The sequence below is a fragment of the Atractosteus spatula genome, chromosome 10, assembly GCF_055471065.1.
Source record: "Atractosteus spatula isolate fAtrSpa1 chromosome 10, fAtrSpa1.hap1, whole genome shotgun sequence".
In the NCBI taxonomy this organism is placed as follows: Eukaryota; Metazoa; Chordata; class Actinopteri; order Semionotiformes; family Lepisosteidae; genus Atractosteus; species Atractosteus spatula.
Window position 1 is genome coordinate 23,706,501 of NC_142715.1, and position 72,089 is coordinate 23,778,589.

The window sequence follows — 72,089 nt, forward strand, 5'->3', positions numbered from 1 at the left end:
TATTATTAATGAATTAGCTTTTGAACACTAGCAATTAATTCTTCCTGACTCATAGAACCCCTAAAATGCAGTTATAATAAATTTGGACAAATACCCAGAAACCTGAATTTAAAATAAAACATTAACATATCTAAGCCCATATTTTTCTAAAGAAGTTATAATAGAACATTAATATTTTTCAAGCCAATCTCATTTCAAAATACTTTTTTATCCTTTTTTCATCCAAACTTTAATTTCAGTTGTTGTGTGTCTAGACAGAAGAAGACTCAACACTTACTGGCTGAGCTGTGCAGCACCAGGACAGCGAGAGAGAAGATGGACAGGCAGCTCTCCATTTTCATCAAGACAGAGCTGAGCAGCAGCTGAGACCCCTGTCTTCACCCCTGAGCCCACAGGGCAACTGAGCTGCTGCTCCGCACCCCAGACCCCCAATAACAACACAGCCCCCCGCCCTGCCAATCACACACAGCACTGCCTTTTCAGACTGACAGCAGGAACCTCTCACACAGGCGGGACGGCCAATCAGACAGGGCCCTTTCAGTCTTCTCCATATATATCAGAGACACATCACTGTTTCCTCTCCCTGAAGACACTCCCAGCAGTGCGGAGGAGAGGAGAGACAGGAGCAGCTCTGTGTCTCACTGGAGGAAACACAGATACAGATACAGACAGCAGGGCTGCAGGTGCTGCAGGGGCAGGAAGAGATCAGATATTAAACTAAAAAAATTGTAGACAAGTATTATATTTTTAAATCAGTATCAAGATAATTAATTATGTATATATGGTCTTGTAATTCTTGCTGTCTGTATCAGGAAGTGTCTAGTGACTAGTGTCCTGCAGTGAGTCACAGAGTTGTTGTGTCTCCAGACAGTAATGTCTTCTGGTCATGGTCAAGGACAGTGTGAGGAGAGCCTGTGATCAAGGTGGCAGTGAGGTCATTCAGGTCAGCACAGGAATACAGAGACAAGGTGGACTGACTAAGAACTGGCTGTCCTGTGACTGTGATCAATAATTTAAATGAAAAAAAAAGCCCAGCAGTGATTGTCCCCTCTGTACTGAGCCTGGTGGATAGCAGCTCTTCCAGTTGAGTCCCTCAGACCCAGAGTCTGTCCTTCTGCATCTCCAGTCCACACAGATGTTCCAGCCACTCCAGCTGTGGCCCCAGTGTCTCTCTGTGTGGAGCTGACTGTGAGACTGAGACTCTCTAACAGCACAGTGGAGCTGAACTGATACTGATACACTGATACACCCCCAGGCTGAACAGAGTGAGGACTCAGGTCACTTCCTCCTCCTTATTCTTATAGGTAGTAGAAGCAGTAGCAGTAGGAGGAGCAGTAAAATATTAATAGTAGGTATTAATAGTAATAGTGGATAGCAGCAGTATCAGTGGCAGCACTAGTAGTAGCTGTAGTAACAGTAGTAGAAGCATTAGCAGTAGTAACAGTAGTAGTATTGGTAGTTATGCTATATTTTAACTCTTTAGTTCAACAATATAGCGTATGTGTTGCAGCTTCAGCAGAAGAGTAGGAGACAGTTTCAAAGTTGGAAAAACAGCTAAATGAAAAATCAGTCCTTGTTACAACACCCAGCGAGAACACAGCCCACCTCCTCCTTATTAATAGTAGTAGAAGTAGCAGTGGCAGCAGTAGTAACAGTAACAGTAGTACCTGCAGCAGTAGTAACAGTAGTACTAGTAGCTTTAGTAGCATTAGTAGTAGCAGTAAAATATTACTAGTTGCAGTTGTATCAGTAGCAGCGATAGTAGGAGCTGTGATTTAAGGCACCAATTAAAACAATTCCTACAATGATATGACAACATATTTTTACAGAGGGACATATTATCTTCAGTAAAACTGCACTATCTCTTCACTTCCCTGTCTTTAGGAAATGGGCCTGTTTCGTCAGAGCTTTACCGGAACTGCAGGTCAGACTCTGCAGAGAGTCTGTGGTTTGTGCTGTGATGTGCAGTGCAGTGTGATGAGGGAGCTGAGAGCTGAGCTGTACAGAGAGACACACAGGGAGCCCAGTATTCAGAGCTCCAGTGCTGCACAGGGAGACACAGGAGAGTGTAGTGTTCAGAGCTCTACAGGGTGACAGGTCCTCTCCCCACACAGCTCTCTCAGTGTGTCTCTCAGGGCTGAACAGGAGGGGCTGTTCCTGTCAGAATGGAGGCTGACTCTCAGAGCTCCAGTGCCAATATGAGGAGAAGCTCTCAGACCTGACTGCTGCCAGAGCCTCTGAGCCTGAGTGGCCATGAGCACTGAGCTCCTCAGCAGCTGAGAAAAGCCTCCTGTCTCCTGTGCTCACAGTGTGGTTGAACACCTGCACTGTCTTTCTGCTCCTTCTCCCTCTCTCCACCTTCCTGTCTCTCTCGCAGTGTGTGCTCTTATCTGTCCATCTCTCTTTCTCCTCTTCTCTCACTCTGACAATCTGTGCAGAGTATCTGAAGGGGATGTAACATCACTTGGCAAAAGAAAAAAAATTCTCAGAAGCAGAATAAAAAAAAACTCTTCACAGTCAGATTCACAGCTCAGACTCACACACAGAGCTCTGGGTCCCTCAGTACTTTACCCAAACTCCTACCTCCTGAACAGACAGAAGCTCATCTTCATACTTTTCTGTCCTGACAATCCAGAACCAGAGGACATTCAGACAATCAGTGCTGCTACATGAACAATATCAGACAGAACAGCCTGGACTCAGGTCACATCTCCCCCTTTTCTCCTTCCTCCCAGCCCTCTTAGAGACAGAGAAGAGCTCCTGGTTCTCCTCTCTGTGAACTGGGTTCAGGGGTCACTGATCTGGCAGCTGTGGGCTCTGTTCCAGGTCAGAAGCAAGAAGCTCCTATTAACCCTTTCCAGGACCTCCAGTATTACTGTCCTGATTCACTGTCTTTACTGTAAGTCAGCCTCCAATCCTCTGTCAGAAGTGTTTGACTGACAATTGAGCAATATGTGATTATCTTTTATTATTATTTTTACTGATTTAATGAACAGCAGTATTGCCACTGTTATAAGTGTATTATGATTCTCAGCAGCAGCAGACTGATGGTCAAGTCTACAATAGTGACCAGTTGACCAGTCTGTAGCTCTGAGCAGTGGGACTCAGATCACACAGAAGACCTGTCTGTGTGTGATTCCACACCAGCCCTGGGATACAGCGTCTCCCACACGTCTCTCAGAGAGAGTCTTATAAATACACAGTTAAACAGAGTCTGATAACAGTTATATAGTTAATTCAATCATCAAACCGCCTGAGGAGCTGAGAGCTCGAATGGAAATAAAACCAGGAGATGCTCTTGAACTTCCAGGATCTGATCTTCTAGGATTATATTCTGTGGAGATTCGTGTAAAACGCTTAAAAGCGCTGATTACAGGTACTTGTGCTATTTCTCGTCTGCTCTACTGGACTACTCTATACAACGTATTAGTCTGTAAAGTAAACTATATATTTTTTATGTTAAATGAATTTAATTCCTCGGTTTGTCGCTCTCCTTCTCCAACTGTTATACAGTAAATCACTTCTCTTCACAGCCTGGTGTTTTTCTTTTGGAGATGTTACAGTATATCTGTAAGAAAAGCCCCCCGGGCTCCGGACAGGAGTCTCCTCCAGCGGAGACGCGCTCTGCTCTGTCAGGAAGAGCGCTGTGACGTCACAGACACCAGCCAGAGCGCCGGGATCAGAGAGCGAGACCGCGGGAGGCGCGCTGAGCGCTCGGAGGAGAGATATTGATCACTTATCTATCGACAACCAATTAATTCAACTAAAAAACCTTAGAATCATCGATTAACTTCACCGATTGGTGAGTACTGATTCTTTTCTTTCTTTAAATTCTTTAAATATCTAGAAAACAGTCAATACAGCCTGTATCGATCAAATACCATTGTGCGTTTAGTGTTCATAATGTTCAATCCCAAATTAAAGAATGATTATTCAAATGATTGTTTAGAAATTGTATTCTACATCTTGAAAATTATATTCCAAGTTGATAAATTTGTGTAGGTAACAGTTTAAATGCATTTTTCCACTGTTTACAAATTATAAGTATGGTAACCACGGCGACACGTGCCACGTCACTGTGCCCAGCTAGGTGTCTCGCCTTCATCACAATGAGTGGTTTGACGTCACGGACTAATACTAATGCGAGTGTATTCATATTTAATATTAGTGAGAGTACAATCGGTAGCTTTAATATTAATGCTAGTGTTCATGTCAGTATTAATGGTGATTGTGCTTCTGATAGTTTTGATGCCAGTATTCATGTTAATATTAGTTATAATTATAGAGTTACTGTTAGAGTATTTACACTAGTAGTCATGTTAGTTTTAGTGATAGCATTACTGTTATTATTAGCATTAGTAGTGTAGTAGTAGTTTGTGTCAGTGATAATGATAGTGTAATTCTTAGAGATAGTGTTACTGCGTTACTGTTAGTGGCATTTGTGTTAGTGTTAGTTATACTGTATTTGTAGTTATGTGTGTGTGTGTATTTGTCTGTGTGTGTGTGTTGGTGTGTGTCTATAAGTATTTGTAGTCTATGTGTGTCTGTGAATGTGTGTCTGTAAGTGTGTGTAGTGTATGTGTGTGTGTCTGTCAGTGTAAGAATGTGTGTCTGTGAGTGTGTGTGAGTGTCTGTGTGTGAATATGTGTGGGTGGGTGTCTGTCAGTGTGTGATAATGTGTGTTATTGTGTGGGTGTATATCTGTCAGTGTGTGTGAGTGTGTGTGTAGGTGGGCTTGGGCTCCACTCGTGTGTCTGACAGAAGTGACCCATCAACAGGTGTTGAGGTCCAGAGTCGCCTGAGAATGGAACCACTTTCTAGATTCCAGACCCACGTCCAGAGAGCTGTGAGTGCTCTGTTTTTATCACTATTACTAGTAATGACAGCAGTAGTAGTATTAATATCAGAATTAGTATTAGAATTTGTAGTCATGGTCATAGTAGTAGCAGCAGAAGTAACAACAGTGGTAGTTGGATTATCCAAGCACTTACTCCAGGAACTACAGTATTACACATTTATACTCTATTTTCCAGGTATGTTTTGTAAAGTGCTTTGATGTTCTGGATTAAAAGGCAAAATATAAGAAAAAAAATGATTGATTGATTGATTGACTATGAGAGTGAAGTCTGGTCGAACTTGTTTGTCTAACTGAACTGTCCTGTCCACAGATGTCAACAGAGGTGAACAGAGAAGATGTCCAAACCCACCAGAGACTGGAGACAAGTTTGAGAGTCAGGCCCCAGACCCAGAGAGCTGTTATTCCACTGCTGGTCTTCTTCATATTGTGATTCTTCCTCTTTTTCCTCCTCCTGAAATTAAAGCTCATCGCAGTAGCAGGGCTCTGTTGTCTTCTCTTGAGGAGGAGAAAGACTCTACCTGACAGTGTGTGCATCTGCGTGTGTGTAAGTGTGTGGGAGTGTGTGTCTGTGGGTGTGTGTGCTTGTGAGTCTAGTCCAGCCCGTGTCTGTAACAGAACTATGTCTGACATCCCCAGATAAGGAAGGAGGTAATAGGAGACTCAGCCAACACAGGAGCCAGACCCAAGACCCCAAGAAAAGCAAGTCTGCATTATCATTATTATTATTATTAGTAGTAGTAGTAGTAGTAGTAGTAGTGAGAGGGTGAGTGTGTGTGAGGTTGTGTGTGAGAGAGGGTGAGCATGTCTCAAACTCCATTCCTAGAGGGTCTGGTGCATCATCTGGTTTCCTGCCCAGAGGTCTTGGTTACAAAGTTGATCTAATTTTATAATTAAACAAAAAAATTTCTAATACTGTACCTGTATCCAGACCTTCAATATCCAACTGTGCCTTGAATATTTTGAGTCTTCAATAGTGAGAGACATCAAAATATATTATTAAACACAATATTTCCACATCTTCTTATGAAAATAATTAGATTAATTGTTTAATTGGCTAGCCCCGTTTGGAAAGAAAACCTGGAGATGCACCTGGCTCTCCAGGGATTGTGATTGGGCTTGAGACCCCTGGTCTAGCAGAACTGGCCCCTCAACAGGTCTTGACAGGGATGTTGGGGATCATGAAGCTGGATAGCTGAGGGCTGGACATTGCTTCTGGATCGAGGACGACAGGCCACTGTCATGTAGGGTCATCTTGGCCCATGATGATGATGTGTGTTTGTGTGACTGGCTTGTAACTCTGTTTTCTCCTCCCCAGCACCACCTGGAGAAACTCGCTCAAGTCGAGAGAGGAATGGCCGAGCAGAGAGAAGGGTGTCACAATGAGACCTGGGGCAGATCCCACAGGAACGTGAGTATTGGCTTCAACAACATGGTTGGATAGCTTGTTCCACACACCCACCACCCTCTACGTACAGTAGTGCCTCCTGTCCTGACTGTAGGGTCTCATCCAGCTCTCTCTTAAGATAAGCCACCCTATTGGCTTCAACAACATGGCTAGACAGCTTGTTCCACACCCCCACCCTCCTCTATGTAAAGAATACTGTATTAATACTGTCAGACTAAGAATAAACCTGTACTGAGACACAAACTTGGTCGGCTTCTACTGGTGAGACTAAAGCAGTCAATTTGCCGACAGGTCTCGACAGAGGTGGACGTGACCCTGAAAGGCCGGAGAGGGGCAACCGATACTGAGGCTCTGAGCAAAGACTCTTCCAGTGTAAGACAACCAATGTGTTCTGCTCAGGATGATGATGGTGATGCAGATGGTAGTGTAGATAATGAAGGTGGTTATGATGATGATGTTGATGGAAAGGTGTTGATGATGATGATGATGGTGGACATGATGATTGTCATGATGAAGAAGGATATGGTGATGAAGATGGTGGAGATAATTTATTAGAAATGTGATGAAGATGATGGTGACGAAGATAGTGGAGATTGTGATGGTGGAGGTGATGATGATGATGATGAAGATCGTAGGGGTTGTGATGGTGGAAGTGATGATGATGGTAATGGAAAATAGTGGAGATTGTGATGGTGGAGGTGGTGATGATGGTGACACAGTCATGCCTGTGTGTGGCTGTGTGTGAAAGGGAAGGTGGGGTTGGATCAGGTCTGCCGCTGTCATCTGATAGGACTGTCAGAGGAAGAGGGAGCAGACTCCCCCTGCGTCTCACCCCGGGCAGCCGAGAGCTGCAAGTCTGTGAGCCTGATATGTCTGTGACGTCTATCGAAAGTTTGGTTTCAGCTGCAATGATGGTGACTGTGATTGCTGGGAGACCAGGGGCAGGGCTTGGTCCTCCTGGAGAAGACCCTCTCAGTTTTCTCTCTGTCCTCCTCATGCCCTCTCTGTGCCCCTGTCCCCTCAGGCCAGCCAGCCAATCACAGGCAGGAGACCGAGACCCAGCTGTGGAACTACCCTAAGGGCCCGGAGAGGGATCTGCAGAAGGACAGGGCATGGACCTCCTCCTTGGCAGCCCACATACCCCATTGCTCGCCCCCTCACACACCCCCTCACCCACCTCCAGATACACCCGCTCACCCGGGCCTGACCCCAGCGGCCCTGTGGCGGCTCAGGGAGGGCCTGCAGGTCGAGCTGGAGGGGCTGCTCCAGGAGGAGGAGATACGGGTGTGGACCTGGGCTCAGAACATGATATCATCTATCCAGATGGACTGCCTGGTGCTGTACAATGAAGTCCTGCCTGACTTTGAATCAGAGGGTGCATACGCAGGATTGGTAAGTCCCTTAAACCCCTCCCCCTTGCTTGAATCACACTGAGGTATGCAGGGGCTGGGGCTGGGACTCACCTCTCCAAGACACCTGCGTCATCCCACTCCCATTTCACCTCAACATGGTTCTGAGAAAATCTCCCGTCCCCAAGGGGAGAAAGACAGGAGCCATGCTGGGCCTCCAGCCCTCTGTTTATTCAAGATTATTGCCTCAGGAGGTGGGTGAGGTGGAAGACACACTGTCTACAGATCACCACTAGGGACAGCGTAAAGCAGGGGGTGAGACTCTTGATCATGGATAAGGATAACAGTGGGATGACTCCCCCTCTCTTGACTCACTGCCTACTGATGATGTTATGTCACTCCAGCTCCTCCTCATGGTGGTGTCTGCAGTCAGACAATTTGGAGAATCGTTGAGGGATGATGATGAATATTCACCTTTCTTGTTCTCCCAGGGCACAGGAATCATGAAGCAGGACAGCTATGAGGAGGTGAAAGAGGCGCTGAAATCCTACTTCGAAAATACAATGGCCAGGTGTGACTTATCTGAGGTGGACAAGTGCTTCCGCCAGGCTGCAGCCGAGCTTGACCTTATCCTGCAGAAGTACCTGGGAGATGTTGTGGCCAAGGTCTGTGAATAGCAGGTTTATTTTGATAAAAGACATTTCTCATCCCCTTCTATTGTTGGTGTCTATTTCATGTAAAGGATTTGACTTGAAAATGAAACGTTTAATCAACTTACAGGGAGTCTTCTTTAAGATGTGTATCGGATAGCTCTCCACTGTCACTTTACTGGACTTTTGAAGTAACCAATCTACAATGAAAATATATACTGCACATCTTAAGGAACATGAAGAGAAATCCGTGTGCTGATTGTCACCAAAAATGTCACAAATTAACCGCCAAACTGTTTAACATGTCCAACCACCTCTTCCTATTTTGCAGTGATTACAATTCTTTCAGTTTCCTCTCTTGTATTTTCCTTACTGTTTCACTGTCCCCTTCCCCCATGTGGAGATGGATCCACAGACGAAACCCTGTTTCACCATTTGTTTGTTCAAAGTCTTTGGACTGACTTACGACTTGCGAAGCCCCAGTGGCACAATCAGTCAGTGTGCACAGCAGAGTCATGGTGATGTTGTGTGTTCATGCTTCACCTGGAGCAATGGCACCTACAGATCCAGCCATTCAAAATGTGCAGAGTACGTGGCGGTAAAACACGGTGGGCATGGCGAATCATACCACATTTGAATTGAAATACTATATGATAATAGTATCTGGAAGCACCTTGTAAAATCACCAGGTGGAGCTAATAAAGCTTAACCTCTCATGTACAGCATTTGAGCTGTCACCAGAAAACGCCTGGTTTCGAATCCCAGTCACTGCTGAGGGACAGTCTTTTTACAATTAAGAATTTAAGTTGCATACTCTTTAGATTTTTAATAATTTGAAACTCTGCATTACAGAATGTCAATCATTAAACATTAAAAAGTAGGTATATTTTATAAAAGAAAGATTGCTCTTGTGGACAAAAGTACAGAACCTTCCACCTTCATCATAAATATTTTAATTATGCATAAATATTTTATACATCAAAGTCTTTAACTTGGTAACTAACATGGGTTCTGGTTTTAACATGCTTGTTCTAACATTATTAAGCTTATATTCTGTAATTCATAAAAAGATATAACGTTTTATCCTTTTCTAAGAATACGTAGTAAGAACACCACTGGCTGTTATTGTAAAAAAACAAATGTTGTAGTGATTTAACATCACTTGATAGTTATATTAATATGGGATCGTGTAACTAAGCAGCTAAAGTATCACAAGTGGACATTTTGGAAACATTTTGATATTTGTTTCTTTTAAAAAAAACTTCTATTGTCGTTGTAGTGGTAATGAGCACTGTAATTGTCACGAAAGCTTTCTTTCCGGACCCTATGCGGACGACACAATCCGGGGTTGAGTGAGGAAACACAGGGAAAAAGTCATGCAGGATACGGGAATAAAAACAGGGGGGCGTGTCCATGGAGTGCTGGTGGTCGGGGAAGGTGTAGCGAGGCAAACAATCCGGGGACGAGTCCAAAGAGAAGTCCAAAAACAAGGCAAAAGTCCATGGCCAGGAGATCCATCCAAGACAGGAGATTAAAAACCAGAACCGGGTCGGGACCGGCAAGGGGAACAGGAACAGAAACTTAAAACCATGACGGAGCCAGACACATCCAGGACCCGGGCTCGCATGATACAGAAACCAATGCAGAGCCCAGATTGGCGTCTGCGTCTGGCTTATAAGGGGGAACTGAAAAGGGGCTGGAACAAGGGACAGGTGTGGGGAATAAGGGCTGGAGCGCCCTTCAGAAGAGGGGTTTGCGATCATGACAGTAATGTACCTAGGCGCACCTAGGCGCGATCAGAGCCGAATGCATAAAGATAGTCCTTTATTATTATAGTCTGCTACTACTATTATAGTCCACTATAGCTTATTGTGAACATGATGTGTCTTTTTCAGGTTTACACTCGAATTGAGAAAATCTATATTGTGTCTTCATCCAAATGTCATCAGCCAACAATTTAACTTGGAATTAAAACCAAAAATTAACTGTACTATATAGTAAACCACCTGGGATTGAACCCAGTCTGTCACGTCATTCAACAGGAAACCAGCTGGCTGTGCTAAATGAGATCTCAGCCCAAGTGCCTGATTTGCTCTGGGATGTTGTGTCTGGCAAAATTGGCTCCTGCGTGTGAATTTGGATTAATTATTATACGTAATGGTTTTGTTTTTAAGCATTTCTTAATGGAAATCTTTAAGTTAATCAAGGGAGGGTGGAATGGTTATTTTGTTTTACAATTGCCAGTAATTGGAGAACAGCCTATCAACCAGATGGCCAAACGATTTAATTTTTTTAAAATTAAATTAAAAATAAGATACAATGACGTGTCCCTGCCTAACATCGCATGACTTTAAAATCTGTAAAAAACTGGTTTAGTTAAAAACCACTTTTTATGCGCAAAAAATGGGTGATTTTTCATCTTCGTGATCAGCTTTGAACCTTTGTGTTAGCTGTAAGATTTTTACTTTTTAATTAAATGTTTAAAATACTCAAATTTCATAAACGTAACACACGTTTCATACAGAAAAAAAATCACATTCTCTTCTCTTCCTGTTATGTAGGACACATCAGCTGGTCTTTTTTTCCCAGTCAGAGGCTGTGAAAATACTGCGCCCCATCAAAGACGGGGGAGAAGCAGCACAGCCTGAGCTTTCGCAGTGCAAATGGCACCAATCGCGTCTGCATTTATTATTTAGTTTTTAAAATTAAACAATGTAAATCATTATCTTTGTCTTCTAAGTTCCTGAATTAACTTTAAGCATAGCTTTCTCACCATTTAGATTTATTTTTCATACCATCGTTAAACAAAGCAAGAGCCTATTGTACTTCCTAATGGCATCACACGTGGAAAGATTAGATTGTAATCTGTTGTCATAACAATCAGAAATAAAATAGTATGTGATATTTGTGTAGATGAAATGTTTCAAAAATGTATTTTTTAATTAAAAATGATTAAAATGTATAATCTTTCCATGTGCAATGTCATTAGAAAGTACAATAAGCCCCTGTTTTGTTTAACGATCATTTCAAAAATAAAACAAACTGGTGAGAAAGCTATATTTAATAATAAAATATTTCAAGTTAAAATAAATTATTTACACTCTATTATTAAGTTTTAAAGGCAGGCGCACTCAGAGCCATAAACACTGCGCTGCAGAATGGTGTCCTTACGGCGCCCTCCTTTTCTCTGACTGAGCTCAGTGGGTGCACCGTTTTCTCAATCTCCTGCTAATTCATTTCACACCACGGGAAAACAGGAGATTGTGATTGTTCTGTATCTGTGAGAAATTTGTGTTGCGTTTACAATATTAAAGTCTTTAAAATGTTTAATTAAAAAGTTTAAAAAATGTACAGCTTGCACAAAGATTCTAAGCTGATCACACAAAAGGAAATTGTTTTTTTTTCGTATTTTTAACTAAACCCATTTTTATGGGTTTTAAAACCATGCAATGCCTATTTGAGACACACACTTTATTGTTTCCTATTTTTGATTTTCTTTAAAATTAAAAGAATCGGTTGCCCATCGTGCCACACAATATTACAATGTTACATTTTTACGGTTTTGAGAGACTTCAGCATGCTTCATGCTTCATAAAAAATTTACCATAATGTCTTCTTGCGTTATCACTTGCACCTGGGATCCGCTTTATTCAAACTAGGATTTCTAAAACTGCAACCAGGTACTAGATATTGTTTAAATTAAATCTGTGAAATGTTTTTCAAATCACGATCTTTAAAACTGTAGGTTGCAGGCTCTGTCATTTGTTCACAAAATCATCGACATCTGAAACATTGTGTCTCCTAAACAGGTATTTTAGTAAGCGAAGCTTATGAAAACCGAAGAAAAAAATGACTCTGAAAAAGATACAAGAAGCTTGAAAATATTATTATTATTAAATTAATACTGTTAATAATGACCAGACACATTATTTTAGTTTCAGTGGTATTTTTAATTTGTTATTCTCGATTCTAATTACAATACATACAACTTCGTTTTAAGGCTTGAGGCGTCTGTTAAACTGCCCAACTGAATAAAGTGTTTTGAATCAAATCGGTTGAACAGTTGACAGTATTCCCGTTTGATAATTCACGTTTTTATTTCATTATTAATATAAATTAACATTGAATATGTTATGATGAATATATATATATATATGTTAATATAGTGTACATAATACTTACTATTTTATTTTTTAAGTATTTGTTAGAAGAAAAACTTGTCCCGTAAGCAGGTATTGAACTTGGATTGTCAAGGGCTGCTCGAAAACACAGCTGAGACAAACAGTTTTAAAATGTTTTGAAAGTAATCATGCGCGATTGAGTCAAATTAAAAATAAACCATGTTTACAAAGAATGTTGATTACAGTAAATTAATATCATTATAAATTTCTTTAGATAAGCGATTCCATCTTTTATTTTTTTTTGCGATAATGAGTGTAAGTTTTCGTAGAAAAGGTTAATCACTTAACTCAGTTAACTTTGAATGTGTTTTGATATTTAGAAATACCAACAAATTCAATATAGTGTCAATAATATATTTACTTTTGTAGTTTTTCAAAGAAATTTTTATTTGTTAAAAGAAAACTCATGGCAAGAGCTGGGTTCAATCCCCCAACTTCCAGCGTGCAAGTTAGATGCCTAAGCCATTATACCACCACACCGCTTGATAGTTTAAGCTATAACTGAACGAGGGGTTTCCAAGGGGATGAATGAGTCAAATTGATGAAGATCTTTACAAAGAAAGTCTACTACTGTAATAATTTGAGCTATATGAATATAATTATATCATTATTAATTTATTTAGATACATGATTCCAGATTATATTCCCTATTAATCAAATTATAAAAAGTATGTGGTTTTTAACTGTGATAACGAGAGCAATTATTCATAGAAAAGGTTAAAAAACTTATGAAGTATATAAACTTAATACAGTCAGAAATACGTAAAAACTTCTCCAAAATAACCACAGTATGTAACGGAATGAAAGATTTTGATGCTTAAAATTTTTGTGAAGAAAGTGGAATACTGGTTTCACACAATCATTTCACTAACAACCAATGCATCACGAGTGCTGCCTGTTGGTCATTTTGGCTAGCCAATCACTTACTGCGGTACAACGCTGTGATCTGTAGATACTTTCACGCAGTATGGGGTTGAACTGTACATTTTAAATGCATGTATCTGTATATATAAAAATAATAAAAGCCAACCACTTTTATCATAATATTCTCACTGAGAGGAAGGAATTAGTGTAAATAGTTGAAACGCTATTACAAATGATAATAAGAGCAGCTTTATGATAACCCTAAGAAAATACTATTATATTGGTAGTTGGGGGAATGTAATTGCATATATCTAGAATACAAAATTAAGGAAAAGTAAAAGTATCACTTAAAAGAAAAAATGAGAAAATCATTGGTTAATGAACTATTAGAATACAATATATATAATATTTCTGAGTACATGATCATGTAAAGTTAAAAACTACTTATTATGTTGAAAGAACTGCAAAAACACAATAATATGCATACAATGCATGGGATAGTAAAAAAATAAAACTTTTCTGATTTTTACTTTTTCTGACCTTTGGAATTTAAATTATACAACAACTAAAAATTAGAGGTATATTTACTATAGCTGGAACAAACTTTATATCGTAAAGATAAGAGACAGGTGAGTTTATAAAGAAGAACATGAAAGTGAAGCTCCCAGGATTCATAGGAAGGCATACAGCAACTTAAACCCTTTATCAAACTAGGTAAAGTCTACACAAAGAAGAACCAAAACCATGAAATAAGACTTTTGTCATGGTCTAACACAACGTAAGAATAAATTTAGACTAAATATTTACTATTTTACAGGATAATTATACTGTAATACTATTTCTTAAGAAACCTAGAGAGAATTCACGTGCAGTATCATTTTGCTTAAAGTTGAACTGAGTAAAAACAATACAGTTGCATTGTAAACTTGCATGTAGAATACACTATTTCAAGTCTGAACTATAGTACAACTCACTGCTCTGTGACTCCTTGCATCTCTACACTATAACTTCCATCGAAGATATATTTTATCAGCACTATGCAGTTGATACTTACAACATTTTGTTTAATACTGTAATGGGGATGTAAGAACTACATTTAGCGATAACACTGCTGATATTGATGGAGTTGAAATGCATGATATATTTATTGACAGCTATATCTGAGCCGATAATGAATAAAATACCTCCTGTAAAGTGTTAGGATTCATAGCAAGCCATATTTCTCCCCCCTAAACGTTGTTAATGCATTGCACATTATATGAGCATTACCAGTTTCAGTAGCTCCTGGTGTACGTGGTTTTTCAAAACCCAAAGTAATAAGAAAATTACTTGTACACAGCAGTGTGTCTGTGGAACTGACCTAGGACACGCTGAAGTTCTCTGCACACAAGCAATCCAACATAAACGAAAAATGCCTGCAGTCTGCTGCTTATGCGATTTCTTTACTACAGAGTATAATAATAATAAACTTTATTTTATATAACGCCTTTAAAGGTGGCTTCTCAAAGTGCTTTACAGGATGACAATAACAATAAATAAGAAGAATACAACAATAAATAAGATTTACAATTACAACAATAACAATAGAGGAGACCATGGAAGGTGGTACTAACAGCAGAAGGGTGAAGAATGGAACCAGTTAAGTAAAGGCTTTTCTGAAGAAGAGGGTTTGGAGTCTGGATCTGAAGGAGTTTAGAGAGGTGACTCTCTGATATCCTTGGGCAGAGAGTTCCAGAGCTTGGGGGCAGAACAGAAGAAGGCCCTGTCACCCAAAGAGTGTAGAGGGGCTTGGGGGACAGTAAGGAGGGCAGAATTAGCAGAGCGAAGGTTGTGAGGTGGAGAGTAGGGCGATAATAGTTCAGACAGGTATTGAGGTGCCAAGCCATGTAGAGCCTTATAGGTGAGCATGAGGATTTTAAAGTCTACGTGGAATTTGACCAGAAGCCAGTGCAAGGACTCCAGGATAGGAGTAATATGAACACTTGCACTAGACCTGGTCAGGATTCTGGCTGCTGAATTTTGGACATACAGATGCAGCCATTCAAAACGCGTGTGGTATTTCGCGGTACACCACGGTGGGCGAGTCGCATGAAAACACAGTATCACGCGGTATATCGCGTCATTTGACGTCATGCCGGAAAGTATCCGGAATCACCTTGTAAAACTGCCAGGAGGAGCCAATAAAGCTTAACCTCTCATGTACAGCATTTGAGCTTTTAAATTTAAACTGTGTATTACAGCATGTTAATCATCAGTCATTAAAAAGTTGGTATATTTTATGAAAGCAAGATTGCTTCCTGCTTCTATTGTGTGTGTGTGGAGGGGGATCCTTTTAGATCTCCCTTCAGATTTAAAAGGTTATTAATCATATCTTCGGTGTCGCATCTAACCAGTGCAGTGGAGGCTGTACAGTATGCATTACAATATAAACATTTATATTGATTTAAATCGAGTTTTGATTTAAATCGCAAACGCGTGTTTAATTATATTTGTTTTTTGTAATCAGACAAATCAGACAAATGCAACATAAATTGATACAGTATCTTTGTCTTCTAAGTATCTTAATAAACTTTCAGCATAGCTTTCTCCCCGTTCAGATTTATTTTTCTTGGGATTTTGGGATCAAACATGGAAAGATTAGATTGTAATCGTTTTTTTTATTTTTTAAATACGTTTTAGAAAAGTGTAATCTATACTAAAAAGCTGTACACCACCTGCTATAAAGATACATATTGTAATACTTTCAGGTTTGGATAGGACGGACACAAGATCTCAGACTTGCGGAGTTAAAGGAAGTGAAAGCCTTTATTTTTCTTCACCGTCACCACCTGCTAGCCCGGCTCTCCCGCGCCCCTGCCCGCCAACAACGCAAGCCAACACACCGCCCGCATGCCCAAGAGAGAGAGAAAAGAGAGAGAGAGTAAGACTACAGAATATGTCAATATTTTATAATATGTCTTTGTTGTAAATGTCTGTAATATGTCTGTAGATTTTATTTTACTTTTATTTTTTGTTTTGTTTAATGTAAATATAATTACTTTCATTTGCTTTGGCAACACTGATTGTACCCATCGGTCATGCTAATAAAGCACCTTGAATAGAATTGAATTGAGAGAGGAGGTGGGCGAGTGAGAGAGTTTTGTCCTCTGTCAAAAAAAAACAAATCACACCTTGCTAATACATTTGCGGTCTTTTCAAAGTATGTGTTGTCCCTTGACAAAACAAGGCTTGCCAGATAATGTGAATCGAAACCTGTTTTTCTAGCTTTTAAAGTCATGCGATGTGTAAGCAGGAACACATCATTATATCTTACATATATAAAAATACATATATGTATATATGTATATAATATAGCTCTCAAACAAACAAACGCAAATGTGTTTTTAATAAAATGCTTTTATTCACTCATAATCTGACACTTTCAGGAAGACTAAGGAAGGACTAAGGAAATTGTCATCTGTTGTTGAAGCACTGTGAGCTCGGTGACTTTGAGACCACTTGTTATCCCAAGTTGTTTGAATCGCAACAATTCAAATAGAGAAAAGAGAGCTGACTGACAAGATTTAAAATGTGGCTGTCAATGTTGGATTAAAAAAAAACACGTTGCCTGAAGTTAGTTGCATTGCTTGAAAAATAATTTTATTTCGAGAGACTGGATAAGTAATTCAAGTGTTTTTTTAACTTCCTGAAAAACAAGTAATAATTTAACAATATGTGCAAAAGTTTTATGATATGTCGCTGTTGTGAATGTCTGTGGAGTGTATCTTATTTGCCTGTCCTGGCTGTGCTCTCTCGCTCGCCCTCCCCCTCTCAATTCAATTCAATTCAAGGTGCTTGACAGATGGGTACAATCAGTGTTGGGTATTTACTTTGTAATCTGTGGTCCTTTTAACTGTTTTTACATCTACTGTATTGCTTTGAGATGCCACTTTTAAAGGTGATATATAAAATCAAGGCTTTAACTTGCTTTAACTCCACAAGTCTGAGTTCTTGTATCCGACCTATCCGAACCCGAAAGTATTACAATATGTATCTTTATAGCAGGTAGTGTACAGCTTTTTAGTATAGATTACACTTTTCTAAAATATATTTAAAAAATAAAAACGATTACAATCTAATCTTTCCACGTTTGATCCCAAGAAAAATAAATCTAAACGGGGAGAAAGCAATGCTGAAAGTTTATTAAGATACTTAGAAGACAAAGATATCAATTTATGTTGCATTTGTCTGATTCTGAATCAAAAAACGCATATATTTAAACACGCGTTTGCGATTTAAATCAATATAAATGTTTATATTGTAACGCATAGGTGACTATTCATTGTTAAAATGACTTAAATTCGATCATGTTGTGATATTCAGAAATATACATTTGTTTGGTGCGAGTGAGGTTTTATTTAATCTCTGACCCAGGGAAAAGTTTTATTTTTTCAAAGAAATGTTTGTTTAAAAAAAAAAAGTCATGGATCCAGCTGGATTCAAACACCCAACATGTGATATGTGAGTCAGGAAGCTAACCCACAGCACCACTGGCAAGCTCGTATAAGGAGTGTTGAAAAAGCCCTACAGAAACACTGTCAACAGACAATGTACAGCGTGTACTATTCTTGTGCTGCGGTACATGAATATAATTATATCGTTATTAATTTCTTTAGATACGTGTTTCCATATTATATTCCCTTTTAATAAAATTCTAAAAGTATGCTTGTTGACTCCGGTATCACGTTAGTTAAAGACTTCGATGCTTAAAATGTTTAGGGAGAAATGGAATACTGGTGTGTATTTTTTCTTTAAAGTACCGAGACCAGCCATATACTGTTTATGTTTCAAAATTAATATCGTTTATGGCCTTCACAAGCGTTACAGTATGCTCCTATTCTTTTTATGCTCAGGTACTAAGATTTCCCTTTAGTGGTAAAATTCCAAATGAATATTAAATGCTAAAACGGGCACAGTAAAGACATTTACTGTAAATCTTTCCATGACCGACCAACGGACCACGAGTGCCCCTGTCGGTCAACCAATCACGTACCGCGGTATTTTGCGTCATCACGCGTCACGATGCGCGAAGCCGTAGCCAATTACCTGCGGTACGTGTCTGTACCGCGCACTTTGAATGGTTGCATCTGTACACCTACACACTCACACACATTTACAGACACAACACACATTATACACACAATCAGACACTCATACACTCACAGATACACAAATAAACACTATATACACACATAGACACCGCATACACTCTTAGGTACAGATACACTATAACTAACACTAATGCAATAGTGCTAATATTACAACAGCAACACTAACACAGTAACGCAATAACACCAAAACTTACACTATCATTGTTACTAACACTAACACTGACAAAAACTACTACTAGACCAATAATACTTATAATTACAGTAATAATGTCATGAAAACGAACATGATGATGAGTGTTAATACTCTGAAACTAACAGCATAATTATCACGAATACTAACATGAATACTAGCATTAAAACTAAAATTAAAAGTATCTATCATCACAAATTCTCAGATGTATAGTTGTATTATTAGTAAAACTACCAGATATACTCTCACTAATATTAACACGAATACTAGCATTAATACTAAAACTATCAGTAATGCTATCATCATTAATACTCACATAGACACATAGACACTACACACACTGACAGACATACCCACACATACACTTACAAATATAAAACTACATACTGACAGACACCACACATTCACAGACACACACCATACAAACACATTCACAGGCATGCATTCACACACACAGATACCACAAACACACTTATCTACAGATACAAGATGACTAACACAAATAGAAAAACTACTAATATTACAACAGTAAGACTATCACTAACACTGACACAAACTACTAATAATAACAGTAATGCTATTACTAAAACTAACATTACTACTAGTGTTAATACTCTAACATTAACTCTATAATTATAATTAATATTAATATGAACATTAAAACTAAAACAATCAGTAGTGCCACTGTCATTAATACTCACATGAACACTAGCATTAAAACTACCAGTTGTAATCTCACTAATATTAACATGAAGACACTGGTATTAGTATTAGTGGCTGCTCGTGACGTCACACCGTTCTCTGTGACAAATGCGAGACACTTAAACGCGAGCAGTGACGGGGCGCCTGTTGCCGTGGTTACCATTCTTATGATTTATAAATACTGGAAAAATGCATTTAAACTGTTACTTACATACATTTATGAACTTGAAATATCATTTTCTAGCTCTAGGATACAGTTACCTAAATAATAATATGAATAATCATTGTTTAATTTTGGATTAACCATTATTAACATATAACGCACAATGGTAATTGATCGATACAGTCTTAATTGACTGTTTTCTAGATATTTAAACAGGGTCAAGAAAAGAATCAGTACTCACCAATGGGTGAAGTTAATCAATTATTCTACGGTTCTTCAGTTTAATTAATTGGTTGTGGATAGATAAGTGATCAATAACTCTCCTTCGTGCGCTCTGCGCTCCTCCCTCAGTCTCTCTCTCTGTGATCCCGGCGCTCTGGCTGGTGTCTGTGACGTCCCAGCGCTCTTTCTGACAGAGCAGAGCGCGTCTCCGCTGGAGGAGACTCCTGTCCGGAGCTCGGCGGCTTTTCTTACAGATATAACATCTCCCCCCAAAAAAGAACACACCGGGCTGTGAAGAGAATTGATTTATTACAGTTGGAGGAGGAGAGTGACATACCAAGGAATGAAATTCATTAAACAGGAAAAAAAATAGTTTACTTCGCAGATTAATGTGTTACAAAGCATACCCGTGTGGAGCAGTAGAGAACGAGCACAAGTCCCTGTAATAAGCGCTTTTAAATGTTTTAAACGAATCATCAGAGTACAGGAACCAGGAGGAACAGACTCCTGATCCTGGAGGTTAAAATGGGTATCCTGGTTTTATTTCCAGCCAGCTCTCAATTTCATAGGTAGTCTGATGATTTAAATTAACTGTATAACTGTTACAATAATTCATCTAATTGTAAATTTATAAGACTGTTAGACACTTGTGAGAGCAGCTGAATCCCAGGGCTGGTGTGGAATCTTCTGTGTTATCTGAGTTCCACTGCTCAGAGCTACAGACTGGTCAACTAGTCACTATTGTAGACATGACCATCGGATCATCAACTACTAATAATCAATATACTGATCAAAGTGTCAATACTGGTGTTTATTACATAAATACTAAGATAATTCCACACTCATGTGTGTTATAAAACATTTATAAAACATGTTTGTAGGCTGACATATGCGAAAAGACAAATTCCTAATGCAAGAAATTGTACAGGGCTAATAAAGAAACATTACATTACAGTAAAGAAAGTACAGTAATATTGAATGGCTGGAGGTCCTGGAAAGGGTTAATAGAAGCTTCTTGCTTCTGACCTGGAACAGAGCCCACAGCTGCCAGATCAGTGACCCCTGAGCCCAGTTCACAGAGAGGAGAACCAGGAGCTCTGCTCTGTCTCTAAGAGGCTGTGAGGAAGGAGAAAAGGGGGAGATGTGACTTGAGTCCAGGCTGTTCTGTCTGATATTGTTCATGTAGCAGCACTGATTGTCTGAATATACTCTTGTTCGGGGTTGTCAGGATAGAGAACAGTATGGAGATGAGCTTCTGTCCGAGTGTGAGTCTGAGCTGTGAATCTGACTGAGAAGAGAATAATGATTTTTTATTCTGCGTCTTTCTTCTTTGCCAAGTGGTGTTACATCCCCTTCAGATACTCTGCACAGACTGCCAGAGTAAGAGAAGAGGAGATAGAGATGGACAGATAAGAGCACACGCAGAGAGAGATATACATCTTGATTTACTTTGAAACAAGTCTTCATTTCCTTTCTGGAACAAGCGGTTTCTTAATTTCAAGAAAGTCATACAACTTCTGAAAAATAAAGTACAAATCTTGCTTATCAGGACAAAAGAAATACTGCAAGAAAATGCCAGTGATTTTTTTTCTCCTTTTAACGAAAAGTGGAGAAAAACAACTGCAGTGCATCTCCGTCGGCTTGATTTAGCTTAATACAAGTATTCACTTCCTTTTCTGGAAATTACAACCTATGAAAGATGAAATAAAGTTATTGGTTATTCTTGGTCAGTGCAGAAGAAATACTGCTGGCTGGCAGGAAAATGCCAGTATTTTATTTTCTTTAACTACAAACGTGTGAATGGTGAAAAGCAACAGGAGTGTGTCTCTGTGCAGCTGTTAAACAAAGGGCTGGTGGTTCAAGCCCACTCAGGGATGCGCTTCAGATTGTTCCCATGTGAACATAGTCTCCGCTAAAAGTTAATTGGATTTCTTCAAAAAACCTTAACGCTCTTGAAATTTGCAGGAAGTATGCGTGTTTTACTCGTGTGGAAGTGAAACAAGTTAACAATAAAGGACCTAAGTCAATATCGCAATAGCCAATATCCAAGGAAACCATTTTCACGTGTGGAATTGTATTTTCATCTGGCTGTTGGGAGAATTCATTTATACACCCGTTGTATCCTTTACAAAAATATTTTAAAATTAGAACACAGATTTGTTGGAGAACTTGACAATTCTTGACAATCATAATTAAATGAGCATTATACAAATGTGCGTTGATAGTTTATATATGTGTGACCTAGTGGTGAATAGCTGCCTGTTATGCCAAATCCACTAGATGGCGCTACCTGTTAGATCGTGGTGTATCTGAGGCTGATACCGAGCCTTCTAGGGCTGAGCCTACTACCAGCTTCTCTTCTAGTGACCGTGTATTAAATGTATCTACTCCTGTTCCACGCAGAAGTCATAGAGCCAATGCTGGGGTGCACACTAATCCTTTTCATGAACCCAAGTCTGTCTGTAATGCGATCTCCTTAACTCTAGAAGTCTTTTCCCAGATGAGAACAAACTTAAGTGCTGTCCTTTTTAGGGAGGCAGTCAAGGGGGTGAAAGGTTGATAGTCACCGGGAAGTTGACTATGCAGCAGGGGACATTGTGACCTAGTGGTGAAAAGTATCAAAAGTATTAACAAGTATAAAGGGGTATTTCATAGGATTGAGACAAGATTAGCAAGATGGATATTAGATTTTAACTGAGTGCACTGAGGCCGTAGCCAGTTTCAAGACATCTACTCGGGTTAGGAATATCTGTTTACTGATTTGTAAGTAATGTGTTTCACAGGTTCCTTGTATTTTATGTTCCTTTATTCTTTACAGAGACTTATGTTTAGCTGTGAAATGGGTGTAGCACCGTTTGTTAAGTGTATGCAATTGTAAGTATTATACTAATTATCGTTGTAATGTAGTTCTCAGTGAGGGTAGAGCTGTGAGCGACCTATTTCTGCACGCGCTGCGTGGTGAGTTGTTTAAACTTCAACTGTAATGTAATTTATATTTTGTTCAGTTTAGATGCGATTTTGTAACGGTCAGATGGAATGTTGAAACCGTAAAACTAAAATGTGTTTTTTATGTTTTCCTTCATGGTAGGAAGAGTCACTGCTGTATTTCGTGTGGGTAAAAATATCGTTATATGTAATTTCTTTTGTTTTTTTTATTATTTTCCAAACTAACAAAACAGATCAGACACCATACTCACCTGGAAATAAAGAACCCCAAAAATATATCTGTGTCCTTTGCTGGTTATTCTTTGCCAGGCTACATAAATATTGATTTATTAATACCTCATATTGTATTTCGGTATCACAGGAGTAATTTGAGCCTGGTGTTTTCAACCACGCCTGTTTTAAATAAGTTCATGGAGGCAGGTAGTTTGCTCTAAGTGTAACCCTGTCTGAACACTTCACCATAGCTGGCAGTAGATACTAGTTACGAAATACAATTCCAATAAATCCCCTGGGAGACTTCTTGGGGGCGTCTGCACTGCGAGTCCCACACAGCCTGGCCGTAATGATGTCACACAGGTCCCTTCCTGTGCTGGCTGCAGTTAGAGACGCACGCCGAGAATAGTCACACAAGATCATGTTTTTTAAAGGATTATTTTCTAAAGTTAGTTCAAATATAGGGGTGTTTCCACAGGTTCTTGCATTACAGGGGTAACTGCAGCTGGTATCGCGGATCTTCCTCTCAGCCTTGTACATCTTTACACTCATTATAGGTGATGTTACACTGTCCTGTTTAAAAACTGTCACACTCTGTAACACACACAGGACTGAACAGGACAATTCCCCCACACTGCAACTACACTTCACTGAACTCACAATACTGTTAAACACAAGTGTGTTTTTCTGTTATCACTCCACGCTTCTGAAAGCTTCTTCAATTAACCCTTTATATACTTCATAAATACAAGTATGAATAATTTTGCACAGAAACAGGGGAACTGGCTCCATTACTGGAGACTTTGAAACCAAACAAACTCTGTCTGACCGCTGGACGGTTTCTCACTTGTGACCCCAAACAGCTGGCGAAGGTTGCGAGGTGGGGAGCAGGTCAATAGTAGCTCAGACAGGTACTGAGGTGCCAAGCCCTGCTTGTATGTAAGAATGAGGATTTAGAAGTTGACAAGAAACGTGACAGGAAGCCAGTGCAGGGACAGTAATGTGATCACTTGCACTAGGCCTGGTCAGGATTCTGGCTGCCAAATTCTGGTCATACTGAAGTTCGTTCAGTGTGGATTTAAATACCCCAGCATTACTGCAATCAATATGAGAGAACAAAGCAACAAAGGCAAAATAAAACATAGTGTGGTGGTATATCTGAGATGGAAGAACAATGTTTTTACAATATTCTGCACCTGAGAGCCAAAAATCAAGCAAGGATTGGATATAACCCTAATGGTTCCAGAACTGTACAATCAGCAGGGTTACTGCATTGGCTCCACAGAGTTCATGGGCCTTGTCTTGTGGCATTTTGTAAAGGAAATTGTAAGTCATGAAGGTTTTTATATCAGAAATGCAGTTTAAGAGTGCAGAGACAGCTACTTTAGTGTCAGGTTTAGCGTGGGCATACTGTAGGTTTAAGTATCATAGAAATGGTAATTCAGTCCATGGGAATTTAATGTTCTCTGTGGTTCCTCTCTCTGTTATAAAGTGGTTAATTTCAATGAGGTGATTGTTAAACTGAACTGCAACAGCACACTCTCAGATTTTCACAAAGAGGCAAGTTAGATATAATTCAATTCAATTCAATTTATTTTTATATAGTGCCTTTCACAACAAGGTTGCCCCAAGGCGCTTAACAATACAATTGACGATACATTTTGTCAATACAGAACAGAAGACAATGGAGGAGAGGAACCAAAAACTCTTTAGTAAGGAGAGAAAAAACCTCAAGTGGTCCAAGGCCAACTAGTTGCCCTATCCCTTTGGGCACGCTAATATTATATTAGAATGATTTGAATACTGAGATTGACTCTGCATCCCAAATATGCGGTGGGAGACTATTCCATAAGCTAGGGGCCCTGTAACTAAAGGCTTTACTGCCAACTGTTTTTTATTAATGGAATACGTAGAAGACCTGCATTCTGTGATCTAAGCGGGCGACTTGGATGGTATACATTAATAAGTTCCATTAGATAGACAGGTGCCTGATCTCTGAGAGCCTTGTAAGTAAGTAGAAGGATTTTGAAGTCCACCCTGTACCTGACAGGAAGCCAATTGAAGAGAGCTAAGTATGGGGGTTATATGGTCTACTCCTAGTAACAATTCTAGCTTCTGCATTCTGAGTTCACAGTAAGGTGTTGAAAGAGTGGTGGGTGCTCCCTGTTAGTAGGCCATTGCAGTTATCTAACATGCTGTATACCAGTGCATGTATTCTCTGTGTCTTGAGTGGAGAAAAACTGCCTTAGTTTTGCAATATTTCTTGTAGGAAGCATGTTTTAGATACTGTTTTAACATGAGAGTTAAATGAGAGCCTTTTGTCTAATATGACACCTAGGTTACGTGCTGAGTCTCTGAGGCAAAGTTTTAAATCCTCTGAGTTAAGTGCTGAAGTTATAGCAGTCCTATCAGTATTGTTTCCTCCAAACAACAAAACCTCAGTTTTATCAGAGTTAAGTAACAAAAAGGTTTCACACATTCAAGTCTTTACTTCATTAATGCAATTAAATAAAGTGATAATAGAGTTGTCATTAAGTGTAAACGAAATGTACCTTTGAGTGTCATCAGCATATGAATGAAAGTTAATATTATGTTTTCGGATTATCCTACCTAGCACCAACATGTAGAGAGAGAAAAATATTGGTCCCAGCATTGATCCCTGTGGTACCCCAAATTGAACATGTAACAGTAATAGTGTCATCCTTTTGGAACTTTAATCTATTTGGGATAACCAATGTCAAAAATCACCATAATGCTGGAAACGAATAGACTCAACAGTGCAATCTTCCACTTTTGTGGTGCTATTTCAAGCTAGCTTTGTACTTTTAAATCTTAGAACAAAGGTTAGAACAAAGGTTAGATTACAGCACTCACCCACAGTCTCATGACACATCACACAGTGACACACCACAGCTCATGACACATAGAGCTACTTTTGACATTTCTAAAGGAGGAAATGTATTTTGTTCAGACTTTACTATGTTCCCCATCCTTTTACTAAACTCTTCCTCAAACTCTTAAACAGTAAATTTTGTACATAGACACACAGTACCCTGGCTCCAAACCAGTATCATCTCTAGACTTTATGAAAATTTGAAAATGGGGTCCTTCTATGGGTGACCGGTGAAGTCACAATATGTAGTGTCATAGTGTCCACATACTTGACCTGCACCAGTACAGTTGGCTCAAAACCAGTATAAGCTTCACACCAATACACTTGGCTCCACACTAGAATGAGCAGCACACCATTCAATATACTCTCAATATCTGTTGCTCAACTGCAAAATCATCTTCTGTTACCCACTGAAATGCCACTTTAAACCTCCTCCTTGATATTGCAGACACCAAGATTGCTTGTCTTTCACCCCAATGACCAGCAGATCCTTCAATCTGTAAGTGTAGGACACTCCGTTCAATCTAAAGAGACACAGTTCCTCCAGCCTGGCAGTGTAGTTCATTTCCTTCCGCTCAGTTTGCTCTTCTCCACACTAATTCCAATATAATTTCTATAACATCTATAACATGGTGATCACTTCTGTACACAATAATTTAAATGAGGCCTCACTAGTGCATTGTACAGTTTTAATACCACTTCCCATAATTTTAATTATTCAATTTTCACTACAAATAAACATTTTGTTTTCCTTTTTAACTGCTTCCACATAGCGTCCAGAAAATGTGAGCAGAATGTTTCAGTCCTGGATTCAAAATTAAAAAAAAACAAACACATAGTGGTCCCGGCTTAATTCAACACGTTCTCCATGTGTTAGTAGGACAGAGTGCCTCATTCTTGCAATTTCCCAATACCCCCTGTGCCCTTGAGATGCGTCACAAACCAGTCTTAGCTGACAGAAACAGGGGAACAGGTCGTTTCTGTACTGTGTTCAAGTATGTGGACACAATGACACGATGTGTTGTGACACAGCAGAGTACATTTTTTTTTCTGAAACTCCACCAGTCACCCATAGAAGGAACCGATTTTCTTCCTCCACAAATCTTCTTCCTCCATAAAAAGGCATGTGGCACCTGGATCAGTGGTTAAAACTGATCCTATTTCCAGATCAGTGATAAACGTTCCTCATATGGTTGCATGGTGTTCAATCCAAATATCACTCTCTCAACCACCCTCTAAAAATACTCTCATTATTACAGTGTACACTATGTGAATGAGTCTCCATAAACGCTCTATGGACACAGTGTATGATCACAGTATAGAAACTCTCTGGAGAGGAAAGTGCAGTTCTCTAATCCACAAGGTCACTAAGATATTTGACAATATGAATAAAACATACTGTAGGCTAATGTTTTTTTTAAGATGTGTTCTATTGTGTGTGCAGATACGCTACATTTTTCATACATATATATTGTGTATTATCCATTAGCCATTCAAAAGTATCAGTGTCAGATGATCTGCTATACAATGTCAGATGGTGCACTCTGCCTGCAACCATCATTTGTAGCCAGGAAAGTGACTCACTGATTCCAGGTAAAAGATGTACTCTGCAGAGAGCTGTCTGAGTTCTGTTCTCAGACTGACTCTTCCAGCTGGGAAGTGTTACACTTTGGCAAAGTGGAAGAAATCCTAAAGCCTATTGAGTAATGAGAGAATTCATACATGAGATAAAGACTAGTTTATTGAAAAGAGGCATTAACACGAGCAAAGAGTTGATGTACCTGAAAGGATGAGGTCTCATGGAAACATCTGAAGCCAAGGCAAGCAATGATGGAAGATTCCGAGTAGGATCTGCAATAATGGACAGGAGCAGTGGGAGTGGTCCAGGCAGGTGACGGTGCAGCACAGCAGGACTGGACAGGATAATCAGGAACAAGACTGGAAATGACCAAAAGTGCACAGACCACCAGGTAAGCAGGAACTGGACCAGGAACAGAAGAAGAAGTGTGCAGGATCGCCAGAAAGCAAGATGAGACTAAAACATGGAAAATAACAGATCAAGACAGAGTGCAGAAACAACATTCAATAAAGAAAGTTATATATTTTTGGCTAAAATCAACATACTAATTATTATAGAAAATGCGAGTTCATTCCTGACCTTTATACCATGTTAAGAGAAACATTATCCAGTTTCAAACTGGAAATCAGTTAAAAGCAGATTCATATCAGCAGGGTAACAATCCATACCCTGAGTGAACACTCCTGGACATTGGTATCACTCTACTTGCTCCAAGAGGAAATACCGTAGAAGGACTGGACTGCTGAATTTCGTAGGCCTCTTTATGGGAAGTAGTTTCAAGGGTGTTTCTTAATAGTGCAGTTATAAAAGAAAGGAAGCTTGTAGTGTTTGAGCAGCACAACATTGATTTTATCTTTGGCTTTGACAGTACTGAAGCTCTAATAGGCCACATACATTTTAATTTTAAAAGAATCTTCAAAAGTTCAGTCAACGATCTAGAATCTAGAATCTGTCATCCCAGCCATCCTACTATTTCAGATCTGTCATCAAGTCTCTGACCGCCTGAGTCGGTGTGAACAGGCCCCTCAACAGATATTTTGCTTTGCCAGTTGTAGTTAATAAGACCACGATTCCAGGAAGTGCAAATATATTTCTATTGTTGCAGACTTCGCTAGGTTCATTTTTAGAATGCCACTCATTGAAAATATGATATGCTTTGTTTGATGACCTGCTTAAAAAACTCTTATCTTATCTCCACAGAGCCATGATATCAATAAATATATACAGCCTCATTTTGAAAGTGAAAGGGTAGCTGTATCTGAGTTTGGGGGCATTGTGAAGTTGAAATTTCATTGTAACACGAGGTTCTTGAGTGGTGAGAGCAAAACTGCTATTCCCATACTTTCTGTTTTTCTACACAGTGCTTGTTGTGAAGAGCTCATGTTCATTCTCTTAATGGCTAAGGTCATGGGCTGTGAAAGCCAAGTCGGCCCAGCAAACAGTAACGAGAAGAGATGAGCCATTGCTGATTGCTTCTTTATTACCCCCTCTCACACTATGAAAACCGGTACAAACAAAATAGTAGCATCACTATGACAGGTTAGAACACAAACAAAACATTGCTCTCTATCAAAGTCACCTGGAGATCTCCTCTCTTGTATTCATCTAAAACTCAAATATCACCAAAAGTCAGAGTCATTTTTTTACATTTATGTATAATGAATGAACAGTGCCTGCACACATGCTTTAAAGAACTGAAAATCAGGTTTTGACATATATCATCATATGTTGAAAATGGGTGTTGAGCATCCTTTTTTTGTCTGAACACTGAAGAGGCAGGAGAAGGACATGAAGTAGTAAGAAAAGAAACACACACAGACAGTGCTAAAAATATCAGAGTTGAATTTCCTCTTTCTCTTTCTTGAGGCGATCCTTGACACGAACAATTTTGCTCAGAGCACTTGAGCTCACAGGAGTCGGTTCTCTAGGACAAGTGGAAAGGAACAACCTTCAATAAAGAAAGTAATTCATGAGTCAAGGGGAAGAGTTTTATATTTTGTGCTGATATCAACATGCTAAATAACGTATAAAACGTGAGTTCATTCCTGAACTTTATACCATGTTAAGAGGGGAAAGATCCAGTTTCAAAACTGAAGTCAGATAAAAGAAGGATGATAGTTTTTTTGGGGGAAACCTGCATTTCCATTAATCAAGGTAATAAATACTGATGGGTTCAAGAGCTGTCAAGCAACAGTCCAAATATCTGAAACAGAAGAGTAAATTTGAACATACACACTAAGTACAGAGACACAATATTTACACTGCTATGTCTGCCTGTGCTCAGTCTAACCAGAGAAAAGCTCCTCAAGCAAGTGTTCAGTAGTTCTGGGGCTGTCCTTAAACACCTGCTTACTGTTTAGCTTTATTAAACACCGGAACAGAGTTTCTGTTAATTCCTGTTTCATTCAGAGAATCTTTTTTAAAAAATTGCTGGTGATCTTAGTTTTACATCGGTTTTGGGTCTGTAGTAGAAGTAGTTTTACAAGAGTTAACATAATCATGTTCGAGACGGATCTGTTCCCCGCCCCACCAACTCCCACCAGCCCAAGTCTAGGCAGCCACCTTCCTTCCAACCAGTCCCCCAGGATTCAGTCATCATGAATTTGGAGGAGATAAAAGGGGGCTGCCCCAAACTTTACATTCACAGTCAGTCAGCACCCCCTTGCCGAGGACCTCTGCGCACTGTCCCATCACTGTCCTCAGGCGCAGGCTGATAGTCTCCCATCCTGAGGGTCCGGCTGTCTTGATGCCCAGCCCTCAGTGAGGCAGGAAAGGAACAAACCCCACAATGGCAGGCGGGGTCTAGCACTCCTCCGGGTTTTCCTGCCCCCTTTAGGCTGCTCTTCTCCTGTTTCCCGACAGCTTCTGGCTCCGGCGCCCAACACCTCCTGGGCGATGTCCACAGTGGTAAGTAGGTGACCTGTCTTCGCTGCTCTACTGGTGTAACACCAGTGGCCATCTCCTCCTCCCCACCCGATTCCTCTGATGCAGCCCCTGTTGCCCAGCAGGGAGCACCCTTCTGGATGTGCCCACCGGTCTCCTCAAACACAGCATTGGCCTGCTGCACCAGAGCCAAAAAGCCTGCTCCAAGGAGACCAGCATGGCCAGCATCACATGACGCTGCAACTATGTCGCCTGGGGTGCTATCTCTCATTGCGCCTCTTACGGAAGGGTGGTGTCATCCTGGTGGGCAAAGTAGACCATGTCTGCTGTGACTGATCCCAGGGGCTCGCCTGGTAGGTGCCATCGTTGGGCCAGCTTTGCCCACAGCAATCTGGGCGACTTCCCTCCTCCACTGAAACGCCTCCGGATGGCCAACGCCATGTAGCTGTATTGCTGGTCAGCAAAGCCTGTCAGGCCTTCCCCTCCCGGGCCATGGCAAGGTGGCCTGCCATCTCCCCCTGGGACCAGCCGTTCTCCCAGGACGCCCACTGAAACTGATACTGAAACTGATACGGGAAATAGTCCCCTCTCTGTTCGGCACAAGCCAACTGTACATATCATGTACAGATCCTATGCATCTGCGTCTGCATAGGATCCTTACACTGATACTTTTATTCCATATTCTCAAAGGACATTGATCACCAGTGGAGACACTGATCCACTGAAACCCAGTGGATTTCTTTAGTATGAACAGTGGAAACTACATGGATTTAAAACTAAAAACTGGAGGCACTACTTTACTCATAGGGTGATGGAAAGGTGGAACAAGCTACCCAGCCATGTTGTTAAAACTGATACCCTGCTTCCTTTCAAGACACAGCTGGATGAGATCATCTGATGCATTAATTACTACCAAATGGGCTAGATGGGTCTCTAACTCTTCTTTTGTTCTTATGACCAACCACTGGGAGAATTTGCAGAGATGGTTTTGGATAGATTTTATGTTGAAATCCGTTTAGAGAGCAGGGAGTGGGAGTGATGGAGATTCTGGTTTTATTACAGCAAGCAGAAGAATAAGAGGAGCCTGGTCTAGATTATTTAGGTCTTCCTCGGGTCAGAACAGGAACCAAATGTGCTCACTCAGTCCACCTAGATTTAATTTCTAACAGTGGCTGCACCGGTGGAGCCATTCTAGCTCTTGGCACTTAAGGGTGGGACACCTGCTGGGGGAACTGGCGCATCTCTGAGTCCAACAGGTGCTGTAGGTCTCTGTCCATCCATCCCACCCTAACACCAATGTAACGATTTTGGGTTCTCGGGCTTGTGCCTCCGCCGCTCCCATTTTCTCTCTCTAACACATGGGCGCAAACCATCACTCAACAGGGGTCTTGCCGTCTTCCTCAGCCCGGGCAGCCAACATCCGTGTTATGCGTAGGGGCATATTTATTACAGTATCTTTTATTTATAAGCGCCTGCGAATTAAGGTTTTCTAAACAGGGAAAGCAGGGAAAATATATATATTTTTTCCTGTTATGAAATTTGAATGTAAACGATGCAGGACGGAACCATTAGATTGAGGATTACATTATTGTATAACAAATTCAGGCAATCCAAAAACCACAAACTGTCCTAGCCTGATTATTTTAACACTGCTGAAAATCCAAACTTTCTGTTAAATACATATTTCAGGCAAAGAGCGGGTATAATGTAATGTAACAGGGTTCAGGCAGGCGCCCTTGCTTGAATCCAGGACTCCGCCGTCACTCAACAGGGACCCAGCCCGGTGACCTAAAGAGAGATCTCTCCCTATCTTAGCAGCTGTGGTCCAGCTATTACAGGGAAGGGCGGTGACGTCACCGCTCTGGTAAGCCGGCTCTTACACAGTGCCTGTCGGCCGTATGCGTTACAGTAATTTATTTTTTGAGAATGCAATCTTCGATTAAACGACTTATACAATATGTAAGAGGTTGTCATCTATTCAATATTATTTTCACAGCTATGTATAAAAGTTTTTTAAGCAACAGTACATTAACCCTTGCAACGCTAAGTCTATTAGTCTTACCCTGAAGGCATAAGATGAGTCTGAATGTGACATTATGAAGAAATCAAAATATTAATTCCGCTCTCTTTCACAACTAGAAACATGCAAACGTAGCTTAAATCGCTCTCACATCCTCTCCTCCGTCTTTTAAGGAAACTATAACAAAAGTAAGAAAAAAAAACGACTGATCGTATAAGGGTACTAAAACTTGAGGTAGGAACTTCAAGCGCTCGACGGAAAGATCGTTTATCAGGCATTGCTGTTGCAGATGTCGATATTATTTTATGCATCAGAGCATGTAGATCAGTCTAGTTCTGTCAATCACTACTTTGTTTTAAATGGCTAGTTTATTTTAAACCGCCGGTAGTTTAAAGGAAAGCGTGGCTGCAGCTCTTGGTGTAACTGTTGATCGCGAACTTGAACTCACCTGGGACATGCCTGCAGGTCTGTACAGAATCCACTGATGTCCGCTCTTCTTCTCTGCGGCAATGGACTATGCTATGGCTATAAGAAACGGAAACCTGCTTCAGAGAAGTAAAGTAAGCTGTTTGTATATTTATCAAAAAATGCTATTGATAACTAGAATATTATTATTATTATTATTATTATTACAAATGCTGGACCTCCTTAGCTTTCCAGTATAGAAATACTGATTTGGCATAAAACGTGCAGTAAGTTTCTTATACAGAACATGTGCCGGGAGTGGATATTTTTCAAGACTAGTAAAAAATTTGAAACTGCAACAGGATATCTAACCATCGCGATAACGCTAGGCTATGTGCCATGAAGACCTTCGGTTAAGACCCAGACGTCCCGATCAAAACGTAGGCGGAGACATCGATAACCACCTAACCTACCGCTTTGCTCTCTTGCCGCTCCTCTCAATGCATTTAAGCGCCGCTCATCCTCCTTGCTTAGTATTGCGTTTGACTTTTGATCTTCCCTTACTGTTGGCTGTTCATTTAGAGTGTCTTCTTGTTTTCGGACCCCTTTTAGTATTTTTATTTCGTTTCTCGGATTGCGGCTTTGTGTAACATTCGAACTTGTCTGTTTTTTCCGTTTTTGAGCAAATCTTTCGGATTGCGAAATCACTACCGAGGAAGTTCCTGGTTATTGTTCTGTCTACTGAACCCACATAGGATCCATCCTTCGGTTTAGGAAGACTGACCGTAACACCTTCTTTAAAAAAATATATATATTTCCTTGAGTGGAGACAAAATCAGTGACTATGTTTTTCATGCGTCTGTTGCCGTTCTTGGGAGTTCTAGTGATATTCAATGCAATAGGCTCTAGCCAGAGTTTTCCCAAACGTTTCCGTGAAAGCATTGCCGTTCTTGAAGTGAATTCTATCATAGACTCAAATCCCACCAGCATCTACGAATCCTTCTCTGCTCTGCGGTACACAACCCCGTATTTCCGAGCTTCGGCCCGGGTACTGGTGCCGCCCATCGCTGCTAAGGAGACCTGGACCGTGGGCTGGATTCAAGCGTGCAACCACATGCAGTTTTACAATGAATACGGGGATGAAGGAACGTAAGTACCGCGTTAGCAAGCGAACTGATGTTCACATTATATATACTGTACATACAATGGCTTATTGGGGCTATCTACTAGACTTCAGTAAGAAATATGTATAGCCCTATAAAAACACGTTTCTGTGTAACCTCTAAGAAATGCTTTACCGCATAAAAACACAAAACTGAAAATGCTCAGCACAACCTGCTACAATATACAGTATCTACAAAAACGTTTCAGAATCTTTTGACTTCCTACAGCCTCTATAAATTGGTGAACAGACGCAAGTCTGATAACATTATTCTATAGTTCAGGTGGGTAGCTGCGTCAGCATGCATAAGGTGCAAAGGGACAAGTAATACTTTTATTCCATGCTGAAAAAATAAATTAAACACAACGTTTCGGCTTTACAAAACGAAGAAACCAAACCGGTTGAACACAGCAAACCCAATCTGTTTTCACAAGTTGCTTGCACTTCTTGCCGCGGGCGAAATAAAAGCTGCTGAGCTAAATAAGGAAAGCTGTAACTATTACAACTGCTCACTGTTCCTCGGGCTGTGACAGGAGATCACACATTGTATTATTATTATTGAGAGACAGGCTCACTGTCTGTTCCTCAGGCTGTGACAGGAGATCACACACTGTATTATTATTACTGAGAGACAGGCTCACTGTCTGTTCCTCAGGCTAGAACATGAGATCACACACTGGATTATTATTATTGAGAGACAGGCTCACTGTCTGTTCATCAGGCTGGGACAGGAGGTCACACACTGGATTATTATTATTATTATTATTGAGAGACAGGCTCACTGTCTGTTCCTCAGGCTGGGACAGGAGATCACACACTGGATTATTATTATTGAGAGACAGGCTCACTGTCTGTTCCTCAGGCTGTGACAGGAGATCACACACTGTATTATTATTACTGAGAGACAGGCTCACTGTCTGTTCCTCAGGCTAGAACATGAGATCACACACTGGATTATTATTATTGAGAGACAGGCTCACTGTCTGTTCATCAGGCTGGGACAGGAGGTCACACACTGGATTATTATTATTATTATTATTGAGAGACAGGCTCACTGTCTGTTCCTCAGGCTGGGACAGGAGATTCACAGCCGAAACGTTGTGTTTTCCGTCTTTTCCATTATTCTTTTCAGCATGTAATAAATGTATTACTTGTTCCTTAACATTAGTCTGTGCCTTATGTTGATTGAATGTAGACAGTAAGGGGTGAATTAAACAGGCAGTTATGCTTTACCTTACTTCAAACCCCTCTTACCCACTTTTGAAACTCCATGTGGGTCCTAATGCCCCAGTATAGTGACGGGGACACTGTACTGTAAACAGGTGCCGTCCTTCGGATGAGATGTAAAACCGAGGTCCTGACTCTCTGTGGTCATTAAAAATCCCAGGGTGCTTCTTGAAAAGAGTAGGGGTGTTACCCCGGTGTCCTGGTCAAATTTCCCATTTGCCCTTACCAATCATGGCCTCCTAATAATCCCCATCCATGAATTGGCTTCATTACTGTGCTCTCCTCCTCACTGATTGCTGATGTGTGGTGAGCGTTCTGGCGCACTATGGCTGCCGTCGCATCACCCAGGTGGATGCGGTACATTGGTGGTTGCAGAGGGGAGTCCCCATTTCCTGTAAAGCGCTTTGAGTGGAGTGTCCAGAAAAGCGTTATATAAGTGTAAGCAATTATTATATTTATTATTATTATTCAACTTATAAGAAAAACAGCAAAAGACATTATTCTTTTTTCCTTCTTGTAATTTGCCTGTGCAGGCAGAAATTTTCAAACAAGGCCTATGTACAAAAAATTACACCCAAGTATTTGGTCATCCAAGAGCTGCTTTCCTCCTTTGAGGTAGATCATTAATTGGTGGCTGTGTGGGAGAAAAAGAGTATAATGTACATGAAGGTTCTCTTAAGTAGCAAGGGAAAAGTAACCAGGCACCACATTTAGAATGTTTACAATTGTAATATAAATTGTACACAGAAATAAAGCAGAATGATCAAATCCAGGGCAGCATGGTGGACTCCAGGGTCTAAGGTTCAGTTCCTGGGGTGCTGTCTGCGTGGAGTTTGTATGTTCTCCCCATGTTCACATGGGTTTACTCCCACAGTCCAAAGTCATGCTGGTTGATAAATTGGCCTCTGGGAAATTGGCCCTGGTGTGTGTGTGTGTGTTTGTGTCTGTCTGTGCTGTGATGGATTGGCGTCCTGTCCTGCCTGCACTCTCTGCACTGTGTCCCCCACTTCCCTGAATTCTACGTCTAGTGGATAGTATTTGCAGCCCTGTATTTAGTCTTAACTGTGAGGTTAATGTTAACATGGCTCAGTATGGAAGAGCCCAGCTTCACTGTTTGTATAACCTTCTTCCAAACTTCCAGCACGGCACAGCACAGCGCCCCTAGAACCCCAAGCTGGCAGTGCTACTTGAGTTATTGCAGTGTTCTTGTGTTATCGGCTAATTCACAAGTGGTGCACATTTCTTTTGCTGAGTCCTAAATTAAAAAGTTTCATGTGTCAAGACAGCAAACTTTTTGGTTTCACTTTTAGATTTAGTGTAACTATCAGTATGATCAGCTTAAATAAAAGTGAGGTTAATTAGCATTTAGCATGTTCATACTATGCAATATTTATACATACAGTATATATAATAGAAGTATAGAGTTGCATTCTAATATATTTTTACACATCTTAAGAAATAAAATGGCTGGATTTATTTGTATCTGTTTTTATTTTTGAAAGCTTTTCTCAGTAACTTCCAGTACCTCTTGCTTTGCTGAAGAGTATGAGATTATCAGGTATTTTATATCCTCAGTGAACTGTCTAAGGGATCACTAACAGGTAGTATATTAATCCTACGTGTGCTGTTATTTTCATAACTGCTGTTAATGGTGCTGTTCTTTCACCATTCATAGTTGCCTGTGAATGTTTGCCTTTATTTCAATCATGATCTTTAGCCAGGACTACTGTAGCTACATGGCTGGAACATGTTCTGGTTGTATTTGAAGGTAAAATAACTGAACTCTAATGACTGTGAAGTGGACCTATCAAAACATGTTCAAAACTGGTATTATTTAGGGGGGGGAAAATTAATGTATCGTTTGATGTTTAGTTTCTTAATCAAAACTAATTGCATTCGTCCTACGCCATGGTCAGCTAGATTGAGATGTTTGCAAACTGCTCTAATGAGCTCAGCAATGGTTTCTGGATTAGTACCAAAAGAAGGTTAGAGAATTGCTGTGGAGAAAGTGACAAGGTCTATATTAAAACGCCTGAAACAGTGGCACAAGTCAAGATGTGAATATTCTCAGAAATTTCACATTTCCCAGCAGAGTACTTGTTAACACGGTTCTTAATAGATTCAGCACCAGTAGCCTGGACTCAAATTTCCCTCTGGAGAAACCCTTTTGTGTCTCTGAAATGAAGAGTGACAGGGAAGGGATTGAGAGAAATGAGAAAGAAGAAGACGCAAATACAAAGAGACACATATTTAATCTTTTGTTTCTATGTACCTGTAATAAAAAAGGAAATGCTGCTACAGTACATATTCAATCAGTGCTTACTGTAAAGATGTACACAAATGTGTTCTGCCGTACAGTAATCTTTTTATTACCAGGTTGCAGCTTAACCTTCTCTAAATAGTCATATGCAATGTCACTACTACTAGTGACACTGTGCACACTACACGTTGCATTTATAGGATTTGCTGACACTCTCATCTTGGTATACTGTATAAGGAGCTTCTTGTATTCAATGTCCAAGTCCAGGGAACAAATTATTGTCAAAACAGCACTTACCCAGTCCTGCAGTGTTTTGATGCCAGTTAAGATAGGACGGTTTGTCCAAGAGCATGGACAGTGTTAGTTTCAGTGTGGGTGAGCCACTTATCTGACTGACCAGGACAAAGACACTTGTCCAGTTGTCTGTGGTTTGTTTGTTTGTTGAGTTTCAAATCAGTGTATTTTCAGCTCAGTGCTCAGCAGTGACCCTGTGACTTGTCTGTAAACATCCAGTATCTCAATCAACGTTTCTCAAATGCACAACAGTACAGTGTGCAGCAGTACGTGCCGGCAATGCAATTCCTTTTCTACGAGGGGGGGGGGGTCATAAAAATGACTAAATTAAGTAACATAGAATATGAATAAGATGAACTCCAACAAAACTCAATATAAATAGAGCTGTTATGTGTCCAGGGTGTATGCAATACATTATGTCCAAGTAGTGCAGTACACCAAATACAAAGAAATACAATGAAAACTGTACAGTATGTCCATGCAGCCATTACAGTGATTTGCTGAAGCTGCAGGTTGGCTATTTAGCAGTCTTGAATGCTTCGATACTAGGATGACTGGGGTCTTGAGAATGGATCTGGACTTCTTAAGACATCTAGCTGAGAAGATATCATGGATGTCTGGTACCTTACAGCCGGTAATGAGCTGCGCTGACTTCACCACCCTCTGTGGTACTTGGTGCAGTGCGATTTCAGGTGGAGCAGTTTCCATACCAGGCAGTGATGCAGCCAATCAGGATACTCTCAATAGTGCACCTGCAGAAGCTGGCCTGGATATGTGATGGCATTCTGAACATCTTTAGCCTTCGGACAAAGAACAGGCGCTGCCGTGCTGTTTTGACCACGATGTTGGTGTGGTGGGTCCAGGTAAAGTCCTCTGAGATGTTAACTCCCAGGAACTTAAAACTGCTGACCCTCTCCACTGCAGTCCCATTGATATAAATAGGTATGTGATCTCCCTATTGGTTCCTATAATCCACAATAATTTCCTTAGTCTTACTGATGTTCAGAGAGAGGTTGTTCTCCTGGCACCATGCTGCCAGGGTTTCAACCTCCTCCCTGTACGCAGACCCTTCACCATCTGTGATCAGGCCGATGGCTGTTGTATCATCCGCAAACTTGATGATGGAGTTGAGTTACGCCTGACGACACAATCATGAGTAAATAAGGAGTAGAGGAGAGGGCTAAGCACACAGCCATGGGGGGGCTCCAGTTTTTAGAGTCTGGGTAGAGCATAGAAAGTTTGTGAACCCTTTAGAATTTTCTGAATTTCTACATACATTTGTAAATTTATGTAAAGCATAAGTTCACATACTTTTTCTGACAGACATTTCATGTTGGATCATTTTGATCAATAAATGAATGAAAAAGTATATCCTTTTGTGTGTTATTTGTTTTATTGGGTTCTCTTTGTATATTTCTATGACTTAGATGAAGATCTCATCACATTTTAGGTCAGAATTATGCAGAAATTCAGAAAATTCTAAAGGGTTCACAAACTTTCTAGCACCACTGTATGTTGGTGCCCACCCTCACCACCTGCGGACATCAAGAAGTCCAGGATCCAGTTACAGAGGGAGATGTTCAGTCCCAGGTCCTGGACCTTGATGATGAGCTTTGAGGGCACTATGGTATTGAATGCTGAGCTGTAATCAACAAACAGCATTCTCACATATGTTCCTTTCTTATCCCCTTGTGAGAGGGCAGTATGGAGGGCAGTGGCTATAGCATCCTCTGTTGACCTGTTCTGGCGATACGCAAATACTAATGGGTCAAGTGTATCAGGCAGTGAGGAGGTGATGAATGCTTTGACCAACCACTCGAAGCACTTGATAATTGATGTAAGTGCAACGGGGCAGTAGTCATTTAGGCACCTGACTCTGTTTCTTAGGAACGGGGACAATGGTGCCTTTCTTAAAGCAGGAAGGAACTATGTACTGAGCTAGAGAAAGATTGAGTATGTCTGAGAAGACATCTGCCAACTTGTCTGCACATGACTTCAGAACATGGCCAGGGCCAGGAGCCTTGTGTGGATTGGTCTTTTTCTAAACTTTTTATAAACTCTATAGTTGTATTTAGCTCTTTTGATGGCTTTCCTGAGGTCGTATCTGGATTTTTTTTGTGTTTACCCAATTTGCTAGATTTGAAAGTGGCTGTCCTAGCTTTAAGTTTGGCATGTATCTTTCCATTTACCCATGGTTTTTGATTTGGGTATGTGTGAACAATAATCCTGGGAACCATGTCTTCAATGCATTTATTGATGTAGCCAGTAACATAGTCTGCATACAGATTGATATTTCTGGCAGTTCTGTGGAAGATCTGCCAGTCAGTCGTAAGGATAGCAGAGTCCGGAACAGATGGGTCAGGCCAAGTTTCAGTAAGAGCCAGCACGTTGCAGTTCTTGATGTCCCATTGGAAAGAAAGCCTTGCTTTCAGTTCATCCAGCTTATTGTGACTGAACATTAGCAAGAAAAACTGCATTTTGTGTTTACTTGTGTTATCTTTGTCTAATATTTCAATTTGTTTGATGATCTGAAACATTTCAGTGTGACAAACATGCAAAAAAATAAGAAATCAGGAAGGGGGCAAACACTTTTTCACACCACTGTATATATATTTTCTTGTTGGATGGGAACACATTTTCCTGCTGGAAAATTCTTCCTTAGTTCTAATTATGTGCATTGCTGTGCAAAAGCCTTGGATATTTTAGGCAAATTCAGGAAGTACCATATGTTATGAGCATCATTAATTGGTACAAGCCACCATTAATGTTTTCAACTACTCTAATCATTTTGACTATTTTTCCTACAGTTCAGTTTGTGTGAGTTTTTGATCCATAAGTGATCAGAATCTTCAACAATATGATCTCAGGAACTCAAAGTAATGATGACCCAATTAGAAACTTTATAGTAGCTAATCAATCCAGCCACCATAGACTTGTGTGTTACTATAAAGGGGGAAAGTGTCAAACTTGCACTGTTGCTGTGTTACATGTTGATGTGCTGATCTATTAATTGGTGTGTTTTGTTTTAGGTTTAGCTGGGAGATCCCTGATTTAAGGGATGGTAAAATTCAAGCAATAAGTGACTCTGATGGGGTGAACTACCCCTGGTATGGCAATAAGAAAGAGATCTACATTTTCACCGGCCCCACCACGAAGGACACAGAGTTCAACGTCAGCATGGACGACAATTTCAACCCCAGTGTGTCCTAAGGGCGTGCCCGTGAGCAACAGCAACCAGCCCCAGCTGACCAATATCTGCAGGGACCAGAGCTTCATCACCTGGCTGGTGGCCATCAACCAGGCCAGCAGGGAGCACTTCATCCTGAAGACCATCAAGTGGAGGATGCAGCTGCAGATCGAGATCGACCCCGGCAAACCCCTGGGCCAGCGTGCCAAGCTGCTGGAGCCCACCGCCCAGGAGCAGCCCCAGATCCTGGCCAGGAAGGAGTCCATCCCGCCCAATGCCATGGTGAAGCCCAATGCCAACGACGCGCAGGTCCTGATGTGGAGGCCAGAAACCGGGAAGCCTGTGGTTGTTATACCACCAAAACTATAGGGTAGTATATTGAAGAAAGGAACCCCCCCCCCCCCCCGACCTTTTTTTTTACATCAGAAACATGAATTAAAAAATATAACAAGATGCCCCAAGTGGCAAAGCTATGAACGTCTCCTGGACTTAACAACTGCAACCATTCTACCTTTAGCACAGTGATACCCGGCCCAGTTTAAATTAAATCATTGCAAAAATGGCTAGTATTATTTTTTGCAAGGCATTTTTTTAACATTATATGAGAATATATACAGTAGGTGTGTGTGTATCTACAAATTTGCACATCTTGTTTTCTGGGATAGGAAGGGTGGGAGAATTGTTTTTTCAAACAGGAAAAAAATAATAAAGAAGGTAGTCCCCTAATTGAGTAGTCACATTAGAAGCTCAAAAAAAACTATGATCTGAGTATTTATACTATGCAGTAATTTTGTACCTAAAAGAACCTGAAACTCCAACTGTACTGTTGTAGAGAAAAGAGGCACAGCGCAGTTCGGTGAAGGATTGAAAGAGGTTTATTAATAATGAAGTGGCCTCCCCAAGATCAGACTGTCAGAGTAATCCTATCTGATTTGCTTGCCATTGTTCAAAAGCACCCTTTTATACCGTTATAATCATCTCCTCTATGTACCTAACATGGTATTGGAGAAGCACATATTTTATGATCAATATGTTAAGGACTAACCGCTGATCCATGCTACAGACTTTCATATATGCAACACAACAGTCTGCTTGTTCAGCGTATGTGTCAGATTCTTTTTTTGCAACAACAGGTGTTTGTACACTGTGTCCTTCGCACAAGCATCTGTTAACTGTATGCAGAAGTGTGCTTTTCCGGTCACAATAAATCCCCATATATATAGGTTTCTCTGTCAGACATGATATACCATTGACAGCAGTGACACCCGAAGAATGCTCCACAGCTGAAACTTGCTTCCTTTCTTCTCTTTTCAACATGGAATAAACCTATTACTTGTGATACACCATTGCGTGGCTGACATTTGTATTGCTTGTGAGGTTCCCAACAGGGATGCAATTCTAGAAATAAATTTAGAATTGTTATATAAAGGCTGTAAAGTATTACAACTGCATATACAGATGCAGCCATTCAAAATGCGTGCGTTATTTTGCGGCATACCCCGGTGGGCGTGTCGCGGCATCACGCAGTGTCACGCAGTGTGACGTGGTTAATCGCGCGTCATTTGACGCTCTGCCGGAAACTATCCGGCGTCACCTTGTAAAACCGCCAGGGGGAGCTTAACCTCTCATGTACAGCATTTGAGCCTTTAATTTTGAACAGTGTATTACAGCATGTTAATCTTCAGTCATTAAAATGTTGGTATATTTTATGAAAGCAAGATTGCTCAGTTGGACAAAAGTACACAACCTACCTTTATCAGAAATATTTATGCATCAAAGCCTTTACCGAAGATATTACTAATAGTATTAATAATGGATGACTTTGGACAAGCTGTATACTCAAAGTATAATTTCTTTAGCACATTTGTACAAGCACTTGGAATCTGTCCAAGCCATACTTTGTCAGGCATTTTGTTTTACTTCAACGGGCATAAAAACTTCCTTGCTTTTAACAGGGCGTTTCATAATTTCTAACTACGAAAATGATTTAAAATGCGACACCTATCATTCAACTAGAGCTTAAAATATCACAAGGAAAAATACACACCGGTATTCCATTTCTCCCTAAACATTGTAAGCTTCGAAGTCTTTAACTAACGTGATACCGGAGTCAACAAGCATACTTTTAGAATTTGATTAAAAGGGAATATAATATGGAATCGCGTATCTCAAGAATTTAATAACGGTATGATTATATCCGTGTACTACGGCAGGGCTGTGTAGGGCTGTTTCGCCTGCCTGCTCATGCGAGCTGACTGTAGCCGACTGGTCTAGGTGCGTGCCTGCCAACGGGCAGGTTGTGTGCTCGAATCCAGCTGGTGCTGAACCTTCCAGTTTTATTTATTTATTTTTTAATCGCGTAACATATTACCGTATGCAAACTGTACTGTATACAGTATGTATATGTATATTTAATGTCTTAACTGTGCCCGTTTAATTGAATTTTAAAAAATTATTTAACACGAACATTAAGCTGTTTACATCTTCCGCCTGAGAACAGTCACCCGTTGCTACCCAACGCAGAATGGTGATTGGCTGACACCATCTGACACCCCTCTGATTGGAGAAAAAAGACGTGCTGGTTTGCTATACATACTGTAACAGGAAGAGGATTTCTTTCTATTCAAAACGTGTATTTTAAAAGTTTAAGAAGTAAAAACCTTACAGCGTACACAGATTTCTAAACTGATCAGGATCGTTATCTTTGTCTTATGCATAATAATATTCACCGCTCTGTGCAGCAAATTAATAATAAACTTTATTTTATATAGCGTTTTAAACGAATAAGTAATTAGATTGCTCATAAACCTAATCACTTGCTTTTTCTTTTTATTTAGGCTCAGATTTCAACTATAGATCGTATTATTAATAACCATAATAACAACCAACCAACAAAAACAACCATATAAACATAATACCAACCAAAAACATAGATAACAACCACAATACAAAATCAAATATATCAAACCATTTTACTCTCGCAAAGTCCTCCAATTATCATAATCCCGCCCCTTATGCAAAACCAAACCTTCCTCCCATCCCAGTTTATCCTGTTTATCATAAACAAAATCCACCTCAATTTTCAACATAAAGCATTACACAAAATCAATACCTCAACACTCCATACTCAACAACGATAATTCACAAACAGCCAGAACATGTAACTACACATTCCCAAACAGACCTAATTTCCATAGCCCCGCCCCTTATGCAAAACCAACATCCCTCCCCTGTTCTCTCTCTCCCCTGGCGGTTGTAATTGTTTTTATTTTCAAATAAATTTTAGCAAAGTCCTTCATTTTAAAAATCTTAAGATTTTTATATTTATGTCTTTATTTAGTGGTTTCATTAGTGACAAAGGCTAAACTTTCTTGGAAAAATGTCTTTTATGTAAACCATGTTTGCTATTTATTCATTCAGGGCTAAAATATGTTCATTGTATTCTAATGAAAGAAGGGTTCCTTTCGCCGTAGTCGGGAGCCTAGCCTTTAACTAGTAAGTACTGTACTTACTGGGTTTTTGAGGGGGGGGGGGGAGAAAAATCGTTTTCCCAGCCTAACAGTATTGTTTTTAACCTGTAAATTTGCTGGACAGAGAGGTGAACATTATTACACAGAAGACAAAGATAGCGATTTACGTTGCATTGTGTATCGTGCTGCTTTAATACAGTTTTAAATAATTGGAAGTCTAAACAGTATCAGCTTTATTTATGGGTTTTAAATAAAGGTGATTTAAACGCGATTTAAATCAATATAAATGTTTATATTGTAACGCATAGGTGACTATTCATTGTTATTAAAATGACTTAAATTCGATCATGTTGTGATATTTAGAAATATACATTTGTTTGGTGCGAGTGAAGTTTTATTTAATCTCTGAGCCATACTGATTCTTCTGGAAGCCAGTTTCCGCCAGGGAGTAAAAAAAAACACACTATGGTATTCTCTCCAATGCAGTGCAGTTAAAAACATACCTCTGATGCTGCTCCTAAATGAATATCGTTTATGACCATCAGAAGCTTTATGCTCCTTTTCTTTTTTCCAGTGGATTGAACAGGGAGAGGCATTTCATGATGTACTTTTCACTGATGAAACAACAGTGGCTCTGGAACAGTTTTCAACCATGTCGTTTTATAAAAAGGGGAGATATGTACACGTTACTGAAGCTAAACGTTTAGCCTTTGTCACTAATGTAAACACTAAATAAAGACGTATAGAAATCCCTACGTTACAGACTGTATATGGCTGGTATTGGTAGTTTAAAGAAAAAATACACACCAGTATTCCACTTTCTCCCTAAACATTTTAAGCATCAGAGTCTTACATGTGGTTATTTATTGCATAATTTAATTTTGAAAGCCACTGAGACATCAGGTACTACTGTTGTATGGTACAAGTGTGGTACTTTTAGGGGTACCACGGTACAGAACACTAGTTATTTAAATATGATTGATAGATAAATAGGCCCACTTTATTCATCCTGAAGAAGATAGAAGACATCCTGATGTCTTAACACAGATACTACAGTGCTTAAGTACTACTCACGTATATGTTTCTAGGTTTATATTATGCATTTCATACGGTCAAATTACTTTTGAGCAACTAATAAGAAGCGCGAAACGGTATGCGTTTTAGTTTCGTTTCGTGCTGGGACCCGTGGATTGATTAGAGATATCAAGTACATACAAGTCATTTTTTAAATGTTGTAGTTCCTCTTGAAAAAATGTTACGAGTACATCATCTATCAACAATTACACAGGTTCTGTTTCCATATTGCGGATTTTGGTTACGTAATATTATGTTCTAGATTTCACGTTGTGAATATATGATTTGGGCAAACAGAGCCGCAAAGAAGTACATTATGGGTGGTTGGTTTTTTTTTGCAGTTTTATCTAGAACAAGCGATGCTTAAACCTTTGTCTGATTCTTGTGAAACTATCCACACGACAGTTACAGTACCTAGGAGTTGACTTCAGTGATGTCACTGATGGGATGTTTCTAAAAATCCATCCTCTGTAAAACGTCTTCTCTAGTTGTCCTGCATATGTATTCGCTAATGAAGCTGTGTGTTCTGAGCCTGGATCTCTACATTTGTGTATGAACCAGCTTAGAGAGCTAAAGACAGCTTGTGTTTAAATTGAGTGTAAGGCAATTTATGCTTCTAAAGTCATGGTCAGCATTTTTGTACTGTGCTGTAAACTTGTTCTGTGCCAAGTCACATTATTTTATAGCATTTTTATAGCGTTATCAAATCCGGTGGCGCGGTGTTAGTTTCCTGACTCCCATGTCACATGGTCTGTGATTGGAACCTGTAATACCGGTTTAATTCGTCACAGCCAGCACTCCGGTTGTAAAGTAGAAGCAGGCGAGATTTCCAGCGAAAAACACCTCCCCCTTCTTCAGGTGTGAGGGTCATCTGCTCAGAATGAAACGCTAAAATGTAATGTAGGCTCTGAATGGGTTCAATTGTGATTTGGGCTTGATTAAGGTCGCTGCCTTTCATCTAAAACCCTACTTGAATCCTTCTAAACTAAAAATCAGTGTTAGTGAGTTCTAAATAAAGAGGTATCCAGGTAACAGTGAAACGGGCGGACAGTCTGGGGAGATCGCCCGTTTTCCATGTAAATAGTTCCCTGGTTCCGCACCCCTTGGTGTTTCTCTCGCTCTCTCTCGGGTCACCTGATCATTAGCTCGAAAGATTTGAGTGCTTTGTGTATATTCTAATGGTAGTGGGGGCAGGGTGTGTGGGAACAGGTTTGGTTGAAATTGCATTGGAGATCTATGTTCTTCACACCTGAAACATTTTCTCTGAAAGCATTTTCTTCGCTGTGTAACCGATCTTGTTACAGCATGTTACAGTTTACTATTATTAACCATATTAATTTTAAGTGCTTAATGTAAAATCTTGTAAAAATATATTTTCATTGTTCAAATATACATTAAGTCTGACTATCATATAATAAGTTAAATACAAAACTAAAGAAAAAATAGGGTTAAATATAATTCAAAATATTTTGCTAACAATGTTAACTGTTTATGAATAATAAAATGTATTAGCTAAGGAGTAGGATGGCACAGTTGTTAGTATGTTTTTTGTTTTGTTTCTTTTTCATAAATACAACAGTAGTACCTGATGTCTCAGTGGCTTTCAAAATTAAATTATGCATGCAAACCTGTGAACTAGAAAGATAACTAAGATATCCATCCATTTATAATGGTGGCAAAGTGGTTAGCATTGCTATCTTGCAACAGTGGGGTCCTAGGTTCAATTCCTGCCATCCTGTGTGTGTGGGGTTTACATGTTCTCTCTGGGTTACATGGTTTTTCTCCATATGTGTGATATGACTCCCTCTCGCACTCCAAAACATACTGGTAAGTTAATTAGTTTATGGGAAACCTGGCCCTGGTCTGTGTGTGTTTGTGTCTGTCTGTCCTGTGATGGACTGGCGCTATGTCCAGGGTGTATTCTGCCTTGTGTCCGTTGCTTACTGGGATAGGCTCCAAATCCTCTGTACTGGATAAAGAGATTAGAAATGGAAGTAAAGACACTGTGTGGATGGAACTATACACAGTGTTAGAAACCCACTATGAAATGGCAGCATCTCACTGAGAATAAAATATTTTTTACTGCTGGCTTAAGGAAACAGCCTTTCCACCTCTCTTGCACATCAGTATCCATACCTAGTTATTTAAACAAATTGCCTCTAATTATAAACATCTTAATATGCTGGCTCTGTGGATCCGCATCAGCTATGTTTGCCCATTCCTTCAATTCATGTGCATCCAACACACAGTTCAATGCCAGCAACTACACATAATCTAAAATACAATCCTTATTTCAGTATCTATGTAAACATATAGTCTGTTAACTTCATCATCTTCATCAAAAGTATGCCTAACCCCATTAGGAAGTGTTCTTGTTATAAGTGTATTCCTCAGCTTTCCCCAAACTATCTTCTTCTTGCCAACATCTCTAGTCTTTTATCCTGCAATAACTCAGCCAACACTTAAATCTCCAAAAGCTGCTTGTGTTAATTTCTTTAAATCACAAATATCATGTGTAAATACTGGCCATGTAATACTCTGCATTGTGGAATAATAGTTTATTTTAAAGGGAACTAGAGAAACTAAGAACTAGAGAAATCAAGAAAGGCTTTTTTTCTAGAATTAATAAATGCACATCCTGTTCACTGGGGAAATTAAATCCACACTGAGCAATCTTCAATATGTTCAGAATATGACAGCAAGAATCCTATCAGGGATGCATTACACCTGTTTTCAAGTCCTTGCACTGGTTACCTATCAGATTTCGAGTCAACTTCAAAATCCTTATCCTCCTTATATACTGTCCTACAACTGGTATTATTGATCTCCGAATTATTGTACATGACATGACTTCATTCAGCCTTTCCTGAACGTCTATGACAGGCAGAGAGAGTGCTGTTTCTGGTGCGATCTTTTACAGCTGACATTTCACTGTTTTAAACGAACAAGAAATTAGATTGCTCATAAATCACTTATTCTATATAAACACAGCGTAATTGCCCTCCGAAAATCTTCTTTTTCTTGTTCGTTTTAGAGACCTTGATCGAAACTGATTTTAGATGTCAGAAAGAATTTATTTTCTCTATATTTCCTACATTGCTTTGTCAAGATTTTAACTTTATATCTAACTTTATATCTAGGCTCAGATTTCAACTATAAATCGTACAGTAATTAATAGCAGTAAATACTGATGTTTATACATAAAAAAGTCATGCCTTGGAGTATAGACCCCCAAAGGAATGCCATAGACTCAAACTGCAAAATAAACACATACAGAAAGAAAGTATTTGTATTGTAATTGCAAATCCTGGTACTGTATGAGTGATTGGTATGACTTTCCTCATTACAAATCTCTTATTAGAATTTAAATTTCTCTGTAACTCCAGGTCAGAACAGAGAAAATGTAACTGCCTTAAGGAGTTTACGATTATGAAAAATAGAAGGATAAGCATGATACGCATGTCTTCTGTCATTTTCTAAGTCATGTTACTGAGCACCAAATCTTATTGAGAATATGAATCCATTTAAGGTTTATACCATTAAAGTAACAGTTTATTCCATGCTGAAAATGTTTGTACCAGACTTTTTTGAGGCCTGTTTAATTGTGTCTGAAGTCTGATGTTGTAAATTTTATTGTTAAAAAGATCCATGAAAATGTCACTACTAAAGTTAGCTGGTACTGTTGGTACTGTAAGTGGCAAGTAGAGCTCATATTTTAGATTTTGTGTAGTTGCTAGTGTGTGTTGGATGCACATGAATGAAGCGACGGACACAAGGCAGAATACACCCTGGACATAGCGCCAGTCCATCACAGGACAGACACAAACACACACACACCAGGGCCACTTTAAATCTAACCTCAGAACCTTTCTTTTCAGAAGACTTAGTGTCTGTATCTGCTTCATTTTCTAATTTTGGTAGCACCTCTACCTGCTTGTCTTTCTTATATGCATTTACTTTGTAATCTGTGGTCCTTTTATCTGTTTTTACATCTACTGTATTGCTTTGAGATGCCACCTTTAATGGTGATATATCAAATAAAGTTTTTTATTATTGTTATAGGGAAACATGATCAGATTGTCCCTGGTTCAGAAAAAAAAGATCTAAAGTATACTAGTTTGTCACTCTTCTAATTCCCTTTGCTAAATGACTTTTCATACTAATCTGATCAATCTAACTGCCAGTTTTCTGTGCTTTCTCTATCCTGCTAGATTTGCAATTATTCTGAAAATTTTCATCTTGAAATAACTCATTTCTAAATACCTTTTTCACTGTTAACATCTTGCAGCAACTCTGCGACAAAATATACACTCTGACAGTTCATCCTGCTACCAACATTAAATAAAACAAATCTTAAGATTTCTATATTTATGTCTTTATTTAGTGGTTTCATTAGTGACAAAGGCTAAACTTTCTTGGAAAAATGTCTTTTATGTGTTGCGGAAAAAACTGACTTGCTTTAACAAAATATGTTTACAAATCCTTTCACCTGGCATTTTCGTAGTTAGAAATTATGGAGCGCTCTATTAAAAGCAAGGGAGTTTTTATGTCCGTTGCAGTTCTTTTGCAACATGAATATAATTATATCGTTATTAATTTCTTGAGATACGCGATTCCATATTATATTCCCTTTTAATCAAATTCTAAAAGTATGCTTGTTGACTCCGGTATCGCGGTAGTTAAAGACTTCGATGCTTAAAATGTTTAGGGAGAAATGGAATACTGGTGTGTATGTTTTCTTTAAAGTACCGATACCAGCCATATACTGTATGTTTAAGTTCCAAAATTAATATCGTTTATGGACTTCACACGCGTTGCAGTATGCTCCTATTCTTTTTATGCTCAGGCACAAAGTAAAAGGGGATGTTTCATATTGCTTGACTAATTTTAAAAACTAAGTTAGAAATGCAGACGCTCCCTCGGTGCGCTGCTCTGGTGCGCCGGCTCTTACACAGTGCCTGTCTGCCGTAAGCGTTACAATATACATACCCAACACTGCTTGTACCCATCTGTCATGCAAATAAAACACCTTGAATTGAATTGAATTGAGGGGAGAGGGGGGGAATACTAAAGCCAATACTGGCTCAATACCCTCGATGGGCTTTGACGTGCTAATGCGTTGGTTTAAGAGTCCGGGTGTGGCAGGCTTCCAATGTCAACTCGACTCGATTGGAAGACAATGAACATATTTTGTGATATTTAGAAATATAAATTTGTTTGGTGCGAGTGAGGTTTTATTTAATCTCTGACCAAGGGAAACGTTTCATTTTTTCAAAGAAATGTTTGTTAAAAAATTAAGTCATAGTTCTATGGGATTCAATCACAGACCATGTGACATGGGAGTCACGAAACTACTGTAACACACAGCGCCACCAGATTTAATAACGGAATAAAAACGCTATAAAATAATGTGACTAGGCACAGAAAAAGTTTACAGCACAGTACGATAATAAATGCTGACCATGACTTTAGAAGCATAAATTACCTTACACTCAATTTAAACACAAGCTGTCTTTCTGTATGAACCTCTAAGCTGGTTCATACAGAAAATGTAGAAATGCATTAGCCTGATTATGATTAAAAAACACATAATTAAACACGCGTTTGCGATTTAAATCAGAACACGATTTAAATCAATATAAATGTTTATATTGTAACGCATACTGTCCAGCCTCCATTTCTCTATAAAAATTTACTCTGTTGCACACACACACACAATAGAAGGAGGAACCGCTGTCAGAAGGGAAGATATGTTCAAAATATCGCAAATATCGATCATGTTGCGATATTTTGAAATATAAAAATCAATTGATTGTCCATAATATCGCTATTCTATTTTTTCGAAGAAATGTTTGTTAAAAGAAAAGTCCGGTACCAGCTGGATTTGAACACACAACCTACCAGTTGCTAGGCACGCACCTAGACCAGTCGGCTACAACACAGCTCGCATGAACAGGCAGGCGAAACAGCCCTACACAGCCCTGTCGCAGCACACGAATACCATTATTAAATTCCTTAGATACGCGATTCCATATTATATTCCCTTTTAATCAAATTCTAAAAGTATGCTTGTTGACTCCGGTATCACGTTAGTTAAAGACTTCAAAGCTTAAAATGTTTAGGGAGAAATGGAATACTGGTGTGTATTTTTTTCTTTAAAGTACCAAGACCAGCTATATACTGTATGTTTATGTTCCAAAATTAATATCGTTTATGGCCTTCACACGCGTTACAGTATGCTCCTATTCTTTTTATGCTCAGCTACTAAGATTTCCCTTCATTGGTAAATTCAATATCTACAACGGGCACAGCAAAGACGTTTTTACTGTAAGTCTTTCTACGACAGACCAACGGACCACGAGTGCCCCTGTCGGTCAACCAATCACTTACTGTGGTGCCACGCGTCATCTTGCGTCATACTGAGCGACGTCACCTGCGGTACGTGTCTGTGACGCACACTTTGAATGGCTGCATCTGTAATATAACGGTGATTTTCAGTACAGCAATCAGTTGTAGTAAGCAGTGTCATGCTTTCTGTTTACTATAGATCTTCTCTTACCACGAGTCATTATTTGATCTTTATATGGAATCTAATATGGAATATATCTTTATATGGAATCGCGCAAACTCTCAAAATGCCTTACTTTCTTGTATCTATGCTTATGTGATACTTGTGGAAACACTAAGAAAAATTGAACTGTAGTAGTGTCACCTCATGTAGTGGGTTTTGTTGTAATTCTGTCAAGTTAATTCATTTTTGTCAGTGAACCATTGTAAGCCTAATTTTTTTAAGCATTTCCAATAGTGTATTTAGGTACTACTCCTAATCTGATATCCAATAATTCAATTTTGACTGCATTTAATAGATCTCTAGCAAAATTTTCACATGAATAATTGTATTTTTCACTATACCTTGACCTAATGTATTCACTATTTCTACTAAAGCTTTACAGCATGCAAAAAATAATTTTCTCCATTATCTGCTAAACCCAGACCTTGCAATGCCTGCTGAGCATATGCCTAGTTAGCACATGCTTCTGTATTTGCAATTTTCCAAGAAATTAGAGCCAAATTTGAACTTCCAAAGAGACCTCCAATATCTCCAAACTTTTTTTTTCCCCGAGCACTTCTTGGTGCAATTTAAGTTTGATATAATTGGGTCATCTATAATTAGTGTGGATATTGCTACACTTTGTTTAAACGAAAGACGAAAGATGGACCGTATGCGGGAGATGAGAAAACAAGAAGCCGAAAATCAAGTTAAAAAAAACAGGAAGTCAATCCAAAAGACCAATCCGAAAACAAGATCCAAAACCGAAGTCGAGTCAGCAAACCAGAAGTCTAGAATAACCAAGAAGCAATCAAGATAGCAAAAGGCTCTGAAATATCTCACGAGAAGTTCAAGCAAATACTGAGCAGGGAGATGAGAGTGAGGCAGGTTAAAGTACCCAGGAGTAGGGGTGTGTCTGATTACTGATTTCGCACTGTAATGCGGAGAGGTGTGTGTCAGGTCCTCATTGGGCAAGTCGTAACAGATATGCTTTGTTGCAGCCATTGTAAAGTACTGGTTTTGTTTCTACAATTGATTACATTTTTTATATTGAAATACAACATTAGCTAAAACATAAGTTACCTCTAAAGTAATGATTTTAACATGCAACATTGCTTCCCTAAGAAGTCCATCTGTTGGTGGTGTCATCAATGTTGGACATATTGTTAGTATTTTATAGCCACAGGCTGTTGGATTGAAACGTTGTTTATATTCACAGTGTTTCCTCTGGATAACATTGATACATTTAATTGAATAATATTGTCCATCGAGTCCATTTGTCCATAAAAAAGTTTTCAAATTAGTCCATCTGGATGTAATTAAAATCAGTACTAATTCATACTCTGGGTCCTGGGATGCTCCTAGTATATGTTGTGATGCACATAATGAGTCCAGTTTCATTTCTATAAAGAGCGGTTATTGGCAAATGTCATAAGTTTCATTGTGTATTCTGAGTTTGGATAAATTGGATGATAATCTTTTCGGATATGGTCTATATTCCCACCATGTTATACATTGTCGTACTTTACTTGGATTCAGACTGGATTTAACTTGTATGGCATTCCTGGTTTTTCCAGCTTCACTTGAATCATATTTTTACCTGGTGAACAGACCTTCTCCTTTCACCATCTGCCCTCCCTATTAAGTGTATATATTGGCCATTGTTAATGTACTAACTCTTCGAGGTCTGTCCCATGGTAATCTGTAAAATCTAAGTATGTTATATCCTGGATCTTGGTATATTGGAACACCATTTCCTGTCCTGTGAATAGAAATAAAAGAAAAATGATTAGTATTCATTGTTTAGTATTATCTTTGTCTTGATTTCCATTCAGAAAAGGTTTCACTTGCATCCAATAGAACCATTGTGCATTACCTTTTCCTGAAACTGATACACTTGTATCTCTTTTTCTTGTGGTTTTATTGAATGTGGCACTGCTGCAAGTAAGGAAAGTGAAGGAGGTTTCGTGAAAATGCTACAGGCATGCCAAAATCATTTTCGAACTTGAAGCTAACTTTACCCCGGTATGAAAATCGTCCTATGTTATATGTGTATCTGTTACTGTGTGAAAGAATAAAGTGCTTTTGATTTCAACCATTAATTTCAATGGCTACTGACATTTGCTCTGCATTGAATAATCAACACACCACACCGTGATAGGCACTGGACTCCTGGTCACCACATAATTATAAGCCAGCTACCTCTTCAAATTGACGACAGCAGGTCTATTTGGCATCTGTGCCCGACTTGCTTAGTCAGTAAAGCATGAGACTCTTAATCTGAGGGTCGTAGGTTCAAGCCCAATGTTGGGTGCAGTGTATGTCATTATCTTACAGAAGGTCTCTAATTACCGTAATGGTACCTAGCACTTTACACCTTAATGGTACCTAGCACTAAATGGGAATGCATATATTTGGTCCAGTTAAAGATTATCAAGAAGCAAATTTCTTTCCTTGCTTGAGTAAATGAATCAAGGACTTTGCTTTCAATGTATTTTGTATGGACACTAGGACACAGATAAACGCAGTGAATATCATGCCACATTATAGTCTGAAACTGCATGATCAAAACACTGCTCATTATTGCAATCATTATTGGTATCTTAGCTCCTCTCTATTTTTTATACAGTAGAGTTTCTTTAAAAAACACATGCCTGTCAGAAGGCCAAGAAATTGCATGGCGAATAAGAAGATTTACTAGTATTCTAATAAAATAAATATTGTGAAACCTTTGCTTTCATACAAAAATTCATGTGAAAAAGTGTCACTTTGACTTTACAGGTAACACGTTCAATATGAAAACCAGCAGCCATATGAATGTTACAAAGACAAAGGAACTGGTGGTAGATTTCAGGAGGAAAAAGGTCAAACCTACTCCTGTCTACATCCATGGGAGTGGCGTGGAGATGGTGGACTCGTACAAGTACCTGGGAGTGCACATCGACGATAGACTGGAATGGTCTAAGAACATCGAAGCCATCTATAAGAAGGGACAGAGCCGACTTTACTTCTTGAGGAGGCTCAGGTCCTTCAATGTGTGTAGTAAGATGCTACACATGTTCTATCAGTCGGTGGTAGCGAGTGCCATTTTCTACGCAGTGGTGTGCTGGGGCTCTGGGATTAGAGCAGTAGATTCCAAAAGGCTGAACAAGCTCATCAGGAGAGCAAGCTCTGTCATTGGGTCTGACCTGGACTCCTTGGAGGTAGTGGCTGAGAGGAGAATGATGTCCAAACTAGAGGCCATCATGGACAACTTCTCCCATTCCCTCTATGACAGGCTTGCAGGAATGAAGAGCACGTTCAGCAATAGACTGATTCATTCACAGTGCGACAGGGAGCGCTACAGGAGGTCATTCTTGCCGTCTGCCATAAGACTGTACAACGCATCCACCTTGAGTCTTGGCAGAGGCAATATCGACAGTGACCTATTTCTGGACTAAACACATCTACACATCTACTGCTACATCTGTTCTCTTTCTTTTCTTTTTCCCGTTTACAACCACTTTTTGTGCAATATACGCCAGGGACCTGTGCAATACATGTATATTTATATCTATAGTTACATCTATATTTATATTCATATGTGTGATACGATTTTCTGTGTACTGTACTGTTCTGTTCTAGTTTGTTCTTGTGTGTCCGGACTGTGAGTAACTCTTGTATTGTATTGTATGTATTGTACTATTATTATATAATTCGTTACATTAATAGTAACATTAATAGTAATAGTTAAAACTATTGTTTGAGGTGTTAGTGGGGCCAGCAGGGGGGTGCTCACCCTGTGGTCCATGTGGGTCCTAATGCCCCAGTATAGTGACGGGGACACTGTACTGTAAACAGGCACTGTCCTTCGGATGAGATATAAAAGTGAGATCCTGACTCTCTGCATTCAGTAAAAATCCCAGTGTGTTTCCTGAAAAGAGTAGGGGTGTAAATTTTCCATTTGCCTTTACCAATTATGGCCTCCTAATAATCCCCCTTTATCAATTGGCTATATTGCTCTTCTTTCCTCCCCACTGAGAGCTGGTGTGTGTGGTGAGAGTTCTGGTGCACTATGGCTTCTGTCACATCATCCAGGTGGATGCTGCACAGTGGTGGTGGAGGGGAGTGTCCAGAAAAAGCACTATAATATAAGTGTAAGCAATTAATTAAAACAATGATAAATAACCGCACTGGAAAATATCGGAAAACAATAGTTTATCTCACTATTCGCACCAGGCGCTCGGGCACAGACATGGCCGTTCACTAAGGAAATTAATGAAGAAGAGGAGTGATATCACTGCTGCTGGCTGTTTAGTTTAATAATTATTCACGAGGACAACATGGGTCCGTGCAATAACTCCACAAGCAGTTTGAAAGAGCGAAAACAGGGACGTTTCGCGTGTGAGGTGAACGTGATAACCACCGCGCTACGGCAACGACAGTACACCCTACCCCCAGAGCAGGATAGGAGACTCCACATTCTACAGCTCTCTAGCATTAGAGGAGTTCCGACTAGAGAAATGGGGACAATCTTCTCTTCAGGATGTGGAAATATTTTCCCGAGAGTCCTTTTTTCGAAGGTCAACACTCTTTGCCAGTCACACCTCCCCACCACGCGCAATGTATCTCTCTTAACACACTAAAACGATCGTTATTATACTTGTTTTTGCACTCCGCATGCTGCTCTTCGGGGCTTTTATCTGTACTGAGCCTCTCATTTGAGATCCAGAAGGCAACACAGATGCGCTCCTATACTAAGCGTCGAACCCGGACCGCCTGGGTGAAAAGCAGGAGACCTAAGCACTAAACCGTACTGACAGCTTTTGAAAAGGAGCTCTGTATTATTCACAAATACTAAGACAAAGTATAAATACTCCATAGGTTTAAAATTCAGGAATATGATTGGTCAATTGTTTACAATAGGAGTTTTTATGTTTCGTATGATTTAGCGACTTTTTTACAATACGTAAAAAACAGCACACCTAAATGACAAAGCCTTAGAGCCACAGAGACAAACAAATTGCGTTTAAAGTCATTTTAAAGGCTCGAGATGACATTGCACTATAAACGCAAATGTTTGTCTTCTTTGTGGCGCTTACTTTTTGTTGCTTTAGCGAATTTCATGCAGTTTATTTCTGACACAAGACATAACAAGCTTGTGTATTTATGACAAAAAAGCAGGGCAACAATTTTCATCGACCTTGGAATCGAAATTGTTAAAAAAAGAAATTAAATGCACATATAGTAAATATATTTTCTCATATAATGGTGTTTTTTTGTCTAAAAAATCCTTCATGAATGGTTTAACAGACACTTTGCATAATTAAAAAATATATATTTACGAATTTTAATGTTTTATACAAATACGTTTTATTGAGAACATGAGCCCTGTTTATCGATATCACCAATACAGTTCTGGATTTTATTCTGCCTTCCTATGCACATATGAATTTTCTTTTCTTTTCTCCATGTGTGGTAGCTTATTAGCGCCAGGGAGAAAAAGTAATGTTGTTGGCTTTTAAATGAGGTACCATTGCGTTTAAATGAGGAACATTTGCGCTTAAATGAGAAACCATTTGCGTTTATACAAAATCACAATGCGTTGTCCCAGACATTGGGACACCCTCTGTTTAAACACCTGTCGTTTTCGCCGTTTCTGTGAAAAGAAGGAATACGGCTTTCCAAGCTCATGTTGCTCTACGTGTCAAACTGCAGAAAATGCAGAAGAACTTTTCTTGCTTTCCTGAACATGACGTGAAATTAGTCAAAATCATTTGAATGTTAACAAAGCTTAATGCATTAGAAAAGGGGTGCCCAACCAATCGTTCGCGGAGTGCTTGCTAGTCGATCGTTTGTAAGAATGGCAAAAAACAAATGGGCTATTTGAGTATTTACTTTTTTTTCAACAGCCTAAACATTCATTCAGATCTGTGCATGTGATGTCATACATTTTACTGCCCTTGTGTGTTTAACCCTTGTCTAACGGGTTGTAAAAGTCTCTTCCCTGAGTGCTGGCTCACAGAAAAAAAGGCTACAGGAGCTCCGTAAATATGTTGTTGTGTGTGCTGCCCAAGAACTTTCTCTTGGTTATTGCCGCACGAACCCCACGTTCGCTACAGCGCATCGTGGAGCAAAACAGACTGGCTGTGATAAATTAGCCAACAGTTTGATACGTTTGCCTATTTGATAGTTGTAGTGTTTGAGCGAAAAGGATTAAGCAAAGAGACCGAAAACTTACCGTTATCACAAGAAATGGAAGCATGACTTTTTTGTACTTTCGCATTCAAATCTGCAATGCTAGCGCCTACGCGAAAAAGGAAAATATAGAACCACATTTATAAATTGCACAAAAAACGTATGATGTGGACTTTCCTGCTAAAAGTCAGTGACAGAAAAGAAAAGTTGAAATAAATTAAATTACAAATTCAACTAGCAGCAGTCGGGTTTCACGAGGTCTAGTACAAGAGGTAAAGCAAGCAATCATCGCGTCGTTCCGTGTGAGCCGCGTCCTGGCTAAACAGAAAAACTCATTCAGCCAGGAAGAAATTTAAAAAGCGTTTATCGAGGCTGTTGACTGGCTGTTTGGAGATTTCAAAAACAAACATTTTTGGAGAGGTTCAAACAGCTGTTACCTGAAATCAAGGAAATCCTCAAGTCATCCAAACATGGTGAATATGCCCAATTATAGGATGACCAGTGGCTTCTGGAATTAGTATTCCTCACAGACTTGACTGAACTGCTGAATGAGCTGAATGTCGAGCTGCAGAGACAAACTAAAAATGGCATCGACATGATTAGCAGTGTCAACACGTTCAAAAAAATATTACAAGTGTTCTCAAGTAAGCTTCTCGGTGCCAATGTCAACATTAAGGTAGGATATTCTTTTTTCTAAAATGGGGAAAATTAATTGCTCACTGTAGCATGAGTCACTTGCTTTTATTTGCTGTCATTTTAGTAATGGGTATCGTTATTGTACCGATGTGCCCACAGTCTGTTTTTCCTATATTAGAGCTTCAGATTCACACTGGTACAGTAGATCGCACTGGACTGGCAAATGAAAAAGTAGATTAAAAAAGGTTGGGCACCCCTGCATTAAAAGACACGTTAAAACAGCACAGCAACATTATAGCACTTCAAAAGTATCGGGATTTAACTATATAAACTGGGCTATGAAAACAAGCGAAGAGTTCTCACTCGATAGGATATAAAGCACCTAAACATACCGGGGATTGAACCCGGGATCTCTTACATGCGCTCTAGCACTGAGCAAAGTTGCACTTCTGGGGAGCTATTTAAGCAGTCAACAGCCTCGTGCGAATTTTAGTTCACTGCAATTTACCCAACGTGTTTTCTAGAGCTTTCAGCTGCAGTTCATTAATATACAGAAATGTAAATGGTTTAAACACGAGCCAAGCCCAGTCGAAACTACACTCTTCTGACCTGAAGTCAGACGCGTTATCCATTACGTCACTGGCCCGGGTCTGACAGTGCTCAATTGCACCATAGTGACCTCAGCGCCACTACTAGTGATACTGTACATCGCCCTGGTCCAAAATTTCTAGGTGAAAAAACAACAACACGTTTTCTATATTTGTCATTTAAAAAAAATAACTTATTTAAAAAAAACAAAGGGTTTGTGTGTCGCGCTAGTTTCGATTCATTTCGAACGCAAAGAAAAGCCGTTTTCTTCCAAGAAATCATAAATTTGCCGCATCCTCCATACTATACTTCTCTCTTGTAGTAGTAAAGCATTTTGATTTAAACCGAACAATATATTAAATGTTTTATCTATACACTTACGAGTAACATAATGCTCACCAGAATAACTACTCGGAAGAAGCCGCAGCTCAGGTGTCACAAAGATCTGAACTCGGATCGGTGAATTAGAGTCCAGATTGCGAACCGACAGCTGACATAGGTCTTTTATAGAACCGTTTTGATTTTCTCCTTGTTCAACCTGCCTGCGTGTGACTACGTTATCCCCGTGACGTCATTGCCCTGTTCACGCTGCAGTGCAGCCGAGCCCGGCACACGGTACCGTCCGATTTTAGCCTCACAGACACGTCCGAACCCCCGCTGAACGATCACCAATCAATAACCTTCGAACTTTCTAATATTGGCTCCTGTGCTTCGGTCCATTTGTGAGAGGAGGAGACACTGAAATAGTCGTGTAAAAGTTGATTTTGCACCTGCGCCAGTGCTGTAGTGGTATCATACAGACGCCCATACAAATCCATCACATGTTGGAAGCTCTGGAAGGCAACGTAACATATTGCTCTGTCCGTTGGTGGATTAGATATGTACGCTTTTTTCAATGTAAAATGCAATGTACAAAGATCAAATTTGATTCAAAATCGATTAATGTAAAAACCGATAAAGATAATGTTTTTTATCTAGTATTATCTATATCTAGTTTTTCAAAGGTCTTAAAAAATGTTTATCGCGATTGTAAAAGTTAGAGAAGGTGTACCAGCGCGTGCCTTCATATCGCCAGCTTCAGTCTCGCCTGTAGCTGCGAGGAGGTTAAAAGCGCACAAGTGATCTGTCTTTCGTCAAAATAATTGCTGGAGCAGTAGGAGGCAGAGCACTATCCAGCAGCTGTAGACGGTGCTCGGGGAAGAGCTAATTCTGTTTTCAACACAGGAAGCATGAATGAGCTCAGTCCGGCTTCCAGCAGAATCCATTCTTGTTTGGTTACTGTCAGACTGTGCGCCTGAGGCTCTTTGGATCGCAACGTAAAAAAAAAAGAACAAAAAACAATTGCTCACATCGTGTGACTTCCACGAGAGGAAGGGAAGATACAGTATCACTTAAAAAAAATCAGAACTGAATATTTGGATCCGGGGCCTCATACTTATAAAATTATTAAAATAATAATAATTAAAATATCAGATTGTGTTTCTGTAACATTTCGTGCACAGTACGCCGTATTTAACAGTAAAACAAGAGTCACAACGAGGCCTTTACACGCATTCTGGACAGGAAGGAAAGATATCACTTAAAAAAATCAGAACTGAAGATTTGGATCCTGGGCCTCAATTTGATCAAATTATTAAAATAATAATTATCAAAATATCAGACTGTACTGCAACATTTCGTGCACAGTACGCCATTTTAATCTAAAACAGTCACAACGAGGGCTTTACATGCAGTCTGGGGTATTTTCCCCTTTTATATTTTTGCCACTTTATATCGAACCTGTTATACTCCCAGAAGTGCACAGTAGCTTATACTTAATTAAAATGTACAATTCACCGCTGGTATAAACAGATGTGTGCCGTGTTTGCCTTTGTAAGCATTTGTTTAAAAAATAAGTTCACAATACGATAAAAACACAGAAAGCACAAACTTTATAATACAACGATACAAAATCAATACCAAATCATTATGCCAATTAAGTACCTATCCTTTGAAAACAGAGAACACCTTTATATCTACAAAAAAACTTGACATTTGTATGCATTTTTGGATTACAAAGCAGACAGTGTAGTCCCTTAATTCAAAGATCAGATCTTGGCCAAAACAAGACAATCAGACGTGGGCTGAATTCGGAACAGGAACCTCTACTTCGTCGTTTATTGAGCTTTTGATCAATGTCTGATTGAAACAGATTCGCTTTTTTAACTCTTTGATTAAAGTACACAAAAAGCACCTTCCTTCGAGCCGGAATCGAACCAGCAACCTAAGGATACCCCACTGATTTTTGTACAGTCCTCCGCTCTACCAACTGAGCTATCGAAGGAATGTCAAAAATTACTCTCTGGCACATACTGCCCAATGTAGTGAAATGTTCCGGGTGATTTAAATCCCACTTCAACATCAAGTTTCCAACTCGTTTCCTTAGTCTTGTTAACCTTGAATTTAAGCCACGAACCAGGATTCTACTGTATAAACTTCCAGGGATATTACAAAATGTTTGATGGGGCATCAATCATTCCAGTCGGAAATTGACTCCTTATTTATTCTCGAGGGATCATATTAAACATTTCATTAGTATCGAGAGGAGGATCACCATGAGACACAAAACAAACAGTTTCTTTCTGTCTATTAGAAAGTAGCGTTTGTGCTACATTAATAATATTTTCGTGGAAATAAAGAAGTTGTAAATTTTAAAATTTATATTTGAATCGAAATGTGGTTTTGAGTTAAATATTAGCGCGTTCATGTAATTAGTTTGTGTTTGTCATTACTATATATATATTGCCATGTTACTAGAATTTGTAACTGAAGTTTACTAGTTGTGTTTTTTATGATGATTAGACATTTGTTGATTACAATATTGTATATAATCTATAATTTGAACTACATATTTTTCATGTGTGAATATTTGTATATTTTAAGAATACATTTCTAAAATAAATCATTGGCTTTATTTACTAGTTTCTACACCTATACAAATCTTTCTTTGATGTATAATAGACCTTTAACTATATATTATAGTCTTCTAAATTTATCCGTATAATAGAACTCCAACCATTTATGTAAAATAAACATATAATCATAGATGTCTAATTGACGTATAACGATATACGTATATTAGAATTTCATTCAAGACCAGTTACAGAGCACATTTACACGTCTAAGGTATGCGTTTAATAGTCGTATATTCTACATCTTTTGCCCACTGGGATGTGCCGATTTTAACTTAGCAAACCAAGATACACATTTTCTAATGAAGCCTTAATTAAAAGACAGTTTGTTTCTCGAAAGCGTGTTATGTAATAAAAGAGAAAAACGAAAATATATGGATGACAATCTTTCAAAGCTGAAGATGTTACTTTTGAAAAATTGACATTTTATGTATGCAGATGCATTCGCTGGTTTTAGAACTTTGCTGTACTTCCTGAATCATTTTCAGTATTATAAAGTGGGTGTAGATTTTTCTTTCAAGTTAGGACGCGAGTGTGTGCATGTGTTTGATTTTCGTTTCACTGATTCTCATTGAAGATTTGGGAATTAACGACGAAAGAATCAGTTGCGTCGGAAAGCAGAAGGTTTGGTTCTCAACGATATTGAAGACACGCCCATGTAGAGCAGCGGGTGATGTTTTGTACTATAAAAGACCAAGTGCTCAAAGTGACGTCTGCGTTTACCGTTTAGACTTTTCATCTTGGGCGCACTTTTAGAAAGCAAAGATAGAGCAGTTGTGTTGAATCGCTGCATGACAGCTGTCAGCAGAGTGGCGCAGCGGGAGCGTGCTGGGCCCATAAATGTTTTTAAGAAACATTTTAGAAAACGTTTTAGTCCGTTAATGTTAAAATCTATATTATTTTAAGGCATACAACGGTGTCTAAATTTCATAGCTGTTAAACGTGGTGAAAATGTGCCGCGGTGTCTGTGCTTGATTCACCAACAGGCCGCTAAGAATATTGTAGCGTTTGCAGGTTCTTTTCAGAACAAAGACGAGTGGAGACGCGATTAACAAACAACCATTAGCTTTATTCGTTTACAACCACACAAAACCAAACACAGGACCTACACACACATTAGGAGACTGACGGAAGGCGTACACATATTTAGGGTGGTAATTACCTAACAACACACTATACTTTTACAGGACTACACAGGGCACTAGAATTACTAGGACATTATTTACACAGGTAGGGTCAGCCGCTGGTCATCGTGCTGACCCTCAGACTCTCCCTGGCTACCACTCCCAGCATGCCCGGCGGTACTACGAACGCCTAGGGGCACTTCCTCCTCACCACCAGGCGAGGGCGTTACACTGCCCCCACCTGAAGCGTCTGGCATCTCGCCGATGTCGAACACCCCCCTCAGGCTGTACTCGTATTCGGCCAACTGCTGCGGAACCCTGCGTGAGCGGCCGCTACGCCGCGGTGACGGCTGGTGACCCACGGACGCCCCACTATCGGCTGGCTCCAGCCCCGGCTGCTCCTCTAGAGCCTCCACACACGGCTCCTCCTCCCGGGTTCGGTAGGGGGCCAGGCGGTCTCGGTGCAGGACCACCACTCTCCCCCGTGTTCGCAACTGGACACGGTAGCAGGCCTCGCCCACCACCCCGAGTACCTCAGCGGACCCCTCCCACGACGGCGCCAGCTTAGGGCTGAGGCCTTTGCGGCGGTGCGGGTTGTACACCCAAACCGAGTCCCCGGGCTGGAAGGCAGGTCCCCTGCAGAGCAGGTCGTAGTACCTGCATCCGCTGCCGCAGGTCCCATTCGTAGTCCGGTCCAGCCGGCGGTGCCGACCCGTCTCCGGGCGGCGGGCCGAAGACCAGGTCCACCGGTGTTCGCATTTCCCGGCCCAGCATGAGCGAGGCCGGGGTGCACCCGGTGGATTCCTGGACCGCGGTCCTGTACGCCCAGAGCGCAAGGGGGAGGTGGCGGTCCCAGTCCCGTTGGTGCCGGGACACCAGGGTGGCCAGCTGGGTGGCGAGCGTCCGATTAAACCGCTCCACCAACCCGTCGCTCTGGGGATGCAGCGGTGTGGTCCGCGTCTTAGTGATCCCCAGGCGCTGGCACACTCTGACGAAGACCTGGGACCCGAAGTTACGCACCTGGTCACTGTGTAACTCCTCCAGCACCCCCAGCCTGGCAAACATCCCCTCCAGCAGTGCATCGGCCACCGTGGGGGCACTCTGGTCTGGGAGGGCGTAGGCCTCCGGCCACTTTGTAAAATAATCCATGGCCACCAAGACATAGCGGTTCCCGGCCTCGGTGCGCAGAAACGGGCCCAAAACGTCCACCCCCACCTGCTCCATAGGAGCCCCCACCTGGTGTTGTTGGAGGGGGGCCCGGGAGCGCTCGGGGGGACCCTTCTGCGCCACGCACACCCCCCCTGCTTTGGTAGTACCGCTGCACATCCTGGTGGCAAAGACCCCAATAAATATGGCCTCGGAGACGCTGCAGGGTTTTTTTAACGCCGAAGTGCCCCACACCCGGCTGGCCATGCACTGCTCAGAGCACCGCCCCGCGGAGCGACCGAGGCACCACCAGCTGCCACCGTACCTCGCCACTGGAGGGAACCCACCACCCCCGGCGCAGCACCCCGTCCTTTACCTCCAAGGCCTCCCACAGGGCGCAGAGGGCCTTGACGGACTTTGGGTGCGGGGCGAGCTCCTCGTGCGTAGGCCGCACTCCTGCTGCCCTCCAGCGGAGCACCGGCCCCACGTCAGGATCAGCTGCCTGACGCTGCGCCAGGTCTGGCAGGCTCACCCCCAGCGGCCCCTCCCGGGCCGTGGCCGCGGTGCCCACCCCCGCCACGGTGCGGACAGCCACCTCACGCTGCTCCCGCCGGGCGCAGTGGTGGCAGTCCGCGGCCTCGCAGGGGCACCGCGAGAGAGTGTCGGCATTGAGATAGCGAGACCCCGCACGGTGCAGGACAGTGAAGTCGTACTCCTGCAGGATCACTATCCATCGCGCCATCTGCCCCTCCGGCTCCTTAAAGTGGAGCAGCCAGGGGAGGGACGCATGGTTGGTCCTCAGCCGGAACCGGGTCCTGAACAGGTACGGCCTGAAGTGGTGGACCGCCGCCATCACCGCCAGCAGCTCGTGACGGGTCACGCAGTAGTTCCGCTCAGGCCTAGTCAAAGCCAGACTATAGTATGCCACTACGCGCTCCCCATCCGGCCCCTCCTGTGCCAACACCGCGCCCACCCCCGAGTCACTCGCGTCGGTATCGAGAACATACGGCAACCGCGGGTCGGGGTAGGCCAGCACGGGGGCCCCCACCAGAGCTTCACGCAACCGGCCGAAGGCAGTCTCACTGCCCGAGTCCCAGTCAATACGGCGGCCCTTGTCGGTGAGGCGGTGCAGCGGGGCAGCGATGCTGGCAACGTCCCGGACAAACCTCCGGTAGTACGAGGCCAACCCCAGAAAGCTGCGCAGCTCCGCGACGGTGCGTGGAGTCGGCCAGCCCCTCACTGCGGCGACCTTACCTGGGTCCGTAGCCACCCCTCGCGGTCCAACAACATGTCCCAGGAAGGTCACCTTCCGCCGCAGGAGCTCGCACTTGCGGGGGTTGAGCCTCAGGCCAGCACGGCGGATGCAGGCCAGCACCGCCTGGAGGTTTGTCAAGGCCTGGTCGAAGCCCCGAGCATGAACCAGCAGATCGTCCAGGTACAGCACACACTGGTTCCGTGGGACAGATGCCAGCACCCTCTCCATCAGCCTCTCGAACGTCGCCGGGGCATTGCACAGGCCAAAAGGCATGACAGTAAACTGCCAGAGGCCCTGGCCGATAGAAAAGGCCGTCTTCGGGTGAGCATCAGGAGCAAGCGGTACCTGCCAGTAGCCGCAGCGGAGGTCCAGGGAGCTGAACCAGGTCGACCCGGTGATGTAGTCTAGGGCGTCATCTATCCTCGGCAGGGGGTAGGAATCTTTCCGGGTGACCTCGTTCAGCTTGAGGTAGTTGACGCAGAACCTCCACGAGCCATCTTTTTTTTTTGACCAGTACAGTTGGCGCCGACCACGGGCTCGCGGAGGGCTCAATCACCCCCGCTGCGGCCATCTCCCGGATCTTTTCCTCGGCGGCGGTCCGCTTGACGTGAATCATGCGTCCCGGTGGGATGCGGATGGGCCGAGCATCGCCGGTGTTGATCTCGTGTTGGACCAGGGCAGTGCGGGTGCAGTCCTCATCTCTCGCCGCAAAGAGATCCTCATTCTGGGCGAGTAGCTCCTGGAGCCGCTGCCGCTGGTCCTGATCGAGGCCCTCGCAGCTCCGCTGGTAGAGATCCTCAACGGCGCGCCTCGCTTCCATGCAACGCTCGGCCCCCGCAGCCGCCTCCTTGTCTGGCCCCCCGGCTGACTCGGGAGCAGGATCCGGCACGCTCGCTCCCCAGCTCACAGGCCTGGTCTGCCCCGGCGACTGCCGCCGCCACTGCCTCTTTTTCTCCCGGCTCCGGCAAGCCCGAGTCCCTCGGCCTTCTCCGGGCCTGCCCTCCACCAGGTGAAGTCGCTCCCCCTGCCACACCAACTCCTGCCGGCTCAAGTCCAAACTGGCCCCCACTCGCTGCAGTAGGTCCAGCCCCAGAATGCAGTCCTCCTGGATGGGTGCGAGGTAGCAGGGGTGGCGCACCGTCGCTGCACCTAGATGGAAGGCAAGCACCTGTTTCCCCCGGACTGCAGCGAGCTGTCCCGTCACGGTCCTTAGCCGCAGGCTGGAGGCCTCCCATCCTGGGGGGTTGGTGCCCTCAGTGTCGGGGAGGACGTCCGGCCGGAGTAGGGTTACCGATGAACCGGTGTCGAGTAGGGCCAGGCAGGGTTGGTCCTCGATTTTGTAGTGGAGGTACAGGCCCCGGCTACAGCCGACTCGCCCCACGGTGGCATGAGGGGCGCCGGTCTTAACAGCGCTCTCTGGGGCGGGGGTTGAGGTGATTGAGGGGCGGCCTTCCCCACGCTGAGTCGCCCCGTTCCCGTTTCCCGACGCCGATCGAGGAGTGCGAGGTTCGGGTGCCCGGCAGAACCGGGCTCGGTGTCCCCTCTTCCCGCAGCGGTTGCAAATCAGCGTGCGGGGCTGTTCCGCGGGGGTCGCTGCCCGGGCTGGCTCCTCTTCCCCCTCGCTGGATTCCTCCGTCGCCGTCTCGGTCAGCCGGCAGAGCGCACTGCGTCTGCTGGCGCTTCCAGTCACCCCGAACACGGCCTCAGCCCGTGTAGCAAGGGCCAAGGCCTGCTCCAGCGATGTTGGCGCGGCCAGCTGCACGTGGCGCCGCAGCTCCTCGGGTGAGAGGGCCTTGAGAAAAGCCTGGAGAGCCATCTCCCGCTGCGCCTCCTGGGGGAAAGTTGGGTATCCTCGGCGGGCGAGGAACGCGACATCAGCGGCAACCGGGCCCAGTCGCTCTCCTGGTTGGCGCCGCCACAGGGCCAGCCTCTCCCGCATCAAGTCCGGCGCCTCCTCCACAACGAAGCGCAGGTGGAGAGCCGCCGCCAGCGCCGTGTATTCGTCTCTGTCCTCCTCCGGGACGTCCAGGAGCGCCTGGCAGGCGCACCCACGCCGATGGGTGTGGGAATCGCTGATCGGCTCCGGCAGGGAGTGTTTAAAATCACACAGTGTGTGGAGGACAGTGTCGGGAGTGAAATGGCGCAGCTGAAGAAGGAAAACGAGAGCCTGAAGTGGAGATTGCAGCTGTGGGAGAAGGAGTCGGGAGCAGGAGGAGATCAGGGACAGACAGATCGTGTTGGACACACGCTTCCCTGTGAAGTCACTGCAGGAATAAAAGAAGAAATGGACACGAAACTGGAGCTGCCAGGTCAGTGTGGTGACTTGTATATAGTCAAGGTGTGTGTTAGTTCAAAAACAGTGTCTTTAACTTCCTCACTGGTGCGAATATAGTGGAGAGATGCAGAGTTAAGTGGGAAAGACTTGTGTGATGTAGCAACGAGATTCTTTAATGGAAACTGAACTGTTTTGTCCGGTTACGGTTATAAACACCTCGTTCAGGTTAAACAATTGTTTCACTGAATCAGCGAATAATACAACGTCTTAGGAAAGAAAACGTATAGATATTGTTGACATGAAACGGTTGTCAGGTCAGTGTGGTGACTTGTATGAAGTCAGTGTGTGTTTAAAACCAGTGTCTATAACTTTCTCACTGGTGAGATTTTTTTAAATAACAAACTTTATTTTAAAGAAAACATCTTACAGCAGTAAACATTCTCATTATCAGTACGCGTTCTAACAATCAAACTGTCATCAAATAAAAAAAAAACTTTCCTCCCTGGTGAGAATATAGTGGAGCGATGCAGAGTGAAGTGGGAAAGACTTGTTTGATGTACCAACGGGATTCTTTACTGGAAACTGAACTGTTTTGTCCGGGTACGGTGCTGAAAAAACCTCGTTCACATTCAAACATTGTTCCACTGAATCAATTTGTAATCAAACGTCATTAGGAAACAACATTTATAAGTATTGTATTTACGTTGTATTGGTCTAGATTTTATATGTATACTAATGATTGTGTATATAAAAAATATTTTAATTGGTTTAAGTATTACTGTCCTCCAGGGTCTGTGTCTGTATTAACTCCTCTGGAATATTAATCCAGTGTGTCTGTATTAACCCCTCTCTCAGTGCAGTGTTCATTTACTGGAGTGTCCAGTCAGTGTGTCTGTATTAACCCCTCTCTCTCAGTACAATGTTAATGCATTGTAGTGTCCAGTCAGTCAGTGTGTGTGAATCAACCCCTCTCTCTCTCAGTGCAGTTAATGTACTGGAGTGTCCAGGCAGTCTGTCACCCCTCTCTCTCATTGCAGTCTTTATGTCCTGTAGTGTTCAGTCAGCATGTCGCTATTAACACCTCTCTCTTAGTGCAGTTTTAATGTACTGTTATGCCCAATCAGTGTCTGTATTTACCCCCTCTGTCTTAGTGTAGTGTTAATGTACTGTAGTGTTCAGTCAGTTTGTCTGTTAACCCACCTGTCTCTCTCAGTGCAGTGTTAATGCACTGTAGTGTCCAGTCAGTCTGTCTTTATTCACCCCTCTCTCTCAGTGCAGTGTTGATGTACTGTAGTGTCCAGTCAGTTAGCGTGTCTGTATTAACCCCTTTCTCTGATTGCAGTGTTAATGTCCTGTAGTGTCCAGTCAGTCTGTATTAACCCCTTTCTGAGTGCAGTGTTAATGTACTGTAGTGTCCACTCAGTGTGCCTGTATGAACCCCTCTCTCTCTCAGTGCAGTGTTAATGTCCAGTAGTGTCCAGTCAGTCTGTCTGTATTTACCCCCCTCTCTCTGAGCATTGTTAATGTACTGTTATTTCAAGTTTGTCCGTGTCTGTATAAATGCCTCTGTCTCAGTGTAGTGTTAATGTTCTGTAGTGTCCAGTCAGCATGTCTGTATTAACCCCTTTCAGTGCAGTGCTAATATGCTGCAGTGTCCAGTCAGTATGTATCTATTAACCTCTCTCTCAGTGCAGTGTTAATGTGCTGTTATGTCCAATCAGTGTCTGTATTTACCCCTCTCTCTCTCAGTACAGTGTTAATGTAAATGTAATGTGATTGTGATATTATTACAGTAGACTTACTTTTTACATGGTAGTTAGGTTTCTCCCAAAGCTAAATCAGAACATCCCCTTATACCCACTTATTCCGCTATGTTTAAACAACCCAAATTGATCGTCAGTGTACTAGTACACGTGTGTGTAGTGTAAAGCTTTTTAGATCACATGGCCTCAGCTATCACTACTGAAGAATGAAGAGATAAGAGAGATGCCCAGGAAGTGGGATAATGATATCATTTTCATGTTTTTGTATGTTTTTTGCAAACTATGCAGTCTAGTGGCTTGACGTAGGCTTTGTGCTCAAATGTATATAAAGATGCTGCCTGTCCTTGGTCAGTAAGATTAGGGCATGCATTTGGTAAGCAGGCTGTACGCCCAGAATATGTAAAGAACTAACTGTTGTCTAGTCTGCAACTTAGATATAATTAATTGGCAGGTGTTGGTTTTTCATCATTTGTTTAGAATATGCCATAGTAACTTTTTGTGTTTTAAGGTATAAACGACCATCTTCAGCTACTTATTTTTTAAGTCTGGTGGTCGCAAGCCGGACATATGAATAAAAGGACTTCTGCTTCACAGACACCTGAACTTTGTCATTTGTTTGACACTACACTACTATGCTGATGATACTCAAATATACATCCATACCAAATCTGACGCTGATGGGGCTGTCTCTATTCTATTTAGTTGCATCTCCAATATAAAATATTGGATGACTCAAAATGTCCTTCATCTTAACTGTGACAAGACTGAAGTCATGCTTATTGGCACCACCCATCAACTTTGTAAAACCAATGCTGTAACTCTATCTGTAGATTGTCTTATACTTGAGCTTCAGTCTATATTGGAAAAACCTGGAGATGATATATGACGTTCAACCCACATGTGCGGCATGTTGTCAAAACATCTTTCATTCACTTCAGAAATATTGCCTGACTACGCTCTATGTTATCACTAACTGTGGCTGAAAAGTGTTGTCTAATCTTGAATCGACTACTGTAATGCTCTACTCTCTGGGGTTTCTAAATCCACATTGAACGAACACCAGTATGTCCAAAATTCGGCAGCCGGAATCCTGACCAGGTCTTGTGCAAGTGTTCAGATTACTCCTATCCTGGAGTCCTTGCACTGGCTTTCTGTCAAGTTTCATAGCGACTTAACAATCCTCCTGCTCACTTATAAGGCTCTCCATGGCTTGACACCTCAGTACCTGTCTGAGTTATCGCTCTACTCCCCACCTCACAACCTTCGCTCTTCTAATTGTGTTCAAATATTTGTCCCCCAGTCCGTCTACACTCTTTGGGTGACATGGCCTTCTCCTGTTTTGCCACAAGCTCTGGAACTCTCTCCCCAAGGATATCAGAGAGTCACCTTCTCTAAACTCCTTCAAATCCAGACTCAAAACCTTCTTCTTCAGAAGAGCCTTTATTTAACTGTTCTTTACCCCTCTGCTCCTACTGGACTTAGTACCACCATCTACTGTCTTGTCTAACTGTGTTTTCTCATCGTGCTTATATTGATATATATATTTTTTGTTGTTGGCCTTCTGTAAAGAGCTTTGAGAAGCTACCTTTAAAGGTGCTATATAAAATAAAGTTTATTATTATTATTATTATTATTATTATTATTATTATTATTATTATTATAAAGGTCTTGTCTTTTTGTCCTGTGTTTACAGGCTCAGAAGCCAGTGCTCTCTCTGATGCTGGGGAAAGGGCTCCTCTTGAACAGCAACACAGTGAGGAGGAGTGGGGGTCCAGTCTAATGCAGGAGACAGAGCTCACTGCCGCAGAAGGGAAAGAGACACTCAGGGAGCAGCACACAGTGAGCAGACGGATTGTCGAGGATCTGTACTCTGTGCCCATGATGAACACAGAACCTGAGAGTGAGACACCTGGGCTCTTAGTATGTGATGATTTTACAGAAAAGAGAAATAATCTGGACACAAACAATATTACACAAGGTTGTAATGAACTGGGCTGTGTCTCTGTACAAGAGCACAGTGAAGAACTGGATGTTTTAAATCTTACAGAGCAGGACATGGAGCCCAAGTTGATTGATGCTGCAGAGTAGCAGACTGATGTACCTGGTGAAGAGAACAGTACTGATTCACAGCACACAGAGAAGAGTCAGTACAGGGAGGAGCAACAACAGCTCTTACAGCGCATGATGATAATTAGGCCTTGTTCTGTTCAAGTGGAGAGACTGTCATTGCAGAGTCTAAAACAATCATATGATCCCTTGGTATCTGATCACTTTACA

General features: G+C 41.2%; 2 protein-coding genes, 1 non-coding gene and 1 pseudogene across 3 annotated transcripts in view; 2 read left to right on the forward strand and 2 right to left on the reverse strand.

Annotated features, from left to right (window-relative positions):
• The window catches only part of LOC148826040 (antigen WC1.1-like), an 18,712-nt gene extending 18,377 nt beyond the window's left edge, over positions 1-335 (reverse strand). The window contains exon 1 of the mRNA XM_088926357.1: positions 278-335. Coding sequence (XP_088782483.1) covers positions 278-335 — 58 coding nt within the window. The remainder of the gene's footprint in view (positions 1-277) is intronic.
• A 4,469-nt stretch (positions 336-4,804) lies between these two features.
• Positions 4,805-8,289, forward strand: LOC148826041 (uncharacterized). Its single transcript, XM_088926286.1, has 6 exons — positions 4,805-4,846; positions 5,169-5,255; positions 5,495-5,557; positions 6,174-6,270; positions 7,288-7,655; positions 8,104-8,289. The coding sequence occupies exons 1-6, from the start codon at positions 4,805-4,807 to the stop codon at positions 8,287-8,289; spliced, it is 843 nt and encodes a 280-aa protein (XP_088782412.1).
• Positions 8,290-33,452: 25,163 nt separating this feature from the next.
• On the forward strand, positions 33,453-41,172 carry LOC148826042 (protein FAM78A-like; annotated as a pseudogene).
• A 20,361-nt stretch (positions 41,173-61,533) lies between these two features.
• trnay-gua (transfer RNA tyrosine (anticodon GUA)) lies at positions 61,534-61,621 on the reverse strand. Its single transcript is given in 2 exon segments — positions 61,534-61,569; positions 61,585-61,621. It is a non-coding gene; the product is annotated as a tRNA-Tyr (tRNA).
• Positions 61,622-72,089: the final 10,468 nt, after the last annotated feature.

Coding starts and splice junctions, on each gene's coding strand:
- LOC148826041 (XM_088926286.1), top strand. CDS start 4,805: ATGGAACCACTTTCTAGATTCCAGACCCACGTCCAGAGAGCT. Junction 4,847..5,168: donor AGACCCACGTCCAGAGAGCT/GTGAGTGCTCTG, acceptor TCCTGTCCACAG/ATGTCAACAGAGGTGAACAG. Junction 5,256..5,494: donor GGCCCCAGACCCAGAGAGCT/GTTATTCCACTG, acceptor TGACATCCCCAG/ATAAGGAAGGAGGTAATAGG.